Source organism: Furipterus horrens, unplaced genomic scaffold, assembly GCF_987537825.1.
Source record: "Furipterus horrens unplaced genomic scaffold, mFurHor1.1.pri manual_scaffold_6, whole genome shotgun sequence".
Lineage (NCBI taxonomy): Eukaryota > Metazoa > Chordata > Mammalia > Chiroptera > Furipteridae > Furipterus > Furipterus horrens.
Genome location: NW_028327176.1, coordinates 158,732,363 through 158,804,451, shown reverse-complemented (window position 1 = coordinate 158,804,451; position 72,089 = coordinate 158,732,363).

Sequence of the window (72,089 nt, the reverse complement as noted above, 5' to 3'; positions counted from 1 at the left end):
TGTGCTTTAACATTTAAGAATTGAACAGCAACTGCAGGGAAACCTATGGAGTAACACTGAAGTCAGCAGGGGAAGAGCTGTTGGAAGCTGGAAAGCAATACCATCGCTGAATAATTATTAGGAAGTAATGAGTAGGAACAAAGTGTTGAGAATGAGTGGCCTAAATAAAGCACATGCAAAGATCAAATCAGCCTTTTGCATACCGGTGACACTTGGTTAATCCAATGATTCACAAATGCTTCTCCATTTTGGCAGGCCTCCTATTATTAGTTGATCTGTCCTAATTTTTCTCTCTGCAAGGTCCCTATCTTTGGACTGTCTTAGAGATTCTACCAGATGGTATTTTCATATCATTGAAAGATTTTGTTTTTGACCCCTTCATTTCTTCTCACCTCCTCTAGCAGTTATTATGGCTCAGAAAAAGGCCATGATTTAAGTGTTGGATATATTTCAGTGACTGTAACTCCTGCCTTGAGGTTGCTCATACACTAATGTGTGGATCAGACAAATGATGCACATACGTATATATATCGTTTTCCATATCTACCAAAGGTTTGATGCCCAATCTAATAAAGTCCTGGAAAAGTGTGAAGTCACCTGTATTAGGAAGTTCAGTTAGCTATAACAAAATGCTAAAGAATGGGTAGCTTCAATAGAAGAAAAGTATTTTCTCACAGTTCCGGAATCAGGGTGCCAGCATGGTCAAGTTCTAGTGAGGGTCCTCTTCCTGGCTTGCAGACAAATGTCTTCTTCTTGTCTCCTCGCTTGGCAAAGGGAGTACTCTGGTTTCTCGTCCTCTTCTTCTAATGGCATCAGTTTTGTTGGATCAGGACTCCACTCCTATAATCTCATTTAACCTTAATTGCATGTTTAATGGCCCTGTCTCTTACAAGTATAATGCAAGAGGTTAGGGCTTCACTGTGTGAAATCCAGAGGACAGAGTTCAGTCCTTAGCATTCCTTAGTAATACCACCTTCAGTAACACCTCCCTTCTTCTAGTTTGAACCTCTCCAGGCTCAAACAGTTGCTGTCTGTATCCCACAATTTTCTTGTCAGTGAATTTACTCTGTATGTTTGTGCAAGATTCTCAAGGAAATGTGTGAAAAGGTTAGGCTAACTATAATAATAGGCAAACCCAGCATTTTAGTGGCTCGACACAAGTATGTATTTATTTTTTACACAAAAGCCTAACATATATGAAGCAAGTCAGGCACTCATACTCTTTCTAACTGTGCCTTTACCCTCCTCTATATTCTTAGCATCCTCTCTCTTGGTTTATGGGGAAAGAAAAGAGTGAGGAGTAGCCCTACCTCGGTGGAAGGGAGGTAAGAAATGCAGTCTAAGAAATCAGAGGAAATCATAGATCTTGATGAGCAAATCTTAGGCTCAGACACAGTGATCATCTAGGATTCTGAGAACTGTTAGGACCACCTCCTCCATCCAGGAGTGAAACGTGGACCTAGGACTAGGCACAGAGCGTGACCCCGGCTGGACACACCCATGTTCTCTTTAGAGTGCTACGTCTCTTGATGAGGATGTGGCACAATATTTTCTACTTTCCATTCTGTAGAATACCTAATGTGTGGTGCCTCTATTTTAACTCTGTATTTTAGTTTAAGTGCTTAAGAAGAGAGGAGAGTTTGCAAAGTTCTTCTTTGCTGGGAAACAGGAGATTAAAAGCAAGACTCCAGGCTTTAGATCAATCACTGGTTCCATCTGGTGTATGTTCTTTGATGGCCTCATTTAGTACTTCAAGAGATTTAGCTCAGATTTAAAATTCTTGTTGCAATCCTTGCCAAAGCATCTTAAATGTGAACCAATCTTAACTTTAAAAATTTAGAAATTGCTGAAGGAGACATACTAGTTAGAGCCAATAACTGAAAACTGTGATATAAAATGAGTCAGAGGAAAAAACATTTTAGCACATTTGTGTAAGATTGCTACTCTCTGAAAATAAAAGTAACAAGATCTTTATTATGATTTTAAAGTTTGTTTTCTATATAGAGTTACTTTTTTTTTTTTTTTGTAGATTAAGTCTCATCCCAATTTACAGGGAGATGTGAAATATAGCCAATAGAGATTTTCCTTAACATTTGCCACTTTCTTCACCTTTAGAATGACCCCAAATGGACTAGATATTATGTTACATGTTTCTTCTGTTCTTCAAGCAATAATGATCTCCTAGAAATCCATTTATTACTCTTCTCCCAGGAAAATGGACCTCTTTGTTTCTGCAGTGAATCCTATATAGCCATTTTTAGTGGACAAAAATGTACATTTATTTCTTTCCCCAGGAAACACTACATTTTATCATTAAATTAACCTTGGCCTACCTTAGAGCTCCTCATTAGCTACTGATATGAAGCCTTCTCTGTAACAACATCTTATTCTCAGTGGGGTTTAGAGATAGCTCAGCAACTTAACTAACAGGTTGGCCAAAAAGTTTGTTTCATTTTTTCTATAAACTAAAAAAGCATATTTTTCATTTTCACCAATAACTTCATGGATTTGGATATTTTGAGTATTTTGGCTAGCTCCCATGTGATGTAGTGTTGATTGTTCTCAATGTCTTGATTTGGTTGCTATCAACTTCAACTTGTCTACCCAACTGTGGAGCATCATTCAACAAGAAATCTCCTGCATGAAACTTTGCAAAGCACTTTTGACATTTTTGATCAGTCACAGCACCTTCTCCATACACTGCACAAATCTTTCCTGTGTTCAGTTGTGTTTTTACCTTTCTTGAAATAATAAAGCATAATATACCAAAAATGTTACTTTTCTTCCACCTTCAATATTGAAATGACTACACAGAAATTCACCAATTTTGATAAGTTTTTTAGTATATTTTATTGATTATGTGATTACAGTTGTCCCAGTTTTCTTTCCCCCTTTGTCCTCCTCCGCCCAGTACTCCTTCCTTCCAGCAATCCCACCCCACTTAGTTCGTGTCCATGGGTCATGCATATAAGTTCTTTGACTTCTTCATTTCCTATACTATTCTTAACATCCCCCTGTCTATTTTGTACCTGCCGATTATGCTTTTTAATCTCTGCACTTGAAATGCACCCTGATATGACAGCTGTCACAATACAACCTAACAAAATTGTTTCAAATGAAATTAAAAACAACTAAGCTCTACTAGAGCCATTTTATGGAAAAAATCTTTTTTGCCAACCCAATATTTTATCTATGAAGCTTTTTTCCCATATTTTATATGGACTCCTATGACATTATTTTTTCAAATTTTAATGTCCATCTAATTTCCATTTGTATAATTTTCCTTGCATATTTTCCTACTTGGATTTGTAATTTTTCCTATCTTCTCTATAGTGAGAAGAACCACATACTACTTTCAAAAATATAATAGGAGAGAATCGTCGTAGGCAGCCGTCCGTCTCGAGAGACGATGGTGTAGCTTCTTAAGAGTCTATCTGCACCGCCGAGAATGGTTGTGCAGTCCGACTCGGGAGTGACACGGTATCTGTCTCCTCCCATGTTGAATCGACATCTTGCGATGACGCTGGAGTGTCCTCTCCAGTGAAGCTGAAGCTACAGAGCCTGGGCAGGGTGATATGGAGGGTCTGCTGTTGCCCATGCAGCAGACCCCCCCTCTCTTCGCAGCTGAAGGGTCCAAGGGAAAGACGGAGTCAATACAGCTTGGCTTCAGGTGCGCCGCAGGAGTTGCCGGTGTTGACTACAACGTCAAACCGCCTTAGGGACTCCGGCTCCGGATTTTCTGTCGGGGTTTACTCCCTTAGCCTTTCCCCTGAAGAGGTATGCTGCAAGGCAGCGGAGGTTTTTTGGAGTCAGAGTTTTCCTTCTCTGATGTGCCCTGACTGGAAGATCGAACCAGCGACACTTAGCTCGCAGGCCGACGCTCAATCCACTGAGCCAAACCAGCCAGGGCTAATAGGAGAGAATAAGCAGCAGAAAAGTGTGCAGAATTATCATAGTGTTGGATGGGCAATATCTTTATAATTATTTCTATTATAAATCTAATAGTGATAGCATACAATGTCTTCCACAGTAGAAATATGTATTTATGTTTTCTTGGGAATGTCAAACAATATGCTAAAATGAGGTATAAGGCATAGCTGTACATTCATAATCCCAACAAATTGGGAAAAAACTGATTTTAAAGTTTTTTTTTTCAAAGTAATGCTTTATGTTCTATATAAATGAAGGGAAGAAGAGGCAAAAAATAGTTCCAGTTTGTGATGGAAATGAAACAAATTAGTGAGAACCCTCTTTAGGCCAGGCTCTTTCACACAAATCATCTCATTGATTCTCACAACAACATTCTAATCGTTTTGTATGTATATGATTGTTTCTATTATATATATATATATATATATATATATATATATGGAAATGAAGACTTTTCAAGTCATAAACAGAAGGTTTCACTTCTAGTAAAAGGCCATGAAGAAATTTGAACCAACTCTATTTGACACCAACTTTGAGTGGTTATGACACTATGGCTGTGGGGCCTGGAGTAGAAAAAGAAGCAAAAACCATCCACAGAATGGTATAGAGCACATTATAAAAAGAATATTCAATCATCTTCAAATATATTTATTTCAGTATTTGATAAAAGCTGAGCAAATTTTATTTAATTGGTCAGGATGTGGATCATGTACAAAGCAATGGTAAAGCCCATGACTTTGAACTTAACTAGACATATTTTTCATGATTTCATGGATGACTAAATTAAAATAGCTGCAGAATAACTAAAAACACAGGATTGATTACTAAAGCAGCTTGCTAAATTGTTTTCTTTGGCACTCTGAGAGTAAGATAAAATGATCATCTTTTCCCAGTTAAACAGATGAGAGATTTCATTTTCCTCAGCTTCTTCAACACATAGCTCCTCTGAGAAATCTACCTTAATGAATTACCTTAACAACTGAATCTTCACTCATGTGCTTTCTCAAACACTTAATGTACCATGGTGCTTTGTATAGTAATTTATATCTGGTCACTACAAATTCTATAAATATGTTTGGAGTATTATGTATAGTATTGTTCAGTGAACTGGTTAATGAGCTTCTTCAGGACAGTGATCAGCTCTTTAAAGTATTTGTATTGAAGTGTATATAGTGAAGGGATAATGGGAGGGAAGGGCAAGTAGGTCAATATTTGAGCAAAAAGATAAAAGATAAAGCAATGAAAAGAGTTAACAAGAGGAGAGCAAAAGGGAATTGTATAATGAGTCAAGAGAAGAAGATTTTAGAATGAGAGAAGTTGAGCAGGATGGGATTGATATAGGCTATTGGTCTTCAAGAAAGTTATCGATGGTAATTAGACTGATAAGAGAATAAGGTGGGTCTGCTGCATGGGCAACAGCAGACCCTCCATATCACCCTGCCCAGGCTCTGTAGCTTCAGCTTCACTGGAGAGGACACTCCAGCGTCATCACAAGATGTCGATTCAACACGGGAGGAGACAGATACCGTGTCACTCCCAAGTTGGACTGCACAGCCATTCTCGGCGGTGCAGATAGACTCTTAAGAAGCTACACCATCGTCTCTCGAGACGGACGGCTGCCGACGACGACGACGAAGAGAATAAGGTAGACTATAGAGGATTTGTGAATGAATTGGGGATGAGAAAGTAGTGGCAGAAAAGGTATACTATCTTGTTTTTCTTAGGAGCTTGATTAAAAGGAGTGAAAGAATCTAAAGTGGGGATTTGAATAAAAATAAAAAATGAAGAAAAGGTAGTTTTAAGATAAAAAAAGTATGTTTAAAGATCAAAGAGGATAGGAATAAACTGAGAATAAATGAAAGAGTAGGCAATATAAGTCATTGCTAATCCTGTGTGATCTGGTACCAGATTACTAGGGTTTGAAACTTGGGCTTATTAGCAATGTATACTTTGGCAAGTCTCAGTTTTGTCACTTATTCATATGGAAATAATTTCAGATTATGGTGAAGAGTAAATGTTACAATTAAAGTGTTTATCCTAGTGACTGGCACATGGTTTATATAGAATAGGTAAGAGCTATTATTGTTGAAAGTTTCTAAATAAAAATCATAGATGGAGGTATTGGTGTGCAGAAGAACAAACATTACTTTTCTTCCCAAGGAAGATAGAACTCATGATGTTATAGATTACATGCAGGAGGTAAACTGAAGCTGAAGAACAGAATATCAGACAGGCTAAGTTTTTATATTAATGAAGGGAGTCTAATTATTGAGAATGAGAACTTAATCATATCAGACTTGATTTGAAGCAACTTTTTTTTTTTGACAATTATGAGAAATTAGTGAGTACAAGGGTGAGTAGAAAACATTGAGGACTCTATTGAAAACGCAAATAGCAAATTGACCTCTGCTGTTACGTGAAATTTCTCTAGCAATATGTAATAGTCTGGAGGAAAGAAATAAGAAAAAAGATATTTTGGTTTTCCAGTGTTGTTTAGAGAAGTTGCTCTGGTGAAAGTTGGTAAGGTCATGGGATTTGTGATTGCCTGTAAGAGAAGCATTGAGATGGGGTTTAGACTGGATAGGAGAAGAAATAAAATCAGGAAGGGATAATAGGTTTAATATTAAATTATTTTGAGGTTAGAGCAGAATTAGGAGGTTCCGCTGGAGGAGGAGGAAATTAAAGAAGGAGTGTCAGTCGTGTAGATGTTGAGGTCAGTAACAACTCCCAGGGTTATTACTCATCTCGTGAGAAGTGAGTGAAGAGGAGTGGACATGTCGTCTGCAGGTAGGGCATAGAATATGCTTAGAATCCGGCCTGAGGCTTAGCCGTAACAGAATAAGAGTTCCAGAAAATATTTTCTTCTCAACTCTGCCAGGCTGCCACAACAAGTCAAGGTTGTTATTGGAAAGGTGTGGAATGTTGAGATTTAGGATTCCCATCTGAGTCAACACACTTATAAACCTTGAATCCCCACATTCCCTGAACTCTCTGAACTTACACATGTGACCACTCTAACCAGGGTAATGATGGGCCTACTACGTAAGAGAAAGAACCTACCCAACATATATCAGAAAGAGTCTGCGGGATGGGTGAATGAGACTTTTAGTACAATATTCTAATTCTCGTACTCCTACTAATGTCCAAGTTAGATGTGGCGTTTAGAACAAGAGCTCTCCAGAGATTTTAGCCATCTTTATTTTTGTGACTGGGGTAAGTTAACTTCTTCAAAACTTTGTTTCTTTGCCAGTTGAGTGTTTGCCTTCATGTATGTTCCAATTGAACTCAGCCTTGAAGGTAAATTACAACTTTTTTCATTCTTATTCCTAATGTGATAAGATGATAAATCATCAACATAAGAAAATTTGCTTAAGGAGCACCTTTCTCTTTTAGTATTGTTTTAATTCTTGCTTTTCAATAGTGCAGCTTATATTGAATTATACAGAACATCTTTTGAAAAAGGAAGAAGGACAAATACAGTTCAAAGCCAGCAAAAGAAAAGAAATAATAAAAATAGGAGAGCAGAATTAAATGAGAACAAAAAGTCAATACAAAAAATTTAATGCAACAGAGTTAGTTCTTTGAAAAAATTAATAAAATTGACAATACATCCGATAAGAAGTTAATATTCTACATACATAAAGAACTCATACAACTCAACAAAGAAACAAACAGTCCAGTTAAAAACTGGGCACAGGACATGAACAAACACTTCTCCCAAGAAAACACACAAACGGCCAACAGATATATGAAAAAGATGTTCAACTTCACTAGCTTAGGCAAATGCAAATTAAAACTACATTGAGATACCACCTCACACCTGTTAGAATGGCTGATACCAACAAGACAAGTCGTCGTCGGCAGCCGTCCGTCTCGAGAGACGATGGTGTAGCTTCTTAAGAGTCTATCTGCACCGCCGAGAATGGCTGTGCAGTCCGACTCGGGAGTGACACGGTATCTGTCTCCTCCCGTGTTGAATCGACATCTTGTGATGACGCTGAAGCTACAGAGCCTGGGCAGGGTGATATGGAGGGTCTGCTGTTGCCCATGCAGCAGACCCCCCCTCTCTTCGCAGCTGAAGGGTCCAAGGGAAAGACGGAGTCAATACAGCTTGGCTTCAGGTGCGCCGCAGGAGTTGCCGGTGTTGACTACAACGTCAAACCGCCTTAGGGACTCCGGCTCCAGATTTTCTGTCGGGGTTTACTCCCTTAGCCTTTCCCCTGAAGAGGTATGCCGCAAGGCAGCGGAGGTTTTTTGGAGTCAGAGTTTTCCTTCTCTGATGTGCCCTGACTGGAAGATCGAACCAGCGACACTTAGCTCGCAGGCCGACGCTCAATCCACTGAGCCAAACCAGCCAGGGTAGAACAAGACAAGTAACAGTAAGTATTGAAGAGATCATAGAGAGAAAGGAACACACATTCACTGCTGGTGGGAATGTAAACTAGTACAACAACTGTGAAAAGCAGTATGAAGTTTCCTGAAAAATTAAAAATAGTTACCACATGACCCAGTTAACCCTCTTCTGGGTACCTACCTGAAAAACCTGAAAACGTTTATTTGTAAAGATATATGAATCCCCACGTTTATTGCAGCGTAATTTGGAACATGGAAACGACTAAAGTGTCCTTCAATAGATTATTGGAAAAAGAAGACATGCTACATAAATACAATGGAATAATACTGAGCCATAAGAAAAAACAAAATAGTGCCATTTGCAACAAAATGGATGGATATGGAGAATATCACATCAGACAAAAGAGGTGAAGAACCACTATTTCACTCATATGTAAAACATAAAGCAAAACAACAAATCAACAAACAAGGCAAACACACAAAAACACATGAAGATGGACAACAGCATGGTGTTTACCAGAGAAGAAGTGGGGAGGGGGGTAAAGGGTCAAGAGTATCAAATATATGGTGACAGAGGACATTTAACATTGAGTGGTGAACACACAATGTATAAACTATGTATTATAGGATCGTACACTTGAAACCTATATAATTTCATTAACCAATGCCACCCCATTAATTTTTTAAAAAAGAACACAACCTGAAAAAAGATACATACAGTGGGCTGCTTCCCTTATTGGCATTCCAAAATGTTACCTGAAAAGACAGCTCCCTTATAATCAGATTAGTTTCATATCAATTCCACTATGAAATAACCTAAACATAGGTCCTGCTTTCCTTTCAAGTGGTTACAATCAATTTATCTCCTCGTTGAATTATATACATTGTTTCCCATTTTTGTGCCAATGAATGCATTCACTATTCAATGTCTTCCCACATGTACATAACGGTACCTCGTTCACATCAGCTGAAAGTAACATGAGATGATGATGCATAAATAGGGACTTAGTTTCCTTCCCCTCCTGATTTGACCCAGTCAATGAGACCACCTTCAGCTCACCCCACATCAAGTCTACACTTGCTGTTGCCCTGCTTCTATCCAGTTAACCTCACTTGAACCAACAACACAGTGGCCCATGGCCTTCTTAAAGAACCATCTTTGGCTTGAGAGTTCTGCCACTCTTCTTGCCTCAACTCACTGGACTGGAACTTCGTCGTCCTCTTCCATGATCAGAGCAAGTGGTCATCTTCTGTTCCCACTGTGAAATAGAATTTGAAATCTTTATTCCTCTCCCAGGAGCTAGCACTAGACCTGATTTTTGAACCGTTTCTTTTACTCTCTCATCCCTGTTGTTCATACAAAAGAAAGTAGAACCCAGAGGTGACACCAATTTCTATTTCAAAATATCATAATTCGTCTCTGTTCCCAAATAGGACATAGCTCAAGTCCTTTCTACAAGTACAAATTGAGGGAAACAAAAAACAAAATGAAAGTAGTTTAGTTCAATGTGTGTACACATTAAATTTCTTTATCTTTAAGCTGAAAATAGGAAATACTTAAGCAGATACAAGTTAAGCAAACAGTACTTTGTATTGCAATCAATTTGCTTAAAAGGATAGTGAGACATTCATCAACACATCCCAAGACATGTATACAATAATGAAGAAAGTACTCTCATCCCCTAAGGTTTTTGCAATCAGGCTCCCTTACAGCTCCACGTTTCTATGGTGTAAATGCAAATGACCCAGTGGCATCCTGTTAAAAATGTCCAGTGACTTTTGCCCTCAGAAAGCAAAGACATTCATTTTAGCCTTTGCATTAAAATATAACTAACTGGAAACCAATGTCTCCCCAGGTGGGAGAAACAATTGCTCCTCTCCATCTCTCTCGGGGAATAATACAGCTCCCACAAAACCCATGGGAGTTAAATAAATGTTTGCTAAAAATAACACTGGTGTTTGAAATTCATTATTAAGGACTTGTTCTAATGGATTTCTCAGACTGTTCCTCAGATAAATCTTCTGACCACCCCCTGATACACAGGAGAAATGTAGAAACTCACATTGCCATGATTAAGCTGCTTTTCTAAGCTGTCAACATGTTCTGTGCTATGTATCTTTTCCAACTTTGAAGCTAAAAAGCTTTTCCCAGGAAAATACAAGAAGGCCATGCATTTCGTCACTTTAACACATGATTATTGGTCACACTACTTCTCTTGATTCTCAAAAATGAGATCATCATACTTAACTCTGGAATAATCTATCTAAACTGTAACTGCTATACAAATATAAGCTATCATCTTCATTGCTATCATCATCTTCATTATCACCATCATTCATAACAATTGTCATTTTCTCTCTGGAATCTCCCTGTGAATCACTATTTCCTCTCCTGTATACACACGTATCACCCCATACCTTAATATAAAAATGCGTTTTGTAAACATTTTTTTAAATCCATGTTTTCCCAGATCCCAACCCACTCTATAGAGCACCAAACAGATTTATTTTGTTAAAAAACAAACAAACCTGCATGTTTGAAACACTCTAATTCAATAGTCACTTATTGAGAACATACCAAGTGTAAATATCCACTAAAAGAAAAGCAAAGACAAATAAGATAGAAGAGCAAAAAGGTGTACACAAATTATTATAATCCTAGGAAGGACTAATAGGTGACATCAGAATTAAAACACAGTGCTATGGAAATTCAGAGATGGCAAGGCTTACTTTGGCTGAGTAGATTTGTACAGATTTAATCTAGGTGGTAGGATCTGGAGGCAGCTTTAAAGAAAAAGGTGAAGTTTTAAAGGTAGACACAGGTAGGGAGAGCCTTAGGAAGAGGAAAACTGTAGCAGAGACACTCAAACAGAAGAGTACAGTTTGGATATTGCAAAAAGCAATTGAACAATTATTCCAAAAATGTGAAGTGTGAGAAGCAGTGTTTCCCATATCCATTTCCACGATAGATGGGCAGGTTACATAGCATCCTCAGGCCATCCACCATTCAGCAAACAGGTTATAAATAGTAGGGGGAGAGTTGAAAAATGGAGGAAAATATTGGGCTCCTTTACTCTTTTATATCTGGTAACTAATAAGAAAAATATTGGAGACAGTTGACTTACTTATAAGTTGGTTTTCTTGCTGCTCTGTAAGTTTAATCTAATAACCTACTTCTGCTTCTATGAGCCACTGGCAACCTCAGTACCTTTAGGCAAGAACCAGGTCATGTTCTTTTTCAGCACTGCCGTTTGCCTTTGTATTTTACTGTCCCAGCTGGGACGCAGATCGTTCCCCTGCCTAATCTCTAGTTGCTGTGCATCTGTGTACACAAAGTGTGGAGTAAAAACACACAATATTTCATTTCATTTTGTTCTGTGAGTCTTGTTTTATGTTCTTCATTCTCTAGCCATGTTTTTACCAGGCATATGACAAGAATTCAAACACAGAACATATTTTTATTTTAATTAAATTGATGGTTCTTGAATGAGGACAGGACTGGTGTAAAAAGGTTGAAACTTGGACCAGAAGAGATGAGAAATCCTAATCTTTGTGCTCCTTATGATGCTAGAAGTCTACTTTTGACTAAAGTAAAAAAATAAAAAAAGTTTAAGTCCTCGACTGTGAATTCCTTGCTGTTGTATATTAAATAAGACCAACAAAAAGTCAATAGTCACTTATTGAGAACATACCACATGTAAACATTCACTGTGATGAAAGCAAATTGGCTAAAATAAATATTATTTATCATCTTGATGCGTCTTTGACTTTCTGCTTTTTCTCTTTGTGTCTCAGGTAGTTCTTATTCACTAGAAACTGTCCATCAAACTTGCTGTTGCTTCAGGGCTCTTGCTGGTGCAACTTCTTCCTCTTTCCTTATATCAACTCTCAAAAAACCACATTTAAGTATAAAGTCTTTATAAATTAAATTTACTTAATCTACAAGCAAGGGTACATATTCATCACTGGATTGTACCATATAAAAAGTTTGTCTTGATATTTTATATCACTGTTTCCTTTTATTTACATTCTTATATGTTTTGATATCATTTAATAGCAATGTATTCTACAAAAGCACATATTGTAGTTGGTGTATATGAATTTTTTATTTCCATTAATGGTATTGCTCTATAGCTCTCACCATAGTTCTTAGGCATATAATGACTACTTCAGTGCAAGAATTCTGCAGTCAGCTTGCAAGTTCAAATTCCAGCACATATACTTACTGTGTAATATTATGTACCTCAGATTCTTCATCTGTAAAATGCGAATAACAATAATAATATATCACAGGGTTGCTGTGAGCTCAGAAAAATAATTGACACATAGTAAATACTATATAGGTGCTACCTACTGGTATAAGATTATTACTATATTTTATAGGCTATGGTTTCGTAGGATTTATCCATGTTGCTGCCTACAGCTGGACTGCTGTTTCTAACTGCTGCATTCTATCCCATACTGTGTATGTCCGCCATGTTTCACTTCTCCATTCTCCCAGCTAAACTGCCTCCAACTCCCCACCTTCACAAATGCCCCTGGACTTTTGTAAAAATATCTCTGGGGTGTAGACCCAGGAGTAGGATTGCTGAGTTATAGATGATGTGCACATGTAGTCTGAGTAAATACTTTCAGGTTGATCTCAAAAGAGCTGCCTACCTTCAATTCCAAGCCTGCTAGTAATACAGAAGTGTTCATGCAACCTCACATTGCAAGCAAGTTTGCATTATCCATGGCCAATCTGATGGGTATAAAGTGATGTTTCACTCTTGCTTGAACTGTATTTCTCTGAATATCAATGAGACTGGGCATATATTTATATGTCTGATAACTTTTGGGGTATTTTCTCTGTGAGTAGCTTATTTTTTACCTTTGCCTATATTTGATTGTGGTTAAATTCCTTGTGTTTGATAGATACATATTCTGTCAGTTTTAGACATTGCCAATAATTTCCCCATTTCTATATGTCTGTTGATTTTATTAATAATGCCATAATTAAAATAAATCTGCAATTGTTATGTAATCAAATTAATCAACTTTTTCCCCCTCATGATTTGTGCTTTTGAGGTTTTCTCTATGAAGTCTTTTCTCAACTTTCGGTGACTGAAATTGTCTCCTACATTTGAGTCTATTAACCTTGCAGAATTAATCTACCTGAAATCAAACTTTATAGTACTGGGTAGAAATTCTACTTTTTCATAGAGTGAGCCAGTTTTTCCAACATTAATTACTAAGCAATCTGTTCTTTCTTCATTAATTTGGGGTGAGATGATTTCAATAAAACATTTTGCATAGTCAAATGCCAGCTACCTGGTATATAAAGACAATATAATGTTCAATTCTGTATGTTTCTCTCTAAGTGGATCATAGAGTTCTTTGAGTCAGGCATGTGCCCAAAACTTTCATGCTTGATCACCTCATCTCAAATTTACAGGACATTTCTTTCACCAAGCTAACATGAGAGAATAAACTTAAAGCAAATATTCATCTCTCCTTCCCACTCCTCTCACAGACTGGTCTGCCTATCTAAAAAGCAGACTAAAACAGGACCTAGTTTGGCCACAGCTTTGGATTTCATTTCTGATAAGTGGTGTTAAATGTTTCCTGCCCCAAAACCTGTTGGAAACCTGTCTTGAATTTCTATTCAACTACCTACTATTGCTTCTCTTCCTCGTGACTCTCCACCTCACAAGGATTTTATCTATTTAACAAATTTTGACCACCTGCTAAGCACTAGGCAAAATGCTAAGTACTAGTTAAAACTGTCTCAACAGTACAGTGAACTGTAAACAATACAGATAGGGTCTCTGGTCCAAAGGAGTTAACAGTGAGGAAGAAATTCATTAAATGAATACTCAAATATGTATAGAAATTGCAAACTATTATAAGTTCTTAGAAGGATAGCTATAAGGTACTATATGAGAATATAGTGAGGAGGTGAGAACCTCACTTAGATTAGAGATTAGGGAAAGCATTTTTGAAGTAGTGGAATTTAAGCTGTGAGTTGATGAAGATGTAGGAATTTTCCAAAAAGAGCAAGAGTTGGTAGAGAGACCAGGCAGAAATTCTGCATGTGATGGTTCTGAAGAAGAAAAGAATTGGTTGGTATCCATGTTTGAGGCCCTCAAAGAGGTTCAGATGGCTATCAAGAATGTTTTATGTTGTGCTTTGGACTATGGTTCAAGGTAATTGGCATTCATAGAATGGAATTATCATGAAGACCAAGATTTCATGGTGTTTCTAGAGTGATTTGTGGAATACATGAATGTTTAAAGAGATCCTTTGGTATTTTAGATGTTCCCTATAATGAGAGTACTAAATAAGAATGCAAAGAAGAAAAGGACAGCTAGTTGTTCCATTTGGGATGTAGATAGAAGAGAATCTCATGCTCACCCTAAATCCAAAGAAAAGCTTATACAATTTTATCTCAATAATCTATACTAGCTTATCTATATTCGAGGATATCAGAGAGCCAAATTTTCAAAGCAACATAGTCTACAGAATTCCAAATGTGACAAGCTCTGCCAAGGATAATTGGGAATCACAACCTGTTTTGCTCTTGGAAGAGCATGGGAGGAAGTAGCAACCATAAAAGTGAGTAGAAAAAACAACTAAACTTTTAAACAAAGCTTAAAGCTTTACTATAGGCTAGCAGGACAATTTAGAATCCCTGGAAACCAGAGACAGAAGGAGAATCTACACACGCCGGCAATTTAACATGACTCTACCAGTTGCTCACAAGAAAGATTGGGGGCCGTGCAGAAGACTTGAAAGGGTCGATTGCATGGTTATAGCATAGAGATAAGCGATTTGCTGCAGCATGGGTAATAAACACAGTCCCAGAAGTGTATTAGACTTATCTCTCAAACAAAGTTAAATTATCACACTGACAAACCCCTCCATTCTAGACAAATATTGGTAGTCACAGGAATAGGGTTATAAATAAATGTCATGTGGTATTGGGAAAAAGCCAGAAAGCACTCCTAATGCCATGTCCCATGAAAAGGACTTCAGGTGCTGAGGAGGGGTAGAACCCACACTCTCGACCTTGCATTGAACCTAAGCAAAAGCCACCTGTCACTGGGGGAAGGACAGGAGATGGACTTATACTCAGGATCTTAAGCTGACACAAAGCAGAAGTTTGCTATACTAAGGAAAGGGCAGGATATTTGTTGGTACCCAAAACTCTTCAAAGACAAAACACAGAGTTCAGCTCTGGAGAAGGTGAGGAATATTGAGAAACTCTCTCCTTGGGCTAAAAACGCAAAGCCTTACTAGGACTGAGGTTAGAGGAAAAAAGAGGCCTCCTCCGCTACTACCACTAGTAGTCTTAAGACAAGTGAAAAACAATGGCATTGTACCACTGGGGGAGGGAAAGTAACTGGGAGACATCCATCTGTGGTGCAGGCATGTGAGACCAGCTAAAACTAAAGAGGGTGGATCTAAGATGGATGGAGAACATTCACAACCAACTCAGTTTCCACCCCACCATGGATATAGAAGATTAGCACTAAGAACAAAATGGCAGCAGTCTTCCATTGTAAGAATTTGAAGTCTGTGATCCATTAAAATGACCATATAAATAACAAAAGTCGCACACAATGAAATTACTGATTTTTAATTAAACTCCCCACAGTATTAACAACCTAATAGAAAAAGAGCTCTGCCCATTCCAAGGCATAAATACTACTTATCTTAGTTTCTATTGATCTTCTTTATACAGCATCACCAATAAAAAAATTATAAAACATAAAATATCAGCAGGAAAAATAGATGCATTGTTAAGAAATCAAGCAATAAACAGAACCATATCCAGAGATGCTTCAGTGCCAGCATAATCAGACTGAGACTTTAAAATGAATATAATTAATGTTTTAAGTTGTAAGTTAAATGGACAGACTCTTGAAAGAAAGAAATAATGCTAATAGCTTTCTTTCTATTAAAGAAAACTGAAAATTCTCCCAAAGAAAACTCCAGGCTGGAATGACTCAACAGTATAAGATAATTAACACCAATTTTAGGTAAAACTATTTCATGAAGTAGGAGAGTGACAAACATTTAACCTTACCAAATCATTTTTCAAAGCTAGAATAGCTCAATTACTAAAACAAACAAACAAAATACATGACAAGAAAAGAAAACTACAGACAAATATATTTCATAAATATATATATAAATACTTTTAAGAAGTATTAGCAGTCAAATCCAGCAACATACAAAAAGGATAACCATTCACAAGAAATTTAGGTTGATCCTAAAAAAGCAAAATTGAATTAACATGTGGTTCACCATATCAACATAGGGAGAACATATATGAGCAACTACGTAGATACAGACAAATATTTTTGATAAAATTCAACATCCATTCATAATAAAAATTATCAAAAAACTAGAAACAGAAAGGAAACTCCTCAATTCTTAAAAGATATGTATAAAATAACTACAAACATATGCACGATGGTGAAATTCCTCCTTAGATCAGAAACAAAGCAATGTTATCTGTTCTCATCACTTGTAGTGAATATTGAACAGCAGTGATTTTTTTTCTTTTTAAAGAAAAAAGCATACAGATTAGAAAGAAAGAAATCTTTCTCTCTTCACAGAAAACATGATTGTTTACATAATAAACCCAGGGAATGTACAAGAAAGCTACCAGAACCAATAATGAAATTTAGCAAGGTCACAAAATACAAGGTAAATATTTTGAAAAAGCAATTGCATTTTTTATATATAAGCATAATTGAAAATTACATCTTAAGAAAAGGTATCATTTATATTAGCATTAAAAACATGAAACAGAGATAAATTTCACAAAATATGTGCAATACCTGTACTGTGAAAACTAAAATATTGTTGAGAGAATTTAAAGGCACAACTGTGGAGAAATACACTGTTAATAAATTAGAAGATTTATTCTGTTAATTTCCCACAGATAGATCATCAATTAAAATAGTTCCAGTCAAAACATCAGCAAGCTTTTTGGTAGAAATTAACAATCTAATTCTAAAACTTGTATCACAGTGCATAGGATCTACTAAACTAAACAAGTCAAGTTTGAAGGATATAGGTGGGATGAGAATAAGAAGCAAAAAAGGAAGAAAGAAAAGTGTAAGAGATATCTAAAGGGAAGAAAGGTGATTTGAGAGGATAGAGGGAGAAGGAATACTAAGAGTGAAGAATGAAAACCAGTATAAGACAGGGAAAAATTAAAATTTAAAATGCAAAAAAGAAAGGGCAGGAGGAAGGCAAAATGGAGAGGGGAATGGTTAAATTTGAGATGTCAAACACAAAAATAGTTGAAGATCTAGAAGTCTAAAAGAAACAAACTAAGCCAATAAGAAGAACAGAAATAGAATCAAGGATATGGAGAGCATTTTGATGGTTGCCAGGTGGTAGTTGGGTGTGTGGGAATGTGCGAAGAGGTGAGGGAACTAAGTACAAATAGGTAGTTACAGAATAGCCGCGGGGATGTAAAACACAGTACAGGAAATGGAGTAGCCACAGAACTTACATGCATGACCCATGGACCTGAACAATGGTCGGGGAGTTGCCTGAGGGAGTGTGTGTGGGGAGTGCTGGGTGGAGGGTGCAAAGGGGGGAACATCAGGACAACTGTAATAGCTTAATCAGTCAAACATAATTTAAAATGTGTAATACACAAAAAATAAAATATAATGGAAACTAACTCCCTCAAAAAATAGCTTTCACCCCACCTTAATTCTCCAGTGATTTGACATATCAAAATGAAGAGATTACTTTTATAGTTGTCTGTTCACTAGGACCAAACAAAATTACTGATACCAAGATGGAATAACTTTTGATTAAGACAGCATGGATGCAGGTAAGTGCCTATCTGGTGTGTTTAGGCTGAGCATCAGTATGATGATTATAATTGTTTATTTGGGCCTATTTAGTTTAGATGGATATTTTTAATTAAGTGGCTAAATTCATGCTGTGAAAAACTCATATTTAATGTATTAATATTCTGGTATTTTTTTCCAAATCATTCCCATTACAATAATGGACCTGTGGTATTGGCAGGTATTTCTTTCTTCAAATATCAGGAAGACTCTCCCTTTCTTTCATAACTTTATTTTGATATTCTCCAGTGATGCACTTCTTAGTTCAGCATCTGAATATTTGCCAAACTGTACCAGAGCTTTTGTACAAATAACAGCTAATTCTCATATTTACACACAAGTCCTAAGTACACAGTTTTTATTAATTATATTTCTATAACTCTAGGAATCATTCATGTCAACCGCATAAACATATATGGAAGTCCCAATATTCTTTCAGCGATCTTTAAAACTAGTTACTCTGGCTCTTCTGAACTTTGCTGTGACCTTTGACTTGTCTTCAATTGTTCTTGGTTGCCAGTTGCTATAGTGGTAGAATGGGAAGGTTTTATTTCCTTTCTACTTTTTGACGTTTTGGCTAGAAGAGAGCATCTTCAGGACTAATTGTAATCTGAATATTGCTCTGTCTTAAAATGTACTCTGAGTTTGTTTTTATTCAGGTTTGGTACAACCAACAGATCAGAAGATGCTTGCCATTTGAAGATGGTTTGTTACTCACAGTTCCTAAGCAGAGGGGGAATGCCAGGGCCATGAAGAGCCACTTTAGGAAGCACCAGGGTTGATCAGGAGGCAAAGGAGTGAGGAGAAAGCATGGGTCAGAACCCTTATTTTGTTTTTTGTTTTTGTGTGGGAAGGAATGGGTAAGGTAGGGCAAACAGCTGAGCTTGAATACGATTGGGTAGTTTGAATAATTTTGGCAAACTCTGGGCTGTTGGGGGTGGTCCCTAGTTTTCCAGTTTCTCTGGGGTAATTTAAGATGGGAATGCTGTTTTGTGTAAGAGTTAAAGAAAGTGGTGTGTGCTATGGGGTCTGGATTGGTTGATTTGCAAATGAAAAGTATGCTTCTGGCACACAGTTTGCTATCTCTAAGGACTGGAGAGCCTTGGGAAAGGCAGCTGTCAGCAAGGCCCAAGATACTAGAGCATGAAGAATAGAGAAAATAAGAAAATACAGTTAAAACATGCAACTTCACTACACCGAGGTCATTGGAAGGTATTCCTGCAGCCACCCAAGCCTCCTCCCTGTGACACATACACTATCTACTGCAACAGCTTTACTGGTTATCTCTTAATTCTATCATGTTCACTGTGCATTGGTTTCATGCTCAAGGGTCAGATACAACAGATAAAATGTTAATAATGCAATTAACCTGGCTATAAATACTTTATGTACATTAATAAAAGTTATTTTAAAAATTGAATCTTTAAAACAAAAGCACCAAAGCATTTAGACTATTGCTACGGTCAGTATGTATTATCAATCAAAGCTTGGACAGTGCTCATGGCAATAGTTTTTCAGATATATCTCCACAGGCAAGGGATACAGAGAAAAAAATTAACAAATGAAATTACATCAAACTAAAATTTTTTTGCACAGCAAAGGAAATCATTAACAAAATAAAAATACAACCCATGGACTGGGAGAACATATTTTCCAATACACCTGCTAAGGGATTAATATTCAAAATTTATAAAGAATTTACAAAACTCAACACCAAAACAAAACAAACAAACAAACAACCCAATTAAAAAATAGACAAAAGGCCTGAATAGACACTGTCCCTAAAGAGGACATACAGATGACCAATAGACATATGTAAAGATGTTCAACATCACTAATCATCAGAGAAATGCAAATAAAAACCACAATGAGACACCATCTCACATCTGTCAGAATGGCCATCATCAACAAATCAACAAACAACAAATGCTGGTGAGGATGTGGAGAAAGGGGAACCCTAGTGCACTGTTGGTGGGAATGCAGACTGGTGCAGCCTCTGTGGAAAGCAGTATGGAGATATAATAAAAAATTAAAAATGGCCCTATTTGCTTTGTTACTTCAGTTTGTTTAGTAGAGTCCACATGAATGAAATCATATGGTATTTGTCTTTCTCTGACTGGCTTAGTTTACTTAATATATAGATGGAGAACTGGATGACAGCCAGTGGGCGGTGTTGGGGGGGAGGTAAGGGGGTGAGGGATTGAGCATAAGGGAAAAAGGACACATGGACATGAGCAGCACTGTGGTGGTTGCTGTGGGGAGGGAGTATACAGTGACTAAAAGGTAATGTAAAAAAATACAGGAAATATTTAAAAATAAAAATTAGAAAATTAAAAATGAATCTGCTTTTGACCTAGTGATCCCACTTCTAGGAATATATTCGAAGGAACCAAAAACACTAATTTGAAAGAATGTAAACATCCTTAGGTTCATTACAGTATTATTTACAGTCGCCAAGATCTGGAAGCACCCCAAGTGTCACACATCAGTAGATGAGTAGATAAAACAACTATGGGACATTTATGCAATGAAATACTACTCGACTACAAAACAAAAGAAAATTTTACCTGTTGTGACAATATGGATATTGTCCTGGAGAACACTATGCTAAGCGAAATAAGCCAGTCAGAGAAAGACAAATACCATATGATTTCATTCATAGGTGAGACCTAATGAACAAACTGAACTAACATGCAAAATAGAGACAGACTCATAGAGAGCAGATGACAGCTAAGATTGGGGGTGGGAGGGCAGGAGGTGGAGGGATTGAGTTAAAAAGGAAAAGGGCTCATGGACACGGACAACAGTGCGGTGATTGCAGGGGGGAGGGGAGTATAATGGAACTAAGTAGTAATGGAAAAAATACAATTTAAAAAATAAGTAAAATAAAAGTTTCTTTTAAAAAACAAACAAAAAGTAAAATATCTGTGGCTATATCAGCCCATAGCTGCTTGAACTCTGTGTTGTTTACTATATTTAACAAATAAGTTATATTATTTTATGAGTAAATCAGTCTAGATACATTCAAGTAGACCAAACTTTAATTTTACTTATTTAAAAACTTAATTGTCTTTTTATTTACTTGAATTAATAAAAAATAGATATAAGTTTAGAGACAGTCTGAAAAATCTATAAAATTATTACTGGTGTTTCCTATCTTAAGATTATATTTTCATTTAATTTTTATCATACAAAATGTAAGGTACATGACCAGTTGTAATGTCTATATTAATAACTTGACCTTGAAAAAGAACATTTTTATTTCTGTTGGGAAAAATTATGCTTTTTTTAGCTTCTAAATTCTAGTTAGTTCCTAATTTCTTAATGGCAAGACAAGGTTAACCTGAAACAAAACAAAACATTGGAATTCCAAGTATTTTGCCACTCTTTTGTTTCATATTAGAAATAATAATAGAAAAGTTTCAACTATTAAAATAAAGATGGTAGAATTAATGAAATCCTGATTTGTAATTCAAGTTTTCATTTAATTTATTGCTGAAGATGATATCTAATTCTTTAGCATATGCTAACACAATGCTGTCAGTAAATCATATCATTTGAGTACGTTTAAAGATTAATTTATTTTACAGAATTTTATTTCCAAAATGATTTATATCACAAATCTAGTTTTCTTGGGTTCAACTGAAAAGCATCAATAAAAGGAAAAATTATTTCCCACTTTTCAAAGCTTCTTAACACATTAAGCACAATATTTCACTGAATGGTTCAGCACCACTGTCTTGTACTTTTTCCAATTGCACAATGAAACAGAAATAGTTGTGATAATGTTACTGAACAAAGCAGGGCTCATTCAAGTGGTGCCTTGGTGTAAGACCTAACAGTTAGTGTTGAGAAAAACAGGTCTTTATTTACAATATTCCAACCTTGGGGAGGCTGTGAGCACTCCTGCTCAGAGTCCTGTTTTCCCATGACACCCAGCACTTCCCTTCCTCCCCAAAAGGCTAGAAGCCAAAACCAAGCCCAATAGCTCCCTATTTCTTATTTGTCAACTCTCTCCTTCAGGATCTGGGGTACATTGTTTTCAGCCTCTGTATAGTAGTTCAGGAAAGCATGCACCATGTTACACTGGATCATGGTGAACTTCAGGAAAGGCACAAATCCTAAGAGTGTCCTCTCTGCATGTCCTGAGTCCCAAGAGTCAGAGAGAGTCCAGGTCTGCAAGGTGGAATCCTTGGTGGCTTTGCAGTCAGCTAGAGTGGGAACGATCAAAACAGCAGCACACCTGCTTTCTTACTAGCCTAGGCCGCATGGCCAAATCCTGACTACAAACTGCATAACCACTTCTTCTCACATGACTATTACAACCTGCTGATCCATCATGCTCCTCTAACACATTCTTTCCATTGAGCTTCTTCTCATGGAGGATGGGGGCCCTTCTTCATCCTTTCAAACAGCATGCTCCTTCTTTATGGCTCTCCCTTACTTTAATGCTGACCTGAAAAGAAAACCTCAGCAAGATGAAAAGGGAACCAACCATATGGGAAAACATATTTGCCAATGATACATCAGATAAGAGATTGATCTCCAAAATATATAAAGAACTTACACATCTCAACACAAAGAAGACAGACAGCCCAATTAAAAAATGGGCAAAGGACTTGAACAAACACTTCTCCAAGGAGGATATACAGAGGGTCCAGAGGCATATGAAAAAATGCTCAACATCACTAGCCATCAGAGTAATGCAAATAAAAACCACAATGAGATACCACTTTACACCAGTCAGAATGACCATCATCAACAAAACAACAAACAACAAGTGCTGGAGAGGATGTGGAGAAATGGGAACTCTACTGCACTGTTGGTGGGAATGCAGACTGGTGCAGCCACTATGGAAAACAATATGGAGTTTCCTCAAAAAACTAAAAATGGAACTGCCTTTTGAACTAGTGATTCCACTACTAGGTTTATATCTGAAGTATTCTGAAACCCCAATTCAAAAGAACTTATGCACCCCTGTGTTTATAGCAGCACTGTTTACAATAACCAAGTGCTGGAAACAGCCTAAGTGCCCATCTGTAGATGAGTGGATCAAAAAACTGTGGTACATTTACACAATGGAATACTATGTAGCAGAAAGAAAGAAGGAACTCCTGCCATTTGCAACAACATGGATGGAACTAGAGAGAATAATGCTTAGCGAAATAAATCAGGCAAAGAAAGAAAAATACCATATACTATCACCCAATACAGGAGACTAATGAACAACACAAATAAACAAACAAAATTGAACAAGAAACAGAGTAACAGTTGTCAGGGGGGAGGGGGGAGGGAGGGAAGGGAGTAAGTAGGGGAAAGGTTTAGCAAAGAAACTAATATAAATAACCCATGAACATGGACAACGGGGTTGGGATGGACTGTGGGAGAAGGGGTGGGCTGGGTGGGAGGTGGCAATGAGGGAAAAAGTGGGACAATTGTAACAGAAAAACAATAAAAATAAAATTAAAAAAAATAAAAAATAAAAACAAGGTGGCAGCCATTAAACACCTCTCCAATCAGTCATGAATGATTGGGAGTTGCTGGTAAAGCTGAACTGTGTCTGGGAAATACAAAGCCATGGACTTCTATTTTCCTAGAGGGAAATGGAACCTCTGACTCTTCTATTCTAAAACTAGCCTAGTTTGGCAGGGGGAGGCAGAACTATGTGTTGGTGGGTGTTTTAAATAAAATAAGGGTTAACAGCAGAAATCTGCTGTTAATCTAAATCTGTATAACCTTTAAATAAACAATTCCTTTCTTTTTCACCAAACTCTGGTATTGGGAGTTATGCTTTTTGGTGGTGGGCAATCAAGCCCCTCCTAACTGAACAGCCCATGGGTCTGTTTCAATCTGTGCAGCCCATGGGTTCTGTTTCAAGACTATTGACATTAGACAACTGAAATGTGATTATTCACAGAGACATTAAAAAGCAATAAACTTTTATTTATAGTTGATAAGATAAATTTTGATCCATAATAAATAGTTTTATCCTATAAGCATAAATTAAGATATATGATCAGCTTTCTTAAAAAAGAAAAATAATCAGAATGTATATGTAATGCTTTTTTTTAAAGCAGTCTTTAATATTTAGTTATTTTTTGCTACAATCTTTCTTGCACCAAAAAGGAAGGAATCGTTCATTAAAAATGTTAACTACTAAGATCCCCTTGAAGGAGATTTGATCTTCAGGAAATTATTTCTTTAAGTGGGCTCTTTCCATTGTAGTAGTGTTAGAAATGAGTGAAGGAGTGGAAAAAATAAAGGAGAAGTAGATTAGGATCTAGATAACTATAGGAACAAAAATCCAAATATCTCTTGAAAGCAAACTTTGTAGCTGCTGTGCAATCAGGCCAAGACATTCAATGTAAAACTTCAAACTCAATAAACCTCACAAAGTTTACACTAAATTCTCCTAATTACCAATGAATAGCACACTACCGCATAGAAAACCAAAAGGTCATGTTAAATTACACAGGATCATGCTGCTCTGCAAATCCATTGTACCTTGCATCTGTCCTGTATGTCTGCACTGCAATTTCCTTAACTCATTCAACTTTACCACCCACTGGTTATTTGATTCTGATCAATAGAAACACGTATTCACATGGCTTGACCTTCAGCAAACCTCAAGAAAATTAGAAGGGCAGGATAATTCAGAGAGAAATGAAATAGTGACCATGTCTTGTAAATCACAGAAATAAATTTAATATTTTTGTCTTATTTTAATAGGGGAAAGGAGTGAAAACATTACATAAAGCAATTAACTTTTTAAAAATCAACACTTATCTCTTTTTTTTCATGAAAGCAATTGACTTTTAAGTTTGAAAAATTTATGTAATAGCCTTGGAAAATGTCCATGAATTCAATTTTTCATGACTTGTACACATTAAGACTAGATGCTAACATGTTAGTTACAGAGTGGAAGGAGGCCATTCCAAAGTCACTAAAGCCCATGGTTTGGGGAATGGGGGAAGGAGACAATGCAGCTTGTAAGGTACTTTGCATATCTATGGCTGCTAGCTAGTTTCTTATTTATACAAGTGGCAATGGTCCTTCCAAGACAGCAAGGAGATGGGAGGGGTTTTCACCGTAGAATGGTGATAAAAGAGCTTTTGGGGTCCATGTAAGATTTGCGAGTGGCCAAGATTGGTCACCCTACGCACTGCGGTATTGGCCATGGTCAGGGTTTAAAGTAAGGCGGCAGCCATTTGGGCACGGGCAGAGCCATACGGTTTGAAAGGAGGTAGAGGGAGCCATGTGGTCTGAAAGAAGGAAAGGAGCCAGGCAGAAGGAAAGGAGAGGGCCATGCAGCCTGGGGTAGTAAGCACTCAGGCCTGCTGCTGCTTTGATCATGCCTGCTCCAGTTGACTAGGAAGCCACCAAGAACTCGCCTTGCAGACTCAGACTCTATCTGGACTTTTGGAACCCAGGATATGCAGAGAGGATTTTTCTAGAACTTGTGCCTTCCTAGACTTCACCATGATCCAGTGCAACATGGCACATGTTACACAGAGGCTGATGACATCGTACCCCAGATCCTGAAGCAGAGAGCTGACAGATAAGGGATGGGGAACTTCTGAGCATATTTTTGGCTTATAGCCTTTGGGGGAGCAAAGAAAGTGCTGGACCTCATGGGAGAATGGGGCTCTGAGCAGGAGTGCTCTCAGCCCCATCAAGGTTGGAATCTTGTAAATAAAGACCTTTTTCTCTCAACACTAGTAGCTGGGTCTTATACCAAGGCACCACATGAATGAACTTCACTTTGGTAGGTACCATTACCAGAGTAGTAAGTCTTCTTTTAAAATAGGGGAAAGGGATCACTTTTTATAATTTTAGGTCTAGGAAAACACCACAACAGAAATTACAATGATTTTTTTCCTTTTAATCTTTTAAATCCCACCCTAGACCTCTTTAATCTAGAACACCTAAAAGGAATGCATGGAGAAACGTTAAGCTTTGTTCCTCTTGACCTTCACAACCCTGAAAATATGCATACAGCTGTCATACTCACAAAGAAAGGAGTGTTTGAAATCAGACAGAGGGAAAGGAAGAAACACAAAAATGGAAAAGCAGGAGCCTTTGCTGGCCAAAGGCAAAGTTTGCCCTTAATAACTCATTTCCTCTTTAGCTCCACATCTTAGCTGTCTCTCCCTACCCGATAACACTCTTTAAGCTCTTCTTCTGCCAAAAACTGACTTGCAAATAAACTCTCAAATCCTCCCTTCAACTTTGAGGTGAGTTAAAGTTAAATTGCTACTCTTTTCAAATAACATTTGTATATTTAAGCCTAATCAGTAATTGCAGAATAAAAGATTTTTCTTTTAAAAACAGTTTTAGGCATCATGAGCAACTGAAGGAAGGTTTATTATTTGTGATACTGTGCAACAGTTTGAAATTAAGTAGGTCAAAAAGAAAAATAATTTGAATTAGACATTGGTTGACCTTAAACTTTCATGAATGCATTGAAAAATGAATTAAAAATATTTTTAAAAACTTGTCTGTTTTGATGCAATTGCCTTTTATAATATCAATTGAGGATTTTAAAGAACAATAATAAGTAAAAATAAAATTAAATAAAACTCCAGGGTACAAAAACTGCTGTTTGAAGAGGAGATTTCAGCACCTCTAAAAAGTTTCTAAACTTGCATATTGCAAACTTTTATCCACATTCTTTTGGTAAAAGAGGGATAAAGATGAGAATGTTGATTTTCTGAGTCTTCTCTGTGAAGGACACACTCCTAGACACTTACACAAATATTATTTTATTCTAATAATTATTTCTTTTTAAAAAGTAGAACATAAATTATTTTTAAGGATTATGAAAACCTGGATTAAAAAAATACATTATTTATGGTTATCTGAAATTCTGAAGCAAAAGTCTTATAAATCATATAAAATTTGGAGCCTTTTAAGGACATTAAACACCTTTTTGCCTTTTTGTTATTGGGTCTTCCAACAGAGAAAAGTATTTGTTATGAAATTCTCTAAGAATCTATGTGATTTTTTTTGCAACCCTTTCAATTATTTAATTACTTTCAGTTTATAAAAACTTGAGTTAAAAATGTTATATATTGGGAGAAGAAATATATTCTCTCTTTTTCAAAACATTTGTAATTTCACAGAACTTTTGATGTCTGGTTCCTGGAATAATTTATAGACCAGCGATTTTCAACTGGTGTGCTGTGACTCTGGTCCGCTGCAAGATTTTTGAAACATGGAATACTTGACTATTTAGTCAGAAGCACTGACCTTTTTTCCCTTAGACTGTTAAATTAAAAAAAAAAAAAAAAAAAAAAAAAAAGACAACAGCCAACACAACAATAGCAATGTGGTGTGAATGAATCAAAATTATACGTATTTTTTTTTTTTGTCAGATTGTAATGAGGTATAGAGTATGGGTCCCCAAATCCTGTAAAAATGCAGAGGGTTGGGGGCGGGGCAGGGACTGCTCACAGTGAAGAGTACAGTGTTTAAGACACATTGCGTAACACAGGCAAGTTAACAGCTTGTGCCTTCCCGAAGGGAGGAGCTGCGGAAGCTGCCCTGGGCAGATTGTGTAAGGGAGGGGAAGCATATACAGCACGTGTGTAAACTGAGGGGGTGGATGCCCACTTTGGACGCCCGTGTGTGCTGGAAATTCTTGCCCTGACTAAAGATGGAAGCTGATAGAGGGTCAAAGACACTGAGGAGCTGACAAAAATGGCGGACACTAACACACCATAGGAAGAGCCAGACGTTTGGCCACACCAGAGGTTCTGAGCTGAAAATGTAACATGGGAGCAGGCGTAGAAACAGGCAGAGGTCTGCCGAGAGGTCTGCCACAAGGTCTGGCGATCTGCCCGGAGGACGGCCTGTTTAAGATGGCCGCAGAGCTGGTGGCACTGCTGGCGACCTGCCTGGCCAAGCACACAGGCATACATACTGGTGAGCGGATGGCTGCAGTAAAGGCGGCTCTGGAAGAGAGAAACTGATGCTGTGAGGAGGACTCAAGCTGGTGCACCCAGACTCATGAGAGATGCTTGTAGCTGAACTGGGATTGGGAATGGTGAGCTGCAGACTTCTGAATTTCTGAAGGACATCATTCCTTTCGTATAGGGCCTATTGATAAGTGACTTTGGAGCTTGCTGCAAGCTCCCTGGGCTTTTAGCATTTGGACATTCTGAGCCTCTGGCCCAGCTCTCCACATGGACGGTAGCACTTTCGGGGTAAGAATATGTGGGGCCTCAGACCCCACATGGATGGGAGCCCACTGCTGAAGGCAGGGTCTCACACAGGGATGCACGCCTCGCTGTGCTCAGCATCTGAGACCCCATGATCCAGTGCAGCATGGCACATGGTTTCCTGAACCACTACATGGAGGCTGAGAACGGCATACCCCAGGCCCCGAAGGAGAGAGCTGCTGCGTGAGGATGGCGGCTCTGCAACCCACAGTGCACTTTCCAGAGGGGATGGAGGTCTGTTTGTGTGTCTGGCTTAAGAACAGATAAGGATATGGGGAACTTCTGGGCATGGTTTTGGCTTATAGCCTTTTGGGGAGCAAGGGAAGTGCTGGGTCTGGTGGAAAAGAAGGGCCCCAAGCAGGAGTTGTTCTAAGCTCCTCCCAAGGTTGGAACCCTGTTAATCAAAATCCGTTTCTCTCAACATAAATCATTAAGTTGTTTAGACTCAAGATGCCTAGTAGCCAAAACCCAGTTTGCATGGTTACAAGATGGGCAAAAATATATATATTTTGGTGTGCTGCAGAAGTTTAATAATTTGTTCATGTGTGCCATGAGGTGCAAGAGGTTGAAAATCACTGCCATAAACTAAGAGCAAGGACAGTGGGGCCTAAAAATTCCAGCTGTGTTATACAGAAGATGATGTAATGCTAAATGTGCTCATACCTGTGGGGAAGGGTGCAAGCTGACAGGGACTTGTTTACCCTGGGGAAGTGCATTATTATGTTTTATAATGAATTATGAAAAAAATTCTACCTGCTAATTTACCAAGGTTTATTATTCCATGGTCACACAGTGATGTGGACTATAGCTTATTTATAGCTGGCAAGAATATACAATTGGCTGACATGTTTATTGATAAACAGGCAAAAATTATGTAATCAAAGTGATAGACTCTTCAAGTTCTCGTAAGCTTTCAGCCTTATTCATAGAATGTATTTGTTATGCATATTTTCTTTGACTGTTAATTAAACCCTAAACTGATTAATATCCAAACTTTAAAAACCTTTGGTGAGATATCCTCTTGAAAATAAACTCCTTATTAACTCTACAGAGATGACAAGCTATGTCCATGATTATTTAAGCAGATCAGAAAGGTTTTGGCAATTCCACAAAGGTCAAAGTTAGAAAGCTCACTTTTAATAGACTATTTCTTTAACTATGTTTCTCTCAGAAGGTTTATATTAAAATACAATGTACCTATTTCTTTCATGCCATATATTAGTTATTTTGACAAGCAATGAAGAAATGCCAGGAATATGTGAACTGATAAAAACAGAAGCAGTGATGTTTCCAAGGATGTACCCGACAGCTCTTAGAGGATCCAGAGAAATGAGAACAGAATTACAAAGAAGATTTCAAGTGTTTTATTATAAACTCAAGAAATTTAAAGTTGTAAAAATTTACCATATATATATACTAGATTTGGACCCTTTCTGAATGCATAGTCACTTTCCTTTATAACATTTTTAATGTTGTAAATTTATATTAGAATAATATGCACTTTCATTTGTAACATTTTTAATGTAAATTTATATTAAAGTGATTTGATTTTATAAAGGATGGGGAAAAAGTAGGTTTAGAGTTGTGAGTATGTGAAACAGTTTATTGTTGTATTATTATTTATCATTATATTATTTTTCATATGAACAACTGTACACTTATTTTTGTCCCACCCTGTATTATGATAAAAGTATACTGAGCATAGATTTATATAATTAAACTTAGTTTTTTTAGCTGATGTATAATTGACATAAGTAGTCTATTAGTTTCAGGTTAAAACATAGTGATTTGACATTTATATACATTTTTAAATGATCACCACAATAAACCTGGTTACCACCTATTGCTATACAAAGTAGACACAATATTATTGTCTATATTACCTGTTCTGTACATTACATCTTCATGACTTGTTTATCTTATAACTGGGAGTTTGTATCTCTTGGTTCCCTTCACATTCTCCCCAGTTCTCCTCTCTCCTGGCAACCATCACTTTCTCCTCGATGTCCATTTGTCTGGTTTTGTTTTGCTTGTTCTTTTTGTTGGTTTTAGAACAGGAAGTGAATGATATTTTAGAAACAAAACATCAAAGTTTAATACCTGGTTATAAACAAGGATGGTCTTTTCCCTTCCTGACCAAAAATGAAAATATTTTTTCTAACTTCTTTTCTTCTGGTTTATGACAGTTATTAAAACATTAGTTTGAATTACCATAAATATGGTTTAGTGATAGCTTTCTTACTTTCTTGGTTGACTTTTTATTTTCACTATTTGTCAGAGAAGAACCTTATCATGAATTTAGTTATGGTCATTAATTCACTGATTCCACAAACATTTGTTGAGTACTCATTGTATGCTATTGTTCATGGTGCTAAGTTCTGAGAGTCAAAAGATGTTTACTGTTAGAGGAGGCAAACGTGTAAATTTATAATTACAATAGAAAATAGAATGTTCTAAATTTTTTTAAAAAATGTGGTGGTAGAGCATTTTCTGAAGAGCTCAAGGAAGACTTCATAGAAAAGATGTTTGATATGAATTATCATGGTTACGTTTGAGTGGTAGACAAGGTGAAGGAAGTATTTCTGGTAGGGGGAGAGCATTGCACAAGTACATAGATCTAAAATATCATGCTTTACTAGAGAATTTTATGGTATATCACATAGGTGCAAGAGAAAGAATGAGAAGCTGAAGAAAAAATTTATTTCATTTTTTTGAAGTTTAACATCAGCAGACTTCACAGAGTTGGGATCACAGTGTAGATGAAGTGTCAACATGCTATTCCAGGTCTAAACAATAATCCAATTCAAACTGCTTATTGAGGGTAGAAAACTTACAGTTCAATTTTAATAAAATTTATATTTCTAAACATAAATCACAGGAAAGAAACATGTTTATAATTTAAGGAGATAATTTTAGTTGAATATAAAAACTTAGCACAAGATGAAATAATACAGTAATAAAGGAGATATTTGCAAACTACAGCTCTGACAAGGGGTTAATATCCAAAAAATATAAAGATCTCATACAACTCAACACCAAACAAAAACCAAACAATCCAATTTAAAAAATGGGTAGAAGACCTTAACTGACATTTCTCCCAGGAAGACATACAAATGGCTAACTGATATCTGAGAAGGTGCTCAACTTCATTAGCTATTAGGGAAATACCAATCAAAACTACAATGAGCTCCCACCTCATATCTGTTAGAGCGGCTATCATAAACAAGCCTAGTAACAATAAGAAGTTTTGGAGAGGTTGTGAAGAAAAAGGAATTCTCATTCACTGCTGGTGAGAATGTAAACTGATACAGCCACTATGGAAGCAGTATGGGGTTTTCTCAGAAGATTAAGAATAGAGTTACCAAATGACCCAGCAGCTCCTCTTCTGGGTATCTATTTTTTAAAAAATTGGAAACATTAATTTGTGAAGATATATGCACCTGTATGTTCATGGCAGTTTTTGATCAGATCGGGATACATGTGATGCTATAAAGATTAGAAATGAAAAGACATGGATGAGTTTTAAGCATGGGCTATATTTAATCTTAGAAATATCCCTCTGAGGGCAATATAAAAAATTGACTAGAGATAAAAACAAATGCAAGAGAGACCAGTTATGAGGTAAGTGTTGTGAGACAGAAGAGAGGTGATGAGAGTTTAAATTAGGCCAGAGACAATGAGAAAGAATCTAAGGAAATGGTTAACCAGGCAGGACTTGAGGACCAACTGAATTTGAATAATAAAAGAGAGAAAAAGGCAGAATGAATTTTATGGTTCTTATTTGAGAGATTGTGGGATAGGTACCATTACAGAGTTAGAAAATAGTGTGCGAATATGTTTTAGGAGGAGAATGGCAAGTTAATTTCGAGTGTTGAGTCTGAGGGCTTGTGAGACATCTAGGTTGTTACACTCATTACACCCATTACACAGGTGGTTATGTGAGCCTTGAGCTTAGAATAGCACTCTAGGCTAGGTGCAGGTTTTGGAGTTATCAGCCTAAAGATGTTAGCAATAATTGTGTTGACACCCTTAAAGGGGATTTAGTGAAATGAAAAGAGAGTGAGATTTATGAGGATAAGGACTGTGTTTGTCTTTCCTGTTATTGTATTTCCAACATTACAATAACATAGTGATCTTTCAATAGATACTTGTTTAAGGAACATATAATTCAAAAGAAAACATAAAAGGGAGTGGTAGGGAACAACAGGAGAGAAAGGAGGACAATTAGAAGGAAAATCTTGGTGTAATAGAAACCTAGAGAGGAGAATTCAAAAAAGGACCCATTAATAGTGTTTAATGCTGCAAAGGGGTCACACAAGATAGAAATTGTGACACTAAGCATGGACTATTTTTCTTTTATACAGGTACCCAAATACATGTATTTTATTTTTATTTACATTTAATAAAGCATTAGTAGTAGAATGAATGTCAGGTTATGTTTTTGGTATATGGATTTTTTTTTTTTACTTTATCTCAAATTTCCTTTAAAGCTATTCAAAGTAAATATTCAGCAGAACCAACAAATGTACTTTAAATGAAAGTGTCAAGAAACAAAATGATGTTTTGCTTTGTATAGTTTAAGTCACATAGTAATAAAATATACAGATGCAAATGCAATCTGGGGCTTCAAGAGTGAAAACAACAGTCATTTATTTTATCTTATTTTACATTTTAACATGTTACAACCTTGTGAATTCCCATGTTTCCCAGAAAGACAGCTGAATGCTTCTAAGATCTGGAATAAAGCTGAAAAATAATAATCCTTGGAAATGTTAACTCAGAGTAAACTTACCTAAGATGTTTGAAGTGAAATAAGGAAGCTAATTGTGCAGAATAGTGGCTCATTCATTCAAGAAATATTCACTGAGTACTTACTATGCCCTAAAAAAACACTGTTCTAAGTTGTGGGGGTATAGCAGTAAATGAAGCAGACATGCTCATGCTTTCTTAGATCTTGCAGTTATAGGTGATATGAAAAATATATGATTAATAAAAGTTCATTGAAATGTAAATACATACCTGGAAACCAAATAGAGGATGCTTTGAGGGAATATAATAGGGTATCATGTTATATAATATGTGCCTTCATGATACCAAAATATATATTTCAGTAGTCTTGCAGAAATATTTTTAACTACCTCTTGGAAGTACTATTTATTTCAAGAATTAATAGAAGATATCTTGATAAATTTGGAGTGGAGAGGATTGGAGACATCTTGAATAGAAAGAACAACATACTCTCTCTAGGGCAGGAAGGAGTGATCATATTGGGAGAACTGAAGACAGAAGGAACATTAGAGAGAAGATGTTTATCTAGAACATCAGAGAGAAGAAAGAAGTGCAGCTCACTGAGAGACTGGATCAATGGTATAGAGAGCCTCAGGATCATATTAAAAGTTTGGTCTTCATCCTTTTTATGAGAACCAGTAAGTTATTGTAAACAGATGAATGACATGAACAAATTTTCAGTATTTTATAGGTTCTTAAATGTTATTTTGTTTCTTAATTCTAAGTAAGTAAAATCATCTGTTAATTTACCAGTTTTTTGTGTAACAGTAAGTTCATGCTCACTGGATGGCATTGCTAGGGAAAAAAGCAGAGGCTTCTCAAGAATATGATTTTCCATTCTGGAAGCCTCCTAGAGCCACACAAAAGAAGGAAAGCCCGATATTATCAGGATGATATCCTTGAGGGGCACTGGCCTTCAAGCATCCAGTCTGGTACTCTGATTGAATAGGCCTAAATCTGGGAGACCCTTGTGAGAGAACTGCCTTGGGAAATTTTCATTTGGCTTGGAGTTAATTATAATTATCTGGAAATCCCTCAGGAAATCACACTGTATTAAAATCCTTTGAGTACCCTGTGTATCCTATTTCACCACATTGAACTACACCAACCTCATAATGAAAATTTCCAGCATTTGTATGCCTTGAAATCCTTGGTTTCTTCAAAACAGTATCAATAAAGCAATTAGTAGCAATTTCTAATTTAGAAGTTTTGAGTGGTTTTGTAAAGAAAATTTTCTGTTATTAAGTGCACACCACACATTAAAATCCAGGGTTTCTTTTTCAGATTGAAAATGAACAGTAAAGGTACATGAGAGTGAATGAAAACCTGCTCTGACTCCGTTAGCTTTCAGATGAGAGTGTGGGAACAATGGCACACAGATTCCATTGACTTAGTTTTTTTTTTTTTTTTCAATTTATTTAGATGTTTATTTCATCAGTATTTGTAGTTTTAAGTATACAGGTTCTATGCTTGTTTTGTTAGATTTATACCTGTTTCTTTTTTTTTTTTCATGTTTTTTAAATTGTTTTTCTATTACAGTTGTCCCACTTTTTCCCTCATTGCTGCCCCCCAACCCAGCCCACTCCTTCTCCCACAGTCAATCCCCACCCCCTTGTCCATGTCCATGGGTCATTTATACATGTTCTTTGACTAGACCCTTCCTTTTCTTACCCCTTTCTCTCCGTCTCCTCCTTATAAGTATTCCAGGAAAGCACCTCTTCATAATTCTCCAAGCTAGTGATGTGTGAGCTGCTGATGTTTTCATTAGACTTATTATAATGTTTGTTCTAAAAGACGTATCATGCAGGCCTTAGTACTGACTATAAATTTGAATTACTTGAAATTAAACCCAATGGAAATTGCAAAGTTTTCTCACACTTTGGGGCTTTTGTACTTCATTGGAAAATTTGGGAAGTAGTTGAAAGAAACTGCTTAGAAAAGAAAAAGAAGGGCATGCTCCCAAAGAGATATCTAAGAAAGATCATCAACTAAAGGAACGTGTGTTTTTTAACCAATTAAAATTATTTAGATAAAAAGGATTTGCAGTTTAGCTCTTAAACCCATGGTCTATTAAAAAAAGGAGAGAGAGTTTATTTTGGAGTTACAGTATTCCCTCACTTATCGCGGGTATTACATTCTAGACCCCCTGTGAAGTAGAAACCTTACATTTATTCTACACTCTCAAACCTATGTAACTTTAACAACATATGTATACAGTACCACAAAATCCCAAGATATAGTGAAAAATTCATGATAAATAATTAGATATAATATTTAAAACAATCCTGCGATACAGTGAGGCCATGACCACAATAAGTGAATCTCAATATAGAGAGGGACTACTGTACCACCAATCAACTGCATTAATACATTTTACCTTGGTGGAATAATGAAGCAAAAAAACAACCAATCTAGATGATAGAAAGTAACAAATTCATTGATTTTTGGCTCACTGGCCTATGAGGATCATAAAAATTCAGGCATCATTTGCCAACAACAATGATAATTAATTGTCTCTTCGAATGTTTTCACTGTTCAGAGAACTGTCAAAGGATTACTACTACTACTACTAATTTAATTTTATTATTTCTCATCCTGACTACTTAATGTAAATATATGTATACTAACTGTATGCTTACATGAACACACACACAAAAAGATTTGACAGTATTTACAAGCAGTGGTGAATAACCATGTCTATATTTGATATTTAAGATGTATGCAGGTTTTTCTATTGACACTAAACTTAATCTGAAGCTAATCAATTTTGGCACTATTAATTTAATTTATAAAAAGTATAACAGTATTAAAATAATAATGCTCATGTGCTTATTTGTGAAAGGTGCTCAGTTCAAAAGAATGAGCACCTGCTTTTCTTCCCTATAATTCTTAATCAAGCTAATCTTCTCACCCAAGTTGTTCAACCAAAAGGCCTGCAACTCCTGCAAATCCTCCTTTATTCCTTTACTTTTCACTTATATTAATTCAATACGCCTACTGAATCTCTCCTGTTTTTTTAAAATAAAATTGTCTGCCACTGCCATAATTGAGCCCATGAAAATCTCAAGTCAGACTTATAGCAATGACTTTTAAAATGGTATTTTACCAGAGACTGTTTGATTGTACTCCAGCACATCCTTTGCCTTCTAGTCATTCCATACATTCTCTTATCTGTTTCCGAACAATCATCCTTCATGCACTGCTTGCATGCCTGCTCTTTCCTCTAAGCAAAATGTCCTTTCCATCCTCCTGCAAATGATGATCCGACTTCCTGTGCAGTTTTAGGACTCACACCAACAGCCTCGCGTTCAGAGGATCTTATTGACTCCTCCTTCCAGCTCATCAATTCTTTCTCTGCGTTTCCATAGCACTTAACACTTAATCTAACATTTGTCACATTTTACTTTAATTGCTTTGTTACCTGATTTACTTTCTATGCATATTAAACACTCTTCCAGGAAAGAAGCATGATTGTATTTTGTATTTGTCATAGGTTTTAGCATAGTACCACATCTGCTGCATTGTAGCAATAAAATAAATGCTTTATGAATAATTATTTAAATTTTCATTTATCTATATACATACTGTAACATTCAAAATGACTAATACTGATATACTAAGCTTACACTATTATATATAATTATCCATTAGAATGTTATTAATTGACAGAATATGATATTGAAATAAAATTAGAAATAGAAGGGGTAGAGACTGTCCTTCTTTCATTGGAAAGGTGCTGTCCAACGCAGAAAGGTTTTGAGTACTTATTATCTGCTTTGCTATAATTGTATTAGAGTATCTGTTTAAAACAAACATAATTTAATACCTCAGCCTAACCAGAATTCTCAACAAAGTTAGGATTGGCAGAAAAGTGAAAGGATATATATATTTTTCAGGCTTATGTATGTAAAGACTCATAAATTGGGAATTTTTAGTTTTGAATTAGGTGCCAAAATGTCAGATAAAGTCAAGATGTCTTAGAGTTTATAGATGATCATAAAATGTCAACAACTCACATGGGTAACAGAAGATCAGAACTCTCTTAGGGCAAAAGGGCAGCCATGAATTATTTCTCTTAATGAGATAACACAACAGATCTGATTATTAAACTAAACATATGAGAGAGATTTTACCTTGCATCAGCTTTACTAATAACTGCAAGGAAACAAGTAATCTTAAAGAATAGTGAAGCATGATGAGGTTTGGTGATGTCATCCCCAGGTGGTTTTTGTAGCAGGCTGTGGTTATGATTTAACATTTGACCTCTCAAAGTGATGTGGGTGTGGCTAAATCACATACACAAAGGGTACTATTTCAATCATAATACATCTCTATGTCATACAGAATTATAACTACATAGCTCACATGATATTTCTCTTGATTCGTAGACTCTAGTGTTTTTTAATCATTATTTGTTTAATTATATTTTCCATAGGCAATCCTAGACAGAGAAGGTACATCCTGCTAGAGCATTCTATTCATAAAGCCTTTCTAGGAAATTTGTCCATTATATTTGCCTGGAAGCTATCATTAGCATACTGAACAACAGAATTTGACAACTTCGCTTTACTTTTTTTGTGGGGGGAGTGCTTCCCCACTCCCCTGTAGGGAAAGAACAGAATGCACACCTGATGACTCATTCCTTCCACTTTGTATTGTTTCCTTCAATCTCTCCTACTTGTCCATGAACATGGGTGTCTGTAGTATGATATTGAGGCATGGGGTGTGGTGGAGGGCAGTGGGGAGATGCAGCTGGCAGGAGAAAACTTGTTTCTTAACTGTCCTTTGGAAACATATTAAAATATTTTTCAATACTCTCACTTTTTGGGTCACAAGTATGAAATTTATGTTTCTGCTAGATTTTTAATATTTTTTATGTTTCAGTCTTAATTTGAGTTACCCAAGAATTTCAGTGCAGTGGGGAGACATGCAGACACCACCTGCTCTTTGAAATTAATGTGATTTGGAGGGGAAAAAAGTCAAGTGGGATAGATTCCATGTACATTCAGACACTATTTTCATAATATCTAAATAATAAAACTAGAGGACAACTGTGGAGGTCTAAGGAACTCAAAGTAATTGTTAGGTATATTAGAAAACAAATGGCTCTGGCTGGTGTGGCTCAGGGGATTGAACGCAGTCCTGCGAACTGAAAAGTTTCTGGTTTGATTCCCAATCAGGGCACATGCCTGGGTTATGGGTCCCCAGTTGGGGGAGTATGAGAGGCAACTGTACATTGAGGTTTCTCTTCTTCTTTTTTTCCCTTCCTTCCCCTTTCTCTAAAAGTAAATAAATAAAATATATATATATATTTTTAAATCAACAAAAAACCAATGAGAAACTGATTTGCTGCATCTTTTGCTTTTCAGCTAGCTATGCCGAACTGGGTAGTTTAAGGCAGGGAAACTTTATTTAACAAAAGGAAAAACAATGTAAAAATTCTTCTTACATCCCCTTTAAAATAGAAAAAGAAAACAAATATCATACTTGCCTGTTCCTGAGAACAAATAGCATCTGTTAGCTTTCCTGTATCAACAGGGAATAATACAGAATCTACATTTAAAACAGGAACCTCTTTCAAAGTACAACATGATCATTTTCATCTCTAATTTATTAAGCATATTTGTTAATGTTAAATTCATACCTTCAAAAATATTCTTAAATTTAAAACTTTATCTATGAATAGAAACCATGCTATAAAATGCAAATGAAAATTGTTTTACTTCTAGAAGTCAGCAAATAGTTCTAGCCATCAATAAAAATAAATGTGATGCTTAACGTTTGCTGAGATAGGTTAATGGACAGAGAAACACATAAGAATAAAGTATAATGAGAATTTATTCTCTTTCCCTTTCACTTTCTTATATTCGCTTGCAATTCATCACTCAGCTTTGAAAAGCAATAATGTGATGTGAAACCAGTGGATCCCCTTTGCCCAAGAGATTTAAAGCAGCTCTCAGCTTCCCTGAACCAGCCTCCTCAATAAGGCAGAATGCTGCATGACAGAGCCCCAGCTAACCTCACAATCCTTCTACATCTCAGAAGACTAATACAAATCATATGAGAAACTGAGATGTTGAACCCAAATTCCAAATGACAATGTCTGCTTTCAAATTCAGTTTTTCTTAATACAATTCACCTTGCTCCCCTAATTTTAACGAAATCTTAAAAGAAATATACATTTTTCCTGAAAATAAGATTTCTGGTAGCATTTGGCATTTTATACCCTCAGGCTTTCTGAAAATTGCTAAATATATCAGCTGCTTTATGAGCTTTTAGGAGAGACGTGAGGAATCTTAAACCATGCCCAATATTTTTTTTGAAATCATATCTAGTAGTTCCTTGAATTAAACCCTTGATCTGATGTGGATTTACTGTGGATTTGCTGCTTAATAATGACTTCTTAAGAAGGCATGATATCCAGAAATTTTACCAATATTCTATCCTCAACAGACTTCTTTGATTTGTACTTTAATGCTTTTAGGGAATTTGCACTACTTATTATATGGCCTCACTTTTAAAAATTATTCATTTATTTATGTCAAAGTAAAATTGACATACATTATTATATTATTTTCAGTGTATAAAATAATGATTTGCCATTCGTATACATTGCAAAATAATCACCACAAAAGGTTCTCTTACCATCTGTGACCATACAAAGTTAGTATAATATTTTTGCCTAAATGTCCCATGCTGTACATTACAGCCCATGACTTATTTATTTTATAACTGGAAGTTCGTATCTCTTGAACTTTCACCCTTTTTACGTGTCCCCTGTAAACTCCTCCCTTCTGGCAACCACAAGTTTGTTCACTGTATTTATGAGTCTGGTTTTGCTTTGTTTGTCAGTTTTGTTTCCACATATAAGTGAAATCATACAATATTTGTCTGACTTATTTCATTAGTATGATACTCTCAAATTTCATAAATGTCATCACAAATGTCAAGATTTCATTTGTGTGTGTGTGTGTGTGTGTGTGTGTGTGTGGTGAGTGTCAATAGACACAGGCACTTGGGTTGTTTTCATAACTTAGCTATTGCAAATAGTGCAGCAGTGAACATGGGGAACACATATATTTTTGAATTAGTGTTTTTGTTTTCCTTGGATAAATACCCAGAAGTAGAATTGCTGGTAGTTCTATAAGAAACCTCCATACTTTGTTTCATAGTAGCTGAACCAATGAACATTCTCACAAATATCGCACAAGGCCTTCCTTTTATCTACACTCACACCAACACTTGGTATTTCGTGTCCTTCTGCTAGGAGCCATTCTGACTGGTGTGAAATGTTATCTCATTGTGGTTTTCATTTGAATTTTCCTGATGATTAGTGATGTTAAGTGTCTTTTCATGTGCCTGTTGGTCATTTTTTAAAAATTGTCTTTTAGTTGTATTTTAAGGAAGGGGGATCTTATAATTGCCTATTAACAGAGAGGTGATGGGTGAAGAGGTCCATGTTAGAAGAACTAAATTGCTTTACATCAGAAGGAACCCAGAAGCAAGTGGAGTGAGAGGAAGATGGAGACGCTGTGTGGGAAAGGGCTGAGTAGAGAGACAAAATGAGGGCCGGGGGGAGAGACAGAGGTGGACACAGGGACTTCAAAGCTCGTGGATGAAAGAGGAAGGTTTGGAAGAGAGAGTGAGGGTTTGGGAAGAAAACGCATTGCTGAGCAACGCAAACTCTGGAGTCTTCCCTGTGAAATAGATGTTACAGAATTTTCTACCTGTTATCGTACTATGTGGAAAGAGCTGGACAGAGTTTTGCCATATTTAAAGAGGGTATGTGGGGTGGTCTGACTTTAAATAGTTTATAGGGTATATGCAAAATTCTCTTTGGAGGTCCCTGGAGGGTCTTCAAATGATAACCAAAACAGGGATAGTGTGACGACCTGTGTGGTTGCAGATGGGGAGAGATGTCCCATAAATATTAACGATATTTATGGAAAGATATATCAAATCTTTTCTGAAGAAAGACGACTTCTCAAAAGAAAGACAGAGAGATGCAACAAAGTTGATTAGGGAGGAATCTGAAAATGACATGTAGAAGCTGAACAGTTACAGACATGGGGAAAGTTACAGAGAACTCTTTACACCACTCTGAATGTAGAGTATCTGAGCTGACCAAAGTCAGGGGAACACACCGGAGACAAAATTGTAAGTGAAGTGGGAGAACATTCTAGATGTTAACAACTGTCATAGAGCCAGCCAGGCAATGGATAGAAGAAACAATGAGAGTGCGTTAGGAACCAGCTTTTAGTGCCAATGTTTATCTTTTTAAACAATGCAAAATGCATACTAAACATTTTTTCAAGATTCTACTATCATTTTAAAATTTAGTTAAAAAAATAAAACGTTTAGAAAATACAGAACCAGTAAATATAAGAATCCACACTCCTAGTAAAAATGATGGTTATATCAGATAATGAAACAGGTGTTCCCCAAGTATAATACACTGTGCTTGGGCACTGCAGGGCACCCCTGCAGAATATAAATGCCACGACTCACAATACATTTGAAAGTTTAAATTTATATTTCTTATAAACTTAGTTTTGTAGATTGTAAGGTGACAAAGATTGGCTGAAACAGAAAAGTTTAATATTTAAAATTTAATTTTTTGTTTCAGCCAGTCCTTGCCATCTTTAAGAGGGAGCTGAAACAAAAAATTAAAAGTAAAAGCTTTATATTTAAAATATACAAAGCTAAGTTTAAAAGACATTTAAACTTGCAAATGTTTTTTAAGTCTGTAGCATTTATACTTCTAGTGCCAAAAGTTAAAATTGCACTAAGACTTTAGGGGGATATCTTATATCTCACAGAAATGCCCTTCTCTTTAAAAAATAAACCTTTGCAAGCCAAAAAAAAAAAAAAAAAAGATTATTATTTTGTTGTATTTCTTTCCAATATTTTCTATATTTTCATCTTAAGTAGTTGTGCTATAGATATATTATGTATACATATATGTAATTTTCCATTTATCTTCAGTCGGCAGCCGTCCGTCTCGAGAGACGATGGTGTAGCTTCTTAAGAGTCTATCTGCACCGCCGAGAATGGCTGTGCAGTCCGACTCGGGAGTGACACGGTATCTGTCTCCTCCCGTGTTGAATCGACACCTTGCGATGACGCTGGAGTGTCCTCTCCAGTGAAGCTGAAGCTACAGAGCCTGGGCAGGGTGATATGGAGGGTCTGCTGTTGCCCATGCAGCAGACCCCCCCTCTCTTCGCAGCTGAAGGGTCCAAGGGAAAGACGGAGTCAATACAGCTTGGCTTCAGGTGCGCCGCAGGAGTTGCCAGTGTTGACTACAACGTCAAACCGCCTTAGGGAACTCTGGCTCCAGATTTTCTGTTGGGGTTTACTCCCTTAGCCTTTCCCCTGAAGAGGTATGCCGCAAGGCAGCGGAGGTTTTTTGGAGTCAGAGTTTTCCTTCTCTGATGTGCCCTGACTGGAAGATCGAACCAGCGACACTTAGCTCGCAGGCCGACGCTCAATCCACTGAGCCAAACCAGCCAGGGCATTTATCTTATTCACTTAATAATTCCACATGAACTTATTCCCATGTTAGTATTGTATAAAAATTGTTAATTCTATGTTTCTCCTATTTGGAGAAAGACAATCTGAAAAATCTTAATATCACATTACTATTTTTAACATGTGGTTATTACTGAGAATATAAATATACTTCAAAGAAAGAAACACAAATTAATGACATTCTAAAGGTGTAGCAACTGGGTGAAAGAATTGTTTTGAGTCATTGGGTTTTCTTGGTATTGCTCCCAACATTCAGTTAAGACAGATTTTTCAGTTGTTGTTATTAACAGTCCTGGAAACACATTATACATATTTCTATTGCATCATAATAATGACGAAAATAAAAATTTCTATTTGAATGAAAATTGAGCAAAATAAAAGAACAACTGAACTGACTCTCATTATGTTTCTAGTCACTTTATACTTCTTGAATCCAAGGTTCTGGTGCTCCTTGAATGCCAGCTACATATATTTTGGAGGCATTTACCGTATGATAAATTGGACTAAATCTACTTCTCTTTCTGGTAATGAGTCAGGGTTTGGAGTTCTGATTTCCATTTCAAAGATGAAATGGTCCTCTCCCTCTCTCATCTGGTAACTCCCCACCAAAGTTGTGAAGAATTAGAATCCTTAATTTGACTGCTGATTGCGGTGTGTTCAGAAGAGGTTTCTAAACCCAAGATAATGCTTACACTTCTAAGTCAGGTATTTATGAGCAGGGTCAGGCGTGGTGGTCCAGGTATGCCAATGCAATTAGAAGGGCATTGGGTTTGTCAGCTAAGTGTAAAACACTCTTGTGCTACAGAGAAGCCTTCATTTTCTAAGTAAATTAACTGTAATAACTATCAAACTACAGCTGGTAAGCAAGCCAGTTATCTGTGAAAAAGAAATCTATTGACGAACAAAAGCCTTGTTAGATATTCTTTCAAGACACAAAAAATTGAGCAAACTGAGTTGTTTTTGATCTCATGAAAGACAAAAGACAAAGTATATCACCTTATTCCTTAATCTTTGCAAAGAAATTCAAACACTTGGGAGATGTAAAAATGAGTAGGATGGGTAAAATGTTCATCTTGATGAAATTAGAAGAAGTAGGTGGAAAGAGGCGGAATGAGATCATCAGTTTTACAAAGCTAGTGATGTTTATGCAGCAGGTGCCTTATGTAACTCTCTGCTATACCACTGTATCTAAACTCTGTGAGGTCCTCCGGGGTCTCTTAATTGTTTGTAGACTCTCACTAGTGGGCCATAAAACTGAATTTGTGAATTTTGTTAAACTTTACTATGCACAAGAAAATATAATGTAATATTCAGTCTGTTTCTTCACCTGTATCCTTCTTAAAACTGTTTATATTTAAAGCTTTTTAGCTCTTCTACTTTGGAAACTGAGGTTCTAATGTTTCTGTGGACTCTCTTTATGCTGAGAGCCAAAGAGGAAATGCCAAACTTTCTTTTATGCTTAAAATAATTCTGAATTCTTAGTAAGCAAAATGAATCTCACCTCACCTCTTTCAGAGAAAAGAGAGTGAATACAGAATTAGAAAGATCTGTGTTTTAATCTCAGCTGAATTACATTCAGATATTTTGCCAAATACAACACTTAACCTCTGATTCCTAGTTCTGCTCTTTTTTTCATTTATAAAACAAAAATTAAATATCTTTTGCAAAACCTTAAAAGACTAAAATGCAATATTTATGGAATAGGTTAGCCTGGTGCATGCACATAAAAGATGCTCAATAATTGTTTGTTTTCCCCATATTTTCAAGCTAAGTCAAAGAAACTAAAATTTCCTCATACCCAATGGGCACTACAACTGCCCCAGTATTTCCCCAAAGGAAGCCTTGAGAGCGTGAAGAGAAATTATGACCATCCAAAGAAAGAAACTGGCAGAAAGAATTTTTTTGGTTGATAAAACATTTAGAGTTAAAAGATAAATGGAGGAAATATGTAAAACTCAGAACTGGAGAGCTACCACAAAAGCAAAATTATCTATGCTTACTACCAAGGGGGAAGCAGCCTTTCCTTGAAAGATTTTCAAGATTTTGTGTTAAGGTGAGGCTGATATATTTTCCACACATAGTAAACCCTATCATAAGAAAATTTTTTTGGTCTATATTACATGATGTGTTGCAAATCGATAATTGAAAAGTGCCTTGAGAAATAATAAGACTAAATAAATACATAATTATTATTTAGAGCTATTTATTTCACTTGAGTCAAATATTGTTGACAGCTTCATTATGTTATGCCCAAAGCAAGATGGTAGCTTATTCTGTGGTCTTTGAAATCATTTGTTGGATTGCACTGTGCATGAGCAAATGAGTGATGGTTGAAGACATTGTTAAATGGAAATATTCAGTGAAAGCACCATTTTATTTTTTAAATCATGCATATAGAATTTATGCAAATGGAGTGGTATAAAGGAAGACCTAGCTTGAGAGCAGTACATATGAAAAACACATCAGGTTTTGGACACCACAGGGTTAATATGATACTACATTTGTTAAAGAAAAGTTAATTCTTTCCCAGACTGCATTACTAGAAATGAAACATTCTGATCCTCTGAAGTGCTTGCATGATGATATACTGCCTGGAATATTGTTTTCAATTTAGGTCACCACATTTTAAGAGAGACTGACAGTTTTTGGGCTTCAGAGGAAAAGTAATTAAAGTTTCTGAGAATATTAACTAGGAGAAATAATTGTTTTAGTCAATATTCTGAGGTTTTGAAAAATGAAGGATATTTAAGCTGTGTTGTTGCAGACAGCATAACTTTGACAAAGAGAAAACATTATATAAAAATTAGCTGAAAATAAAGTAGAACTTCTTAATAACTAGAATCTTCTGATATATAGATGCCCTAAATTAAAAATAGTTCAGGACTAGGTGGAAGCTACAGTAACCTTATCTCAGAACCAAACTGAACTTGCAACTAAATTATTAACCTGATTAACCAGCTGAAGAGTGTTGGAGAAAAGCCTTAAGTTCTTGGTTAAGAACTTTCAGAAGAAGCCACATAGAGACTGGTAAGAAGTGTGGAGATGTGAGAGGGCTGGCTGGAATCCCAAGGGTGACAGCTGAAGACCTGAAGGCATATCTTAGCTGCAGTGGGGGTTCTCACTGAGAAGTATGGGGTATAAACTTCAATCCAGACTACCAGCCTAGTACACCAGAACTGGGAAAAGCAACCACACAACATGCAGCTGTGTAAAGCAATAGAGTTTCTGTCCACCAGGAAGAGATGACTAAGAGAGAGCCACCCTTTTAATGGCCAAACCCACAATATTCTATTTGAAGCCACTTACCTTGGGCTCTGGCAAAGGGAGGAGAGCAGACTAAAGCCACATGAGCAGTATGAAGAGTTAGTGGTTTTCATGAGACATTTGAAGAATCAGATGCCAAGATCCCTGTGCTCAGTCATCTTCCCATACTGCAGAATTCATCTTTCCTGGGCAAAGCACTCCCCTCCATGTATCATCAGCCTGTGGGGGAAGCAATATATCCATCTGCAAGGATCCTTTTTGCCCCACATTGTGGAGCTTAAGTTTTTCTGAGCAGTACAAATGAAGGCTCTTTCAGTGACCAAACCTAACAGGCTATAGGTGGAGGCAGATCTCTAGGTACTTTGAAACTTTCAAACCCAACCCAAGACCAGGGTTAATAAAAGCCAGTCTTGGTGTGCAGCTTGGTAATTTCCACATGTATCCAGGCCTATCAGAGGGATCACAAGCTGTGGATAGTTGATAGTTTCAAACAGGTTGCCCAGGGCCAATCACAGGCAGTGTCTAACATAGGATTGAACCAGAGTCTCTGAAGATCTACCTAATACTAGAGACAAACACTAAGAGACCTCCAAAAGATGGAGACAAAGAAATAAGGCTCAACTGAAAGAACAAGAAAATTCTCCAGAAGAAAAGATAAGTGATATGAAGGCAAACAATTTATCTGATATAGAGTTCAAAGTAATTGATAATGCAGAGGATAGAATCAATGAGTTGGATGACAAGGTAGAAAAAAATACCTAATCAGGGCAACAAAAAGAAAAAAGAAATGAGGATAGTTTAAGGAACCTAATATACCCAGGAAGGCTATCACTTAAAATTAAAGGAGAAATAGGACTTCCAGCCAAGATGGAGGCCTAGACAAACACACTGGGTCCTCCTCCACAACTAATAAGGAATACAACTACCTCAAAACTAGAGACAACCAGAAGTTCCAGAATATCAAACTGCATGGAAGTCCAACAAACAAAGATATAAAGAAGAAATACTCATCCAGACAAGTAGGAGTGGTGGAGCTGGGGTGGAGAGGACACGGTGTGGTGGTAGCAGAGGCAGCAGTGGCAGGCCAGCAGAAAGCACAGTTACACATTTTTAAAAATCGGGAGGGACACCTGGGGAGCATTCCCAGATCCTGACCAGACCGAGAACATCCAAAGTCCACAGTCCTAGAACATCCAAAGACCCATTTATTCTTGGAACAATGACCAGGGCAACAGCTACAGGGGCGCCAGTCCCATATGGAAGTGGGAGAAGTGTCTGGGAAAGGGGTGAGTGCTGAGAAAGCAGCATTGTTCCCTCTCAGACCCCTCCCCCACATACAGTGCCACAATGTGGTGAAATGGGTCACCCTATATGATGAATACCTAAGGCTCCACCCCTTACAATGTAACAGGAGTAACAGCTCTACCTAAGACAGAGTGGCAAACACAGGAACTTGTCAAGATGAGGAGACAGAGAAATATGGCCCAAAAGAGGGAATGGATCAAGGTATCAGTGGGAGAACTAAATGATGAGGAGATAGCCACCTTAACAGATGAGGAGATAGCCAACAAAACAGATGCAGAATTCCAAACACTGGTGATCAAGATGCTCACAGGCTTGACAGATATGCTTGAGTAAGTCAAATGCATAAGGGAAAAAGTGAAGGCTATGCTAAATGAGATGAAGGAAAATCCACATAAAACCAATGATGAAGGGAAGGAAACCGGGGTTCAAATCAATTATTTGGAACATAAGGAAGAAAAAAACAGTCAATCAGTACAAAATAAGGAAACAAGAATTGAAAAAAAAATGAGGAGAAGCTTTAAACTTGCCAACATCCAAACTATAGGGGTGCCAGAAGGAGAAGAGGAAGAGCAAGAAATTGAAAATTTATGTGAAAATATAATGGAGGAAAACTTCCCAAATTTGGTGAAGAAAATAGACATACAAGTCCAGGAAGCACAGAAAGTCCCAAACAAGCTAGATCCAAGGCGGACCACACCAAGATATATCATAATTAAAATGCCAAAGGTGAAAGATAAAGAAAGAATCTCAAAAGCAGCAAGAGAAAAGCGGAGAATTACCTACAAAGGGGTGCGTATAAGACTATCAGCTGATTTTTCAAAAGACACTTTGCAGGCAAGAAGACACTGGCAAGAAGTACTCAAAGTGATGAAAAGCAAGGATCTACAACCAAGATTACTCTATCCAACAAAGCTATCATTTAGAATGGAAGGGCAGGTAAAGTGCTTTCCAGAAAAGGTAAAGCTAAAGGAGTTCATCATTACCAAGCCATTATTATATGAAATGTCAAAGGGACTTACTTAAGAAAAAGATCAAAACTATGAACACTAAAATGACAACAAACTCACAACTATCAACAACTGAATCTAAAAAATAAAAAATCCAATTAAGCAAACCAGAATAGAAACAGAATCATAGGTATGTAGATCATTTGGAGGGTTATCAGCTGGGAGGGGGAAGGGAGAGAAATGGGGAAATGGTACAGGGATTAAAAAGCATAAGTGGTTGATACAAAACAGACAGGGGGAAGCTAATAATAACATAGGAGAGCGTAAAGCCAAAGAACTTATATGCATGGCCCATGGACATGAAGTAAGAGGGGTGGGATTGCTGGAGGGAAGGGGGGTACTGGGCAGAAGGGAGCAAAGAGGAAAAAATTGGAATTACTGTAACAACATAATCAATAAAATATACTTAAAAAAATTAAAGGATAAATAAAGAGCTTCCCAGACAAGGAAAAGCTAAAGGAGTTTGTTAACACCAAACCAGCACTACAACAAATGTTAAAGAGCTTGTTTAAAAATTAGAAGAAAAAAAAAAAAAGGAAAAAGTATAGGGGAACATAGTTTAAAAAATAAAATAGCAATAGATATGTACCTACCAATAATAATAAGCTATAAGCTATTTAAATGTGAATAAGCTATTTAAATGTAAATAGCTTATGCTCCAATCAAAAGACATAGGGTAGGTGAGTGGACAAGCAAACAAGACCCATATATATGCTCTCTTCAAGAAACTCACAGCAGAATGAAAGATACACACAGACTAAAAGTAAAGGGATGGAAAAGATATTTCATGCAAATGGAAAAGAAAATAAAGCTGAGGTAACAATACATATATCTGATAAAATAGACTTTAAAACCAAGGCTATAGTAAGAGACAAAGAAGCATACTATATAATGATAAAAGGAACAATCCAACAAGAGGAATAACCCTAATAAATATTTGTGCACACCACATAAGAACACCTAAATATGTAATACAAACCTGGATGGACATAAGGGAGAGATCTACAGAAATACAGTCCTAGTAAGAAATTTTAACACCTCATTAACATCACTGTATAGATCTTCCAGACAAAAAATCAACAAGGAGATGATGACCTTAACACTGTGGAAGTTGTGGTCAAAAAGATTTCAGTGTAGGTCATGTGTATTTGAGAGATACATTTGTTACTAATATGTATTGAAATGTAAAAACAAAAAAATTAAAAACACTACAGATTTGCATTTATTATATTTCTGTAATAAAATGAATATTTATTTTCAGTTACACTCTAGAAATTATTAAACAAAGATATACAAAAACATAAAGAATAAAAGTTTTCTTTTCAAATAATGAAAGCATGGGTATTTCTAAAAAGTACAACCAAAAATGTTTTTAATAATAATTAATCAGAATCTTCAATAGTTGGCTTTGCAAAATATTTGTAACAGTCATTGCAAACAATATTGCTATGCTCAAAGCATAAATACTTTTCACAATACTTGTAAAATTATTTTGGTTAGTGACGAGTAGCATTCATTGAAGTTCTTCAACATCTCTTGGATTATTGAATCAATATGTTTTCCAGTTATTTCCAATACTAAATGAAAAAACAAAACAAAAGACAACACAACACTGACTTAGAAGTTCTCAAAAACAAACAAAGAAACAAACAAAAACTATACCAACACTGACTTTGGAGTTCATTGTACTCTCAGGTAAAATTTACTATTGAATATCATACACCATTATGAAACATGTATTTCAACCAAACTCATGGCTTAAACATGATGACTTAACATTATTCATGTACAAGCATGCAGCTAGTCATGACCTTGAACACAGACACTTGATATATGTAACTATTTAAGAAAAGTGTGTGTATTTCTCAAATCAGCTGCAACCTCCATGAAATTAAATGACACAATAGATCAAGTAGATTTAATTGATATTTTCAAAGCATTTTACCCCAAAGTAGCAGAATATACATCCTTCTCAAGTGCACATGGAACTTTTTCTAGAATAGTCCCCCTGTTAGAAAACAATACAAGTCTTAATAAATTTAAGAAGATTGATCACATCAAGCATCTTCTCTACCATAATTTTATGAAACTAGATTTCAATCATGAGAAGAAAACTGAAACACACAAAAAGACATGGAAACTAAATAACATGTTACTAAACAGTAAATAGGTTAAATCTGAGATCAAAGAGGAACTCAAAAGATTCCTTGAGAACAAAACAACCCAACATCTAACTTTAAAGTTAAAGTAACTTGAAAAACAGCAACAAAAAGTGCAAAGTTAATAAACAGAAGAAAATAATGAAGAATAGAGCAGAAATAAATGAAGAAGAGCCTAAAAAATTCAAAGGATCAATGATTCCAAGAGCTGTTTTTTTGAAAAGATAAACAAAATTGACAAACCTTTAAAGAGACTCACAAAGAAAAAAAGAGAGAGGACCCCCCCAAACAAAACAAAACAAAACAAAACAAAACAAAAACAAATAAAAGAGGAGCAGTAACAACTGACACCAAAGAAATAGAAAGGATTGTAAGAAAACATTAGAAACAACCATCTGGATGAAATGGATAAACCCCTAGAAACATACAATCTTCCAAAACAAAATTAGGAAAAAATCAGAGAATATGAGTACAGATTACAACTAGTTAAATTGAAGTAGTAATAAAAAACCTCCCAACAAACAAAAGCCCTAGACCAAATGTTAGAGAACATTTAATAACGCTCCACAAACTATTCCAAAAAATTGAAGAGGAGGGGAGACTTCGAAGCTCATTTTTCAAGGCCAGCATTATCCTATTTTCAAGACCAGATAAAGACACTACAAAGAAAGAAAATTATAGACCAATATCCATCATGAACATAGATGCTAAAACCTCAACAAATACTGTATTAGCAAACAATACAGCATTACATCATAAAGATCATATATCATAATCAAGTTGAATTTATTCTGGGGACACAGGTTGGTACAATATTTGCACATTAATAAACATGATAGATTGCATGAACAAAATGAAAGATAAAAACCATACAATCATATCAATAGATTAAGAAAAAGCAGTTGATAAAATCCAGCACCCATTTAAGATAAAAATGCTTAGCAAGTGAAAATAGAAGGATCATACCTCAATGTGATAAAGGCTATATGTAACAAATCCCCAGCCAACATTATACTCAATTGGCAAAAAGTACAAGCATTTTCCTTAAGATTGGGAACAAGATAGGGATGTCCACTTTTTGCATTCTTATTCAACATAGTATTGAAAGTCCTCGCCACATCAATCAGACAAGAAGAAGAAATAAAAGGCATCCAAACTGGAAAGGAAGAAGTAAAATTCTCATTATTTGCAGATGTCATGGTAGTGTATATAGAAAACCCTAAAAATTCTGCCAAAAAACTATTGTATTAGAACTAACAAATGAATTTAGTAAAATAACAGATACAAAATTAATATCAGAAATAATTTGCATTTTTATACATCAATAATAAACTATCAGAAGGGAAATTAAGAAAGTAGTCCTATCCAGGATTGCTTTAAAAAGAATAAAATACTTATGAATAAATTTAACCAAGAATGTGAAAGACCTGTACTTGGAAAATAATAAGATACTGAAGGAAGAAATTGAAGAAGAGAGAAATAAATAAAAGCATACACTGTGTTCATGGATAGGAAAAATTAACATCATAAAATATCTATACTACTCAAAGCAATCTACAAATTCAATGCAATTCTTATGAAGATACCACTGGTGTACTTGACAGAACTAGAATACATAGTCCAATAATTTACATGGAACCACAAAAGACCCTAGATAGCACAGTGATCTTGAGAAAAAAACAATGAAGTTGAAGGAATCATGCTATTTAATATCAAACTACACTACAAGGCCATAGTGCTCAAAACAGCGTGGTACTGGCATAAATAAAAGCAGACATATTGATCAATGGAACAGAATAGAGACCTCAGAAATAAACCCACAACTTTATAATCAGTTAATATTTGACTAAGGAGGCAAAAACATACAATGGGCTAATGACAGTTTATTCAATAAATGATATTGGAAAAGTTGACAGATATGTGCAGAGAAATGAAATTAGACTATTTTATTACATCATGCATAGAAATAAAGTCAAATGTATTAAAGATTTAAATATTAGACTCAAAACCATAAAAATTCTCGAAGAAAACAGAGGTAGTAAAATCTCAGACATTTCTTGTAGCAACACTATTTTTCTGATATATCTTCTCAGGCAAAGGAAACAAAATAAAAAAAAATAAACAAATGAAACTACATCAAGCTAAAAAGTTTTTGCACAGATAAGGAAACCATTAACAGAATGAAAAGACAACCCACTGTATGAGAGAACATATTCTTCAGTACATCTGCTGAGGGGTTATTATCCAAAATTTATAATAAAAACTTTTAAAACTCAACACCAAAAAAAAACAAACAGTCCAATTAAAAAATGGTCAAAGGACCAAAGAAGACATACAGATGGCCAATAGACATATAAAAGGATGTTCAGTGTCGGTAATCACAGAGAAATGCAAATTATAACCATAATGAGATATTATCTCACCCATATCAGAATGGTTATTATCCATAAATCAACAAACAACAAGTCATGATGAGGCCGTGGAGAAATTGTAATCCTCATACACTGTTGGCCAGAATGCAGATTTGTGAAAAGCACTATGGAGTTATCTCAAAAAATTATGACCCAGAGGTTCTACTTCTGGGAATTTATCTGAAAAAACCTGAAAAACTAATTTGAAAGAATATATGCACCTCTATGTTTATTATAGCATTATTCACAATAGCCAAGAGTTGGAATTAGCCCAAGGGCCCATTAGTAGATGAGCAGATAAAACAGCTGTGGTACATTTATACAAGGGACTATTACTCAGCTGTAATAATGAAGAAAATTTTAACATTTGTGATAGCATGGATGGACCTGGAGAATATTATATTAAGTGAAATAAGACAGAGAAAGACAAGTACCATGTGATTTCGCTCATATGTGGAATCTAATGAACAAACTGAAATAACAAGCAAAACAGACAAACTCATAGATAGAGAGCAGGATGACTCCTTGAGGGTGGGGCTGTCAGTTGATGGGATCAAACAAAAGAAGAAAGAAAAGGGGAAAAAAAAACACATGGATATGGACAACAGTGTGGTGATTTGGGGGGGAAGGGGGTTGGGTAAACGTGAAAGAGTATAAGGAGTTAAATGGTAAGGGAAAAATACAATAAAAGATAACGTATTAAGAAAATACTTCAAAAATGTTTCTTCATTGACTAGGTAAATAAACTAGATAATTTTTTTGGCTCTAACTTTAAGAAGCATTTTTAAAATTCACATATTCTGATAATAAATTTCTATATAATCAATATCAGGTAGTTGAAGTTAGCTGGGTTTATAATTTTTAAATTCTAAATTATTGTTTAGAATTAACTTGCATACATTACAACCAAATTTAAGTTTTCATAAGTTTTTTCTTGGGGGAAAGATAAGTATTTTTTAAAATTGACCAGTTATTTATAATTAAAAGCAACTTGGTACTTAGGCAAATGAAATATGAATAACTGTATCCTTTGATTTGTGCTTCGCCTTGATCGCTTACAAAGAATATACCACCAACAGCTATTTCTGCCTTTCAGTCTATATCTCTAAGGTCAGTGGTTCTGTTCTGTGTCAAAGAAGAGACAAACTCCCAAACCAAATAAACACAAAAAAATGAATATACAAATAAACACATACATGCCCAGAGACAAGCACATGCACAGGTATGCACATGCACACAGTAAACACAGGAATCTTGTTTCCAACATATTTTGAAGTTTCCGGAGTCATATAAATCTATACTAATTCTATTTTGTATATATTTTTGTAGATTTCCATTCCCAGAGTATTAATTATGTTGGCTCATTTTGTACTGTTTATCCCTGGAGAACAAGTCTAAGCCGGGGAGGGTTAAAGCTAGAAATTGTTGTTTTTCATTATATGCTTTTATTTTCTTTTCGATTTTTACCATAGAAGGGTATTATTTGGATGTAGATATTTAAAAGGAATTTAAAGTAAATCAGATGACATCAAGTCAGCCAGGGAGAACCACAAGATGTACTGGAATGAAGAGGCTAAGGAAACAGTGTTTGAAAATTTAGATGAGAGGCTGTGGCATCCACTAATGCCCAAATATAGATGCCCTGTTTCCTGTTAGTATGAAAATCATTCCTTAAGAATGTGTAGTCTGTGGCAAGGTCAAACTGATTTCAGTTGTCTAAAGCAGGGAACCATATCACCTATTGACTTCTGTTGTACTGAACTGTTAAATACTCCTATAACCTCTCTCACTTTTCTGTTCTTATGAATCTATTATTTATTATCCTCAAGTTATCAGATTCCTATTCTCCTTTTGTAGTCCATAAAATTAATCCTTCACTCCGTTTACTTGCTTCTCTATCCAATGTACACTAAGGTAAGACATTTCAAGCCAGAGGCCTAAAATCCCAGTTACTTTGATCTTTTGTTGTACCCACGCATCAATCAGTATGCTTAGATGTTAAAAAAAAAAAAAAAAAAAAGAAAGAAAAGAAAAGAAAAGAAAGAAATCAATTCTAGCTGATTTATACAGGTAAAACATGTATTTGAAACCTATTGAGTAACTCTCCAAATTGCGTGGAAGGGTAGAAAATCAGAGTAAAAAAAATGGAAGAGAAGCAAGGTGGATTGTGAAGCCAGGACTACATTTAAAATCATGTTTCAGAAATGGCTTGGGAAATGTCATTACCAACATCACTGTCAATAGCTGCTGTTGCTGGTACTTTGTTCTGCTGCTTCTGGAAATATGTTTCTACTGCTGATCCTGAAAGAAATTCTCCATTCTCCCTACTTGTCTGCATGCCTTACTCCAGAGTCAAAGTTGTGGGCAAAAGTGTGTGCATGGATCATCTCTAGTCCTGTGTCCTTGCCCCAGCTGCAAGATGTAGGCTTAAGGGAGCATCTTGCCTTTTTAGCTTTTTTAAATGTCACCCACCAAAATTTATACAGTTGGTATCCCGCAAACATAGGACAGGGTTCCCATACTGTGTCACCAGAAGTGATTAAAATAAGGTAAAATAAATAATAATAAAACAACTATTCACAGCAGTATGTTTAGCCATTTAACAACTTGGTAAACCTACTCTTTACTTTTTCTTCCATTAATCTATGTTCAGTATTTATAGCTCCTCACTGCCTGTTCCCCACTTGGCAGCATAGCATTTACTCTATCATTCTTCTAAAATTTCTGTATGAATAAAGTCACCTAATTATAAAATCAAATAGCTTCTTCTCATCTCATTCTATTCCAGTTCATTATCTTTTTTATGAAAATTTATTGTTTGGTTTCTGTGTCATTATTCTGTGCTAAGCCTTTTGACATCTCCTTCCTGATTCTTCTAATATATATATAGTCTCCAAGAAGATGCTCTCATTTCTTTTTTATTTTTTTACTTTTCTATGCCATGTCATTTATTGCCGTAATTTCAACTACCATTTATATTCAGACAACTCCCAGATATAATCTATCCCCTCAGTATCACTCCACTGAGTTTCATACTCAAAAGTAATACATATTTGATAGGTATTTTCCAAAGATTTTACCCTACAACCTTACAGTGATCATACTCACAACCAAACTTTCTCTTAACATTTCTTTCATGATCTTTTGCTGGGTTAATGGCATCATATTTTTTTACAATCAAGTAGACATGGAATTTTTAGAATTAATGATCCTTTCTCTCAGAAACCAAGTCTAAGAAATTTCCAAGAAAAGTCGATTCTACCTTTGCAGTTTCTCTTACATGTATCTACTCCTTTCCATTAACAATGTCATTGATCTGACCCACACACTTGTTTCCAATATTCCAATAGTTTGGACAACTGTCGTAGCTTCCTAACTGGTCTTCCCACTTCTCTGGCCTTTAGCTTTTCCCGTCAATGTTGCTCACTGCTGCAAGAGACAGTTCGTTAAATCACGTCTTATCATATTATCTTTGATTTCATCATCTTCTCTGGTTTACACTTACATTCTTTCTTTAAACTTGAGGCTTTGGTCATCTCATTCTAAGTGGCCATTTCACTTCTGCTATTTCTCCTGCCGCTGTACACTGAAGCCATGCTCAGTGGTTGCCACTTTCGAGCTTACATTGATCTTCCGGGTTGCTTTGTCCTAGGTCTTGATGTTTCTTCTGTTACTAGTGATCTTCCTTCCATTTCTACCTATAAAATTATCAGGACCCAGTCCTGAATAAAGTCTGATTTAAAATTTTTTTGTGTGTAAATTTTAATAACATTTTATTCTTCTTTTTTCTTAGCAGTTTACATTATATTGCATTCTGTACATATTTGATTCATTTTAGTAGATCTTAAATTTTATGAAAGTACATAGCTCCCTATTTCCTAGGATCTAAATCCATTTTGAAGACAATAGAAATTCAATAAAGTTTTATTGTATTGGCCTGAACCCAGGATCCTCACCTATTTAGAGCCAAAATCAAAAGAATAGAAACAATTTCATACTTTTCATTTATCCTTACCCATTGCTTCTTTGCAATTTGAAAGTATTTGTTATGCAATATGTCCATTACTTGAATCATAATCATAAAGGTAATGAACAATAAATAATAAGTAATATTCTCATCAAGCCCACTAACATTTGTGATTTGACATTTAGGTATATTAGAATATTTCACCAATATTTCACTAGCCCTTAAAGTAAATTCAGCAGTTTGAATTTCAAAATGTCTACAATTTTCATATAGGCGCTAATATTTGGAAACCTAAAAAAAATTACACAAATGGATAATTAGCAAACTAGCTTAGGAATTTAAGGATGTATCTAATTAAAGGTTAACCATCTCTGTGAAATACCTCAGCTGCTATTTCTCTCTTTAGGCTTTTTTTTTACACATATGAGAAATAGAAATATATTTTAAATATATGCTACACAGTGGAAAGATAATTTAAACTAGATTATGCTTTATTTGTAATGTTACATTGCTAGGAAGGGATGGGAGCAGCTGGACATGGGAGAACAAATAATCAGGATCATAGAAGAAGCTGTGTGTGGAACAAGAAGACCTGCCTGTGATCGGTTCCCTTTAGGATGTGCAATTTATAAATTTGACACAAACTAGAGCACACTGATAGAGTTAGAATTGCATCTCCATCCCTCACTAGCTGGGTGACTTTGGAAACTATTTAACCTGCACCTCTTCAGTTCCTGCATCTGTAAAATGGGGATAATAGCAATCACCATGTAGGGGCATATTAGGGTTAGCTGAGCCTTTAGTAAGTGTTATGAAGTGTTCCCTATTATTGAATGTATGTTTTCTGCCTTAAATATCTATTGTTGGCTTAAATATTAAATGTATTTACTGTTTTTATTAGTTCAGTGACATGTATTTCTGCTTCTGATCTGAGTTTTATTCCCTGCTCTTAAACTTTATGAGAAACACAAAAAAATCAATAGGGATCATTTCTACTGAATTGAAAGCTTATCTAGGAGAACTTCAAGGGTTAGGAGGCCAAATAAAACAAGAAAAGAGGATTTAAAAGAAGAAAAGAGATTAAATGGTTATTTAAAGGCACCCACTGTGTACTTTAGATAAAAGCTGGAAAAGCAGCAGTGCTACTCTGTTAGTCAATGGCTCTCAATGCCATTAGCAGCAAATGCTTAATCTTACTCTGATAGTTCTTACTGATAATCCAAAATGGATTTTTTGGTGACTTCCTCACAGGAGTATTAATAACTTGAAATATAGATGAATGGTGGTGATATAAGAGAACTATAGAAAATGATATATTAGAGTCCTACACATATGAGGCTCGTCCATCTATGTAATGTGAAAAATAGAGGCATTTATTGAAGAAGATACAAGATACAAGAAACACTGTACATAGGACAATGGTGCTTCAGTCCCCTTCAATGTAGGCACCTTGAGACTTCAAACAGTTCTCCCTGTATCTCTTCCACTGTTCATAACACTACTAAATTCTTTGCTGGAATCTTCATCAGCTGCCCCATTGTATTTTCCTGAATCTCATCAATGATCTGAAATATTTTCCCTTTTAAAGGTGATTTTAGTTTGAGGAAAAGCCAGAAGTTGCAGGGGACCAAATCTGTGCTGTAGGGAGGCTGAGCCACCTGGGTGATTTGATATTTTGCTAAAAAAAAATCTGCACGAGACATGATATATGAGTGGGTGTATTGTCATGATGAAGCTGCCAATCACCAGTTGCCCATAGCTGCAGCCCTTTTCATTGTATTACATCTCTTAACCCATGAAGAACATTGAGGTAGTTCTCTTTATTAATTGTGTGGCCTGGGGGGGCATACTTGTGATGGACAACACATTCCCAATAAAAAAAAACACAGTTAACATGGTCTTGATGTTGCTGTGACGTTTTCACACTTACTTCAGGCATGGAGAACCAGGCAACTTCCATTGGGACAACTGGACCTTCAATTTTGGATCATTGCCGGAGACCCGTGATTCATCTCTGCTTATGAATGTCTCAAGGAAATCTGGTACATTCTTAGCAGTTTGAATCAAGTCATTAGTGACTGCAGCACAGTGTTCCTTCTGCTCTGGTAGCAGAAGCCACAGAACAAATTTTGCCATGACATGTTTCATGGCAAGATCCTGCATCAAAATTTCAAACACAGTAAATTTTGGAATCCCCAGATCAGCTTCTAGTTCTCGCACTGTCAATTGCCAACCTTTGCTGATTGCAGCCCACACACCTTCAATATTCACAGCTGTTCTGCTTGTTTCAGGCCATTCAGAATGTACTATCAGCAGATTCTTGACCATCTTTGAAGGATTTGTGACACATTTTTATTTGTTCTGCACTCATTGAATTGTCCCTGAAAGTGTTCTGAATCACCTGAATAGTTTCCGCAAAGGACTGTTCAAGCTTAATGCAAAATATGAAGCAGATTCGCAGTTCTACTTGCTCAGTCATTTTGAATGCAATGGCCACACAGTACATATGCTCACTCAATGGTGTCCATTGTCCCCACTGACTAGTAAAGTGAAATTGTCATTCTTCACACATGTGCATTCCAGTCCACTCTCCTTGACTGCCAGGTTACATTGATGTCATGCAAACTTTTCTTGTTATATTAACAATTGCTTGACTTTTTCCTGACAGATCTCATATGTCAGATATAAGCAGTACATACCATGAAAATCAATGTTGATAACAGATAAAAGGACTTAAATTTCAATTGTTGTTTTCTGTTGCAAAGTATAAAGTCTAGGAACTTTAAGGGTGGGACTCTAGAGAAATATCAAGAATATCAGAAACAAATGGGACATTATTATGGTTCAAATACATTAATTTACATTTGATCATTATTGGCTTCATAAGATTGAAGAGTTCAGAAAATGTGATTTTCCTTAGTTAAAAACATGTAAGCTTGGAGGCAAATTCGTAACACATTTATGGTAACTATAGAAGTTTATTGTATCTGTAATCAATATTTATATCTGTGTCTGTATTATATCTATATATCTACCACTATCTATATCATCATATCTTTTTAATCCTACTTCATGTTATCTTCTGTTTTTTATTTTTCTTTGTATTTATTTGGACATTAACAGTCACATTGGATCTAACAAATACAATTAGGTTATGGCAACAATTTTGATTTCTAGTATTATTGGGAAGTCACTTGGAGGTAAACTGTTTTTTTTTTTTTATGAAATAAGGGTTACTATTTTCTGAAATTCTATTTCATTCCTTAAGACATAGTCAAAAGTGATTAAAATCTTAGTCTGCTTTTGTTTGTTTTAAACCATCTCATATTTTATTATTGGTATTTATCAAAAAATTCACAGATTTATTTTTTACTTATTCCTGAGGAATAAGTATATAAATCAAATAAAATTTTATTTTCTATTTCAGTATCTTAGTTTTCATGAACTTCCACATATTAATATGCTTCAATTAGGTCCTTGGATTTTATTTTTTAATGTAATGGTATAGAGACAGATAAAGTGTGCCAAATCCATGATTATCTTGGCAGGGTTGTTAAATCAATAGTTTCAATTTTCTTATACAGGATACCCTTTCTTTTATGACTAAAAGTCATGGTAGCCGTTGAGGTTTTAAAATCTGTAGATGTTCTTCTGGCACATCTTATGCTCAGTAATTCTGGATGGTAAGAATAACTTAGAGACTGCATTTAGTCTTTTATTTCTATACAAATTCTGGTTTTGAACTTCTATTTTTTTCTAGTTTTATTTTAATTACTAATATCTACAACAACACTCCAAGACATTAATTAAAAAAACAGATTTAGAATTAAATTCCAAAATTAAACCATTATAGAAGACATACGTCTGTCAGACTTTTGTAGTCCTGATAAAGGCTTTCATCTTATAATTGTGTGTCACTGTATCTCAGGGGACTGTATTGCAGTCATTTTAACATTTCTATTCTGTGTCAACGTTTTCAATTAAAAAGTGCTACACATATTTTGAGAACCTTAATATTTACATTCTCATGCAAGGTACTTTAGTGTAGGAAATTTATAAATGAGAGTGATATCAGTATTTTAAATAAAAAGATCTTAGATTATTCTCCTTACAATTTAAATGTAGCAGAATGACATACTAGTAAGTGTTACTTTACCTGTTGTAATAAATGGGAGCACTACAAAGGAAGTGGCTTAAATTAGTATTTTTAAGAGCAATAGTGGAAACAAATTTTACCTTTTGATTAGGCTCAGTCATGATAAATACCTGTGATGTACTGTGATCATTTTAGAGGTTGTCTTCTCAGTTACCTGCTTAAACAAGAAATGTAAATAAAATGAAGAGATAAACCTTTCATGTACTTGAATCTCATTTTTCTCAATTAGACTACACTTTAAGGGAATCAAACATGTTAACTCGTCGTCGGCAGCCGTCCGTCTCGAGAGACGATGGCGTAGCTTCTTGAGAGTCTATCTGCACCGCCGAGAATGGCTGTGCAGTCCGATTCGGGAGTGACAATCCCTGCCGCACTTGGTACAGGTGAAGGCAGATGGCTGTTGTTGCTGCTGCTGACGCTGCTTCCGCCTCGATCTTTTCTGGGCCGCCTCCTCGTTGCGCGCAGCCTCCGCGCGTGACGTACCTTGCCTGACCACGAGCCTCCAGGCTAGGCAGTCGTCTGCTTGAACTTCCCATGTGTTGAGATTGATGGAGCATTGTGTCATGTCCTTTTTGCAGATGTCTTTGAACCGCAGTTTTGGGCGCCCTATCATCCTCTTGCCTTCTGCTAGCTCGCCGTAGAGGAGGTCTTTGGGGATACGGCCTGCATCCATTCTTTTGACATGGCCGAGCCACCTGAGGCGTCTCTCGCTAAGAACTGCATGCAAACTGCTCATATTGGCTCGCTTCAGCACCTCGGTGTTGGGGACCTTATCCTGCCAGGCGACATGCAGGACGCATCGCAGGCACCTCATGTGGAAGCTGTTGAGTTTCCTTTCGTGCCTTGCGTAGGTGGTCCACGTCTCGCTGCCATAGAGGAGAGTGCTGAGTACGCAGGCTTGGTAGATGCGCAGTCTGGTTTTCTCAGTGAGGCTGGAATTGTTCCACACTCGCCTCTTCAGGGGAAAGGCTAAGGGAGTAAACCCCGACAGAAAATCCGGAGCCGGAGTCCCTAAGGTGGTTTGACGTTGTAGTCAACACCGGCAACTCCTGCGGCGCACCTGAAGCCAAGCTGTATTGACTCCGTCTTTCCCTTGGACCCTTCAGCTGCGAAGAGAGGGGTGGTCTGCTGCATGGGCAACAGCAGACCCTCCATATCACCCTGCCCAGGCTCTGTAGCTTCAGTTTCACTTGAGAGGACACTCCAGCGTCATCGCAAGATGTCGACTCAACACGGGAGGAGACAGATACCGGTTATAAGCTCATCCGATTGGCGAAGGAAACGAGCGCCAGGGGTCTCCTCTGACAGTGGGAGAGGTCATCGCACCTCACTGGACAGCTACCGTCTCGCCATGGCTCGCCTGCCCCACTGGGTGCGTGGGGATCAGAGAGGCGCCTCTCGAAAAGTGGGCCACAAAACACCCGCACCAGTTAATTCCAAGCAAACAACAAGAAAGAAGCCTCCGGCTCTTCGCCTCGCTAGCTGGAACATCAGGACCATGTGCCCCGGACTTACTGCAGACCTTCCGTGGATCAAGGGTGCCAGGAAAACCGCTGTCATCGATAGGGAACTGGCACGACTACACATCGACATTGCGGCTCTACAGGAGACCCGGTTGGCCGACAACGGAACTATCAGAGAAACCAACTACACCTTCTACTGGCAAGGGAAGTCTCCGGACCAACCAAGACAGCACGGTGTTGGATTCGCTGTGAAGAACACGCTTGTTAACTCCATAGAGCCACCCACAGGAGGCACAGAGAGATTACTTACCCTCCGATTGTCAACAACTTTCGGCCCAGTCAGCATTCTTAGCGCGTATGCCCCAACCCTCTGCGCCACCACCGAAGAGAAAGAACAGTTCTACCATGCACTGGACGAAGCGTTATCCAAGATTCCCAGAAGTAACGCTCTCTATCTCCTTGGAGACTTCAACGCAAGAGTAGGAGCCGACCACATGGCCTGGCCCACCTGCCTTGGAAACTTTGGGAGAGGAAAGATCAATGAGAATGGTCAGCGACTGCTTGAGCTTTTGTGTCACCACGGCCTGTGCGTGACAAACACATTCTTCAAGTGCAAAGAGATCCACCAGGTGTCATGGAGGCACCCCCGCTCCCGTCATTGGCACCAGCTTGACCTCGTCATCACCAGAAGAACGGATATTGGCAGCACCCTCCTCACCCGCAGCTACCACAGTGCAGACTGCGACACGGACCATGCCCTCGTGGTAAGCAAGGTGCGCATAATGCCGAAGAGGTTGCACCACTCCAAGATGAAGGGTCGCCCACGCATCAACACCAGTTGTGCCAGCAACCCAGTTAAGACCCAGCAATTCATCAACAAGATGGAAGATGCACTCGGCGAGGGAGTGGCGGCAGATGACATTATCGAATCCAATTGGCCACGTCTCCGCGACGCCATATACAACTCCGCCATTATTGCTTACGGGAAGAAAGAGCGGAAGAATGCTGACTGGTACGAGGCTCACTGGGAAGAAATGGAACCCGTGATCGAGGCTAAGAGGAAGGCCCTACTGGCTTACAAGGTCACGCCCACTCCCAGTACACTTCAAGCTCTACGGGCTGCCAGGAACAAAGTCCAGAAGACCATAGTTTAATGTTTAAAAATTTCTCTGCATACCCCTTTAATCTTAAAAAAATTTGAGGAGAAAAGATGGTGGTTTTAAAATGATCTAGATTAAGTCAAAAGACATTTTAATAGCAGCACATCAATGAAAATTATAGGCTATGATGGAAAAGTTAAGAGTTTTTCCCTCACATTGGCAATTGGCATATGTAGTTAGCAAGTACATCAAGAATAACACCAAAGAATAAGACTCTCTGAAACTCTGTTACTTTGATTTCGACATAATTCCTTGTGATGCTCTAAAGCATCTGTTCATTTTATCCTGTATTTTCCTTTTCTGAAATAACATTGTAGAGTCATATGTATAAAATTGTAGAGTATAGTTGTAGCTTCATACATCTCAATATTATTGGTGGCCCTGGTATTGCCTTGTTTTGGTGGTGTTGGGGTGAAGGGTGGTCTGAATCCCATACAGGACAAAAGGAAATTCTAACATCAACCAATCAGCAACAAAAAATGAATACCATCTCCTTTCTTTACACACAAGGAAAGAGTGAGAATTTTTTCTGAAAAGAATTTATCTTTCAGTAAATCTGCATGACAGTTTAAGCCAAAGGTTTTCAAAGTGTGTTTTCTGAACTAACATCACTTGGAGAATTGATAAAAATTTAAATTATCAGGCCTTATTCCAGATTTGCTAAGTCAAAAACTTGGGATGAGATTCAGTTCTACATTTTAGCCTGCTATTCAAGTGATTCTAATGAATAATAAAATTTAAGAGTACCAGTTTAGACTACTGATTTGGCTAGCAAATGTGGCCTTGAAGGCATCAATCAAATGAATCCTTGAATCTTTTCATACATATAATAATTTTGTTTATTTGCTTTTAAAAATCATCAGTAACGTTATGAAAAATAGTGTTGCTGCTGCTGAAGCCTTTTATTTGGTACTGGTTTCATATTTATTTGCTTCAAATAATGCACTATTTTAAGATATTTTAGAAGCAAACCATTGTTTTTCTCTTAAAGCTTATAGTCATTTTAAGATGAGCAATGTGAATTAGATTCTGTGATTAAATACTTTAGGAAATTAACACAATTTAGATTTTATAATCACGTAGGTTTATTATGTTTTTTATCTAAACCTAATGCAATCTCTTTATTAATCATGTTAATATATTCATTATATTTACAAAGTAGAAAAAATGATCTATGTAGTTAAGTTGTCAGATCAACAAGAAAATTAAAGGATGTCAAAGGAATGTAATTGAATACATTAATGACTGATACTTTGAGTAATTATTGTATCCTGTTTTGAAAAATAATGCTTACCTCAGAAATACCATATAGAATACAGTCGTTCATATACCAAATATATATCTCATAGTGTCTACTAAAGACATGCACTGAGGTTGAATGGGATATAATGTTAAATAAGGAAAGCCTTACCAAGAAAGAGTACTTGAAGAAATAGCTGAAGGACTAAGTAGAAATGAAGCATGCAGACATCTGGAGGAAGAGCAACCTGGGCAAAGGAACAGCAAGAGCAAAGACTAAGCAGGGGCATGCCTGTCCTGTTTCAGAGTCAGCAAGAAAGCTAGTGCGTCAATTGAGCAAGGGAGATAGTAGAAGGACACAGAGGAACAATACTGATGGTTTTTGCATTAGTTTAGGGCACAGGTGATTAGTTTTGACCATGGCAGGAGTGGGAGGTCATGTGAAGTGTGACGATTAAGGGATGTTTTAAATGTCTGTCTAGTAGAATTAGCTAACAGATTGATTTGGGCTGTAAAAGAAAAAAAGTGATTCAAACATAATTCTGGGCTTTTGTCTTGCACAACCAGATAGTTGGAGCTACTACTATTGAGAAGCAAAAGAATTTTAGGTGAAGCTGATTTTGAGGAAATCACTGATATTTTGGTTTAGGACATGTAGATTTGGGATACCTATTAGATATGCAAGCAGATAATTGTAACTATACATCTAGGGTTCAAGTTAGAGGTATCTAATGGAGCTATACATTTGGAAATAGTTAATTTAGAGATGGAATTTAAACATACAATGCTAGATTAGGTAGGAAGTTTATAGGCTTGAGTTGAAATAGTCTCCAGTGCTTAGATATCAGGGAGATGAAGGACTGGCAGAGGAGACTTAAGTGTGGCTGCTGACATCAGTTATATCAAATTTTGCTGATATATTAAGTAATAAGAAGGCTGAGGATTGATTATTGAATTCACCAGGATGGAAGTCTTTGGTGACATTGTCAAGAATGGTGTTACTAGAGTGGTAAGGGGAAAGTGTCATTGGGGCAAGTTGAAGAGGGAGAGGAAGAAGGCAGCAAATACTGTTAAATATTTTAAGAAGTTTTGCTGTAAAAGTGAGCAGAGATGAAGGGCTGTATTTAGATAGGGATGTGGGCACCAAGAGTTTCAGTTTGCTGGGTTGTTTTTTTTTAAGATGATAAAAGTATTGTTTATAAATAAGAAAAATGTCACTGAAAAAGAAAGACATTTGTGGGAAAAATGGGGAAAGTTGCCAGAATGATGTGATGTCATTCCTTTGGCAAAAGGGATGTGATCTAGTGCACAATGGGTTGGCTCTAGGATAGGAGCAAAAATGGTTCATGTAAACAGAAGTGAGTGTAAGCAGACAGGTGCAGTTCTTGGATCGATCAGGAAGTGCTTAGAAGGGCCCTTCTTGTTGCTTGTGTATTTTAGTAAAATTGGCAGCAATGCACGATTGAGATGAGGATTGAGGAAGAGGTGTTAGAGGGTTGAGAAGAGAAGACAGGAAGTAGTTGTAGATTCAGTACTGCACCAGGGCCCACTGTAAGGGCGACATGGCTGCAACGTGCAAGCATGCATGGGGTAGACAGTGAGCTGGATTTAACGTGAGTTGAAAGCCTCTGAAGTTTCTGCAAGGGATTTTAATGAAGAAACATGGAATCTAAACTGGATAATGAATGCAATAAGGAAATGAGAGCGATGGAAGTTTGTATAATCAATTTATTGTAGGTCACAGCTGGGATTTTAAAAAGTGATTGAAATTGTAGTATCAAAGGGTCTTAGAAACAGAAAGTGGGATGCTTGAATCTAAAATTAAGGAAGAGGGGTATAGATATTATTAATGATAAAGTCAACACTATATCCTGAGAGTAAGATGGAATATAATGTTTGTGTTTGGTTTTTTTGATGTTATTTGCATCACAAATCATAATACCAAGCTCTAAATGGATTTTACCTTAAAAGCTGTTATATTTTTTCCTTAAGAAGAAAAATACTAATTTCAACTAACACAACAAATTGAAACCCTTTCTCTGTCCTAGAGCCATTTCAAGAATTAACTCAAGAACTAATTTCCCTATAATCTTGTACTTCTATTATTTTGCCAGCTGTTTGTGCTCAGAAAGTAAATGAAATGCCAAAGGTGTTTACATAATGAAACTTGAATTACTGAGTTCCAATTCTCAAAAGTCAAGTGGTATTCATTCTAAATAAGACTATTAAGTTTTTTATTTTTCTGGAGTTATAGCCAAGGCTGGATCTTTTAATTTCCCTGACAAGCATTGCTGCTTTAAATCAAAGTAGTTATTTTTAGAAATTGTACCTAAGTTACCAACTTTTGATATTTTGCCACTGATATTTCCATCACACTGATTAAAGCCAATATTAAGAAATAAATATTTGTTTTCCCAAAAATTTGAGTATAACTTCTAAATTATTGTATAGTTTCATTTAATAGTTACTCATGTAAGGTTGTATAATCTTCATTTTACAGATGGACAAGTTAAATTTGTGAGTTTAAGATACTTAAAAGCTACAGTCAGAGAGGACATTAAATTCTGAGCCTTGATTCAGTAATTTGATATTCCAGCGGGGTCCAACCACGGTTTTCTTCAAAGAGACATTTTGAATATGAGCAAGTAGAGATGGCTTATAGAAATAACTCTTCTATAGAAAAGTTTAGACTAACTTGTTAGTTAAATTTTTATACCTCTATTTCCTTCAAGCCAGTAAAATAATGAAATGGTCTTGAAATTCAGTCTTAACAAAAATTCAAATAAGAGAATTACTCACCTTAGGTATATAGTTAACACCTTGAATGATATCATTTTTGTGGGCCATAGATATTGAATATGAAAATCAAGAGCTATCCTCTACCAACTTCTCCTTTGTCCCTAGTAGAAAGAATTTATCAGTCTCATTTCTCTTTCTTGTTGAACCTCGCCTCAGATTCTGTCTCAAGCCAGTGTTATAAATAGCCAATATTAGTTGATAACAGTTGACATTACAAGAAGAAAATGTTTCCATTTAGGCTTTGGGAATTACACATTTGAAAGAATTAACACCTCCAGAATACTCCACTTATAACCAAAGAGCAGTATGAGTACTAAAAAATATGGGCTCAATAAACATAAATTTATGTTTAAACTAAATAAGAAGCATTGCCATTTATTAGGCATGAACTACAAGGAAAGCACAGGATATATACGGTAGTGTTAAATAAAATAAATATAGCACCTATCTTTAGGTGTCCAGTTTTCTAAAGAATGTTGAGTGGGTAGGGGTTTGAATAGACATTAAACAGTTACATTATGATCATTTCTGTAAAGAAGTATAGCATGCTGTGAGAATAAAACGGACAATTTATGTTGGTGGATTAAGAGAAAGTCTTGACGTAGAAGCAATGTTAAAACTGAGAACTTTAGGGTGAATGGGTATGGACCATGGCAAGACAACAGTGCCTGTCTGTGTATGTGTGTAGTTTGGGTTCACAGGATAAATAGGGAGCCTCAGAAACAAACATACTTGGAATCTTTTAGAAATAGAATAAAGTCCAGTGCGAGGAGAAATTCCACATAAAACAAAAGCCTGTGCAAGAATATTATGTCCATTTATGAAGAAAACGAAACATGTGACATGATTTTGAATTATTGATGGAGTAAAATAAAAGATGCTCCATTTGATCTTTATATTGCTTAAGTAGTACAGGTGGAAGGTGGACTGCAGTTCTTTAAGGGATGTGAGGTGAGCAAGTATAGGTGGCTTACAGGGACAAGTCCTCTGAAAATCTTGTCCTTACAGATGATTTAGCTAGAAATTGTGCACTACAAGTAACTAGAAAACTTTAGTAAGCTTACCTAAAAAATGAGAATTTATTTGAGAATTTTATGGACTCTAAAGGCTTGGGTTCATATCAGGAATAGACTGGAATCAGGGATTGGATCTCAGTGTACATTCTATTCTGTACTTTCTCGTACCTCTACATTGAATCTCAATCTACCTCTGCTGTGTTCTTTTTTTAAAAAATAAACACTCTTTGAGTGAGACCACATCTCAACCCAGAAAACATATCATTGCATTTTGAATATAAAGTCACACATGTAACATGCATAATTACACAAGAGTAAGTTACATTTAAAATGTTTATATGGAACTAAAATAATAAGTACGTATTTATTCAAGTCAGTCATAAAATTCAGAAATTCAAAAGATTATCAGTAATGACCAATTGGTTGATTTTTTTTGTTCTTTTATAACTCTGTTATTTTTCTTTTTTTAAAGTATATTTTCTTGATTATATTGTTAACAATAGTTTCAATTTTTCCCCCTTTGCTCCCCTCTGCCCAGCACCACTCCTTCCCCAGCAACCCCCTCCCCCAGTCCATGCCCATGGGTCGTACATACAAGTTCTGTGTCTTCACCCTTTCATATGTTATTCTTTTGTTTTAGATAATTAATTATTTTAAACAATAAAAAAATAATCCCTCCCTCTCAGACTTAAGATCCTTTATAATCTTATAAAGGACAATGGGCGAAGGTCTCAAGCTCCTCTAGCTGCTTCAAGCTGGACATGGTCATCGTCCTACCTACCCTTGGGTCCAGAAACCCCTAATAAGAGTGGGGGTGTGGAGGGGAGGGTGGCCTTCCCACATGGGGAAGGATCGTGCAGACAGACTCTAGGTCAGTTGGCTGTCCCCGGACAATGGCGTGCTTGGTTTAACAGGCTGGCATCCTTGTTGTATTCTGGGAGCAACAAATTTGGCAACAGTGTTAAAAGACATCATTCAATCCATAACCACTAGATGACAAAAGGCAGGGATTAATTTTTCAATGTCCCACATTAGGGAATAAAGCGGCTTCTTTGGAGGAAGGTGTGCCAGACACATCTCACCTGTCCAAAACCCTTTTGCCCATTATATTTAGTTTGGGCTGAAGGAAATGTTTTAGGTTTCCCCCTCTTAGACCTCTGGGTCTTCTCTGTCCAAGCCATTGGAATAGGAAAGAGAAACCTGTTTTAAGGTGAATCCCACAGACCATCCCATTCTTCACCAACCCAGCCACTTGGTGCAGCCACACCATTCAGTCTCAGGAGGCAGCGATGCAGACAGGATTAAGTGAGGTCTACACATACAATCACTCAGGTAGTGAGATCCTAGGCTTATGTCCTTTGAACACAGAAAACACATGTTAATTTATGTAACATAACCCACATACAAATCTTTAAATCTGTAAGACTGTCTTATTGGAAAGACATCCAGTTGCAAGGCATTTGACCTTCTTCTTGCCTGTAAATTAAACATCTTTGATAATACCACAGACATAGTTTAATTTTCAAATGAAAACAGCAATTGTTGGTTTTTTAATTAAGGTGACATTGGTTAATAAAGTTATATAGGTTTCAAGTGTACAGTTCTATTGTACATTATCTGTATATTGCTTTTGTGTTTGCCACCCAAAGCCAAATCTCCTACTGTCACCACAGACTTGACCCCCTTAATAACACACCATCCCCCCTTATCTTCTGGCAACCACTATAAATTTGTTTATAAATTTCTGTTTGTTCATTTATTGTTTTCAGTTTCATATCCTACACATGAGTGAAATCATATGGTTCTTGACTTTTTTTTCTATTGTTTTAAAATTCTGCCTACTATACATTAAAAAAAATAATTTGTTTGTTTATTTTTAGAGAAAGGGGAAAGGAGAAAGAGAGAGAGAAACATCACTGCGTGGTTGCCTCTCACTCACGCCCCCAACTGGGGACCTGACATGGAACCTAGTCATGTGCCCTGACTGGGAATCAAACCAGCGACACTTGGTTCGCAGGTCATCGCTCAATCTATTGAGCCACAGGAGCCAGGAATGATTCTTGACTTTTTCCCTCTGACTTATTTTGCTTAGCATGGTATTTTCAAGATCCATCCATGTTGTCATAAATGGCTCTATTTCATCTTTTCTTACAGTTGAGTAGTATTTCATTGTGTATATGTAACACAGCAACCCCTCTTTTGAGTATATACCCCCAAAATTTAAAACTTTTATTTGTAAAGATGTATGTACCTCTGTGTTCATTGCAGCATTATTTGTAGTGGCCAAGATTACAAAATAGCCAGTGTCCTTTGATGAATAATTGTTTTATATTGAAATATGTTCAGATGTGGAAGCACAAGTTAAAACAGATTCAAGGTATTAATACTTATTAAAATCACAAGTTCAAGAGTTAGTTTTTGTAGTCAAAAATAACAATTTCATTCAGTGGAATGTTTTAATTTGACTTATTTATTTATTTTTGCCAAAGATATCTAGTTCTCAACAAATGTAATAATTAGAATGAGAAGGCTGCTATCAGCTACGGTTATGATAGCTTGAGAACCTCAATATGTAACTCTAATAAATTCATTTTTTGTCTTCCTGATGTTTATTCCAATTTTATCAACTGTTTTTAAAATTTTGACTCATTCTTTCCTGAACTCATAAATAAAAATAAGTCTTTAGGTGGGTGTGTTTCTTACTTATTAATTTTTCAACACCAAACTCAAATCTTCCTCCAAAAAAAAAAAAAAAATAGTTAGAGGATACTGTAACTGAAAGGAAATGTGGCAAATAGAAAAATTTAAGAATTATGTTGGAGAAATTAGAACATGTTGATTTTTTTCTTTAGTTAAAAAGGAGCAGAGGGAGTCAAAAAAAATCAAAAAGGACTGATACAGAAGAGAAAAGAATAAATGATGAGTATAGTCCTAGAGAAAGAAAGTAAGAGGGAATAATATCTATTGGCACTTGTGAAAAGCTTGTTCTTTGCTGGGGTAATAAACATTATTTTCTTTGCATCAGGGAAAAAAAGATAATAAGGGTTCAAATGTTACATAACCCATATTTTGGTTTCTCAGAGGCAGAGATGACTGTTGATAACTTCTTTTATTAAAATTATTATTTGAGGTTATCTTGTTCATATTAACAATATAAGACTCTGATATTTTAACTGACAATATGAACAATTTAATTACTTTTCAAGGAAAAGTATAGGTTTTATTTAAAGCAATTCCTGCAGCCTACTTCCATGTAGCCATAAATTAAGTCAAGAATTCAAGTTGATACTTAACTTTACAGTTAAATTTTATGTTTTACAATAAAAGTTTACTGAGTGTCTAAATGTTTTGTGTCTGACAGTTTATTTCTTTTTTAAAAAAATATTTTATTTACTTATTTTTAGAGAGATGGGAAGGGACCAAGGGAAACATCAATGTGTAAGAGAAATATTGATCAGCTGGCT